The sequence below is a fragment of the Curcuma longa genome, chromosome 12 (genome assembly GCF_044706935.1).
Source record: "Curcuma longa cultivar G26 ecotype Majalengka, Jawa Barat chromosome 12, ITB_CL_G26_1.1, whole genome shotgun sequence".
In the NCBI taxonomy this organism is placed as follows: Eukaryota; Viridiplantae; Streptophyta; class Magnoliopsida; order Zingiberales; family Zingiberaceae; genus Curcuma; species Curcuma longa.
Window position 1 is genome coordinate 2425118 of NC_133872.1, and position 61974 is coordinate 2487091.

General features: G+C 36.7%; 7 protein-coding genes and 1 non-coding gene across 8 annotated transcripts; 4 read left to right on the forward strand and 4 right to left on the reverse strand.

The window, feature by feature from the left end:
• Positions 1-4531: 4531 nt before the first annotated feature.
• On the reverse strand, positions 4532-7664 carry LOC141843437 (ATPase GET3A-like). The gene is made up of 5 exons (XM_074731499.1): positions 7269-7664; positions 7021-7142; positions 6310-6460; positions 4718-4828; positions 4532-4621 (listed from the first exon to the last, which is right to left on the reverse strand). Exons 1-5 carry the CDS (start codon positions 7521-7523, stop codon positions 4532-4534), a joined length of 729 nt encoding a protein of 242 aa, XP_074587600.1. The 5' UTR covers positions 7524-7664.
• Positions 7665-21404: 13740 nt separating this feature from the next.
• Positions 21405-25020, forward strand: LOC141843285 (beta-glucosidase 31-like). Its single transcript, XM_074731347.1, has 13 exons — positions 21405-21657; positions 22472-22535; positions 22608-22666; positions 22745-22820; positions 22903-22974; positions 23047-23134; positions 23210-23477; positions 23565-23680; positions 23776-23996; positions 24104-24126; positions 24209-24323; positions 24411-24519; positions 24675-25020. Exons 1-13 carry the CDS (start codon positions 21505-21507, stop codon positions 24883-24885), a joined length of 1575 nt encoding a protein of 524 aa, XP_074587448.1. The 5' UTR covers positions 21405-21504; the 3' UTR covers positions 24886-25020.
• Positions 25021-29253: 4233 nt separating this feature from the next.
• On the forward strand, positions 29254-32772 carry LOC141843286 (beta-glucosidase 31-like). Its single transcript, XM_074731348.1, has 13 exons — positions 29254-29408; positions 30206-30269; positions 30342-30400; positions 30479-30554; positions 30637-30708; positions 30776-30863; positions 30937-31198; positions 31286-31401; positions 31496-31716; positions 31812-31834; positions 31916-32030; positions 32119-32227; positions 32383-32772. Exons 1-13 carry the CDS (start codon positions 29259-29261, stop codon positions 32591-32593), a joined length of 1566 nt encoding a protein of 521 aa, XP_074587449.1. The 5' UTR covers positions 29254-29258; the 3' UTR covers positions 32594-32772.
• Positions 32773-35994: 3222 nt separating this feature from the next.
• On the forward strand, positions 35995-38770 carry LOC141842770 (beta-glucosidase 32-like). The gene is made up of 13 exons (XM_074730785.1): positions 35995-36167; positions 36242-36305; positions 36379-36437; positions 36525-36600; positions 36683-36754; positions 36828-36915; positions 36991-37258; positions 37346-37461; positions 37562-37776; positions 37880-37902; positions 37993-38107; positions 38191-38299; positions 38402-38770. Exons 1-13 carry the CDS (start codon positions 36021-36023, stop codon positions 38604-38606), a joined length of 1557 nt encoding a protein of 518 aa, XP_074586886.1. The 5' UTR covers positions 35995-36020; the 3' UTR covers positions 38607-38770.
• Positions 38771-40016: 1246 nt separating this feature from the next.
• LOC141843094 (auxin-induced protein 22D-like) lies at positions 40017-40855 on the forward strand. The gene is made up of 4 exons (XM_074731124.1): positions 40017-40168; positions 40253-40482; positions 40578-40671; positions 40780-40855. Exons 1-4 carry the CDS (start codon positions 40017-40019, stop codon positions 40853-40855), a joined length of 552 nt encoding a protein of 183 aa, XP_074587225.1.
• Positions 40856-42710: 1855 nt separating this feature from the next.
• On the reverse strand, positions 42711-43378 carry LOC141843640 (heavy metal-associated isoprenylated plant protein 2-like). Its single transcript, XM_074731691.1, has 2 exons — positions 43261-43378; positions 42711-43172 (listed from the first exon to the last, which is right to left on the reverse strand). Exons 1-2 carry the CDS (start codon positions 43270-43272, stop codon positions 42828-42830), a joined length of 357 nt encoding a protein of 118 aa, XP_074587792.1. The 5' UTR covers positions 43273-43378; the 3' UTR covers positions 42711-42827.
• Positions 43379-48151: 4773 nt separating this feature from the next.
• Positions 48152-48616, reverse strand: LOC141842690 (heavy metal-associated isoprenylated plant protein 2-like). The gene is made up of 2 exons (XM_074730724.1): positions 48597-48616; positions 48152-48511 (listed from the first exon to the last, which is right to left on the reverse strand). The coding sequence occupies exons 1-2, from the start codon at positions 48606-48608 to the stop codon at positions 48152-48154; spliced, it is 372 nt and encodes a 123-aa protein (XP_074586825.1). The 5' UTR covers positions 48609-48616.
• A 9019-nt stretch (positions 48617-57635) lies between these two features.
• TRNAV-AAC (transfer RNA valine (anticodon AAC)) lies at positions 57636-57709 on the reverse strand. The gene has a single exon. It is a non-coding gene; the product is annotated as a tRNA-Val (tRNA).
• Positions 57710-61974: the final 4265 nt, after the last annotated feature.

Here is a 61974-nt window from a genome sequence, read left to right on the forward strand (position 1 = left end):
TGAAAGCTAGGCAATAAAAAGTATCGGTAGGTCAAAATTGATCAAATGTTGAGCAAAGAAAGTCCTGGTAGGTTGAGTTCAATTAAATATTAGGCAAGATAAGAATTCAATCTTAGGAAGGTGGAAACATGAGTATTAGTCGATTGATTGAGTGTATCAATCGACCGATGAACTCTAAACTCTAAAATTAAGGTTCAAGGTGTTTTTAAGGTTTGCTAAGTAATTTTTTTGCTACAGTAACTATGGTTGCTACAATGGCTAGGGTTTGCTGTAAACCCTAAGTCCGAAAGATAATGCTTGCTACAGTAATTAGGATTTTTATAATAATTTTAGGCTTTAATATAGTAATCAAGTTTAGGGTTTTCTCTACAGTACTTTTGTTACTGTAGCCAATCAATTAGTAACTTCCAATAATTGATTGGTGACACTATAGCAGCAAACATAATACTCTCGAATCGACTGACTAGTTCTACTAGAAATAATCAATCGATTGGTGTGACTTACTAATTGATTGGTCAAGTATAAAAGAGTCATTTTGTGAGTGTAAATGGTCAGATTTGATGGCAATCGATTGGTAATGATTATCAATTGATTGTCAGGCAAAAATCAACTCGAAAGTAATCCTAGAAAAGGGGGTTTCATAGAGATTTGAATGCACCTAATCTTGAGGAGTTAGAGGTAAAGTGTTACTGCATTTCCAACCGTCAAGAGGCTATCCAAAGCAACAAGCAAGCTTCCTAAGCAAAGATTTCATATGTAAAGTTTGTTTACTTTCATTTACTTTTGAATTTGTCTTTCTTATCGTGTTCTTGTAAAAACAAAGTTGTAAGAGGCTTTTCGCCTTCGGAAGGTATTCGAAAAGGAGAAGATTCTAGTGGAGGGAGATCGTTAGAAGTATGTCTTGAATTAGTCGCTTTAAGAGGCGGATATCAAGTAAATCTCGAAGTTATGCATGTGCCATCAAGTTTGAATCAAGGTTTCCTTTGCGCATTCAAACAACGAGCCCTCATTCAAGACGAGAATTGATCAGAGCTATGCACCCTCTCTTCTAGCTCACATGGGTCCTAACAATCCAGTGAACCGTGACACACTTGAACTTTCCATGCATCTTGTGTCAATTTCATGTTGGACTTCTGACCGCAAGTGTTTAATCAACCATGTTCCACTTGGACTTTTCCACTGTTAAATATTCGGTCAACCTTGACCTACTTGACTCTTCCTCAACCAACTAACATATTAATCGACTATCAAGTATCTGATAAACCTTGACCTATTTGATATCTCATTCGACCAATTAATATATTGATCAAATATCAAAATCTCAATTCAAATCAACTCAAGTTTGATTAACATTGATCAGGAGTCGATTTCACCAACAAATTCCAACCAAAAGCACTTAGATTCCAAATATTGCATGAGAAACAACTTAGGGGCTCTTTATATGCTAGATTATATTGAAGGACACAATTAGATTTTTGAATAGCGGTGAACATGATTAAATTTATTAATTTAGTGGGAAGAACTAAAATTAAAGTAAACTATTTTGGTTTAGACACTTCGAGCAAAAACTTTTTAATTTGATTTGAAACTAAATCAACATAAGTCTAGTTTTTCTCATTTTTGTTTCATCTATTTAAGAATGAGGTCGAATCATGTGATAGAAACTGATATCAAATATTTCAAATAATTTTGGGTTGTTAATTTGAAGTTGCTCTAATTTCTAGAATTAATATTAATTTTTTTTCAAACAATGTTAAAAATATATATCTCAAATATAGATGTTTTTTTATTTGAAAATACATTTGATTTTATAAAACACTTACCAGATATACAAGTAATTATATATTATTTTTATTTTTATCCATTTGATAGTAATTACTAATTAGAAGGTTTTATTTTTTTACTTGCGTGGACGGGTTTATATTTTTTTTCAAACAAATTTATTTAGGTTATTATCAAGAAAAAATTGATACAATTAACTGAATTTTATCGACAAAATGTCTCAAGATTTGATCTTCTCATAGTTGTTGAGCAATTTGAAATTTATATATGTGATATATGTTCTAACAAAGTATTTCAAAGATTGAAAGATCTTGGTAATCTTTTAAAAAAGTTAGTATGTCAAAGAAAAGTATAGTATACCTGTTAGTTTATAAGCTTTTAATATTGACATTAATTCAATCAGTTACAATTGCAACTACAGAGAGATTGTTTTCTACCATGAGAATTGTGAAAGTCAGGTTATGAAATCCAATGTGTGATGATTGGATGAATGATAGTCTTATTGTCTACGTAGAGAAAGATATATTTCTAATAATTGATAATAAAGTTATTGTATGGTTTTAAAATATAAAATTTTGAAAAAATAATTATAACGTAATTATTTTATTATACTTTATAATTATAATATTTTAAATATTTTTTACTTTATTAATTATATTATATTATTACTTATATTGAATCAAAATCCTAATTCCGCCCTTATCCCAAGAATATAATTTTCTTAATTTGAAACGAATTTGATAAATCTAAGTCCATTAGTGAATTTTGATCAAAACTCAGTAATGACAATTCGAACCTTAATTCCATAGCCTAAATAACATGTTGTGGTTTCTAAAATTTAAATGACTTAGAGTATTTTTGATTCTAATTATACTTAAAATTTTATAGCTATACGACTATTAATGAATTTTGGTTAAAACTATTAGACTCAAACTAGGACCAATGCACTCATAGGAGCCTCCTAAATCTTACCATGTTCTCAAACCTTAACTTCATAGTTTAGATAATTTACTATGACTTTTTAAAATTTAGACAGTTTTATGTAATTTTGGTACAAACTCACTGTCTAATTTAAACATATCATATTCACTCAATAACATCACCAATGTGACCATGATATTTTCTTCACTCAAATTGAACTCAAAATTTTAAATTCTCTATACACTCTTTTAAGTGACCTTAGACAAATCAAAATCAATCCAAATTAGGATCAATGCCTTCCTAAAAGCCTTCTAAGTCTCATCATACTCTTAAACTTTAATTTTACAACTTAGATAGCATGTTGTGAGTCGCATTTCGTCCCCTTTTTGTCGTCTTTTCTTTCAGTGTTTTTCCACTCTCTTTAACCCTAGGCTCCCCTCTCTTTCTTTCTGGCAATATAGCTAGGTCAGGCATTGCGTTAGATCAGCCAGGTGAGGTTGACGGAGGATTTTACCTGCCCGCCTATTTTGATCTTCGGATTGCTTTGCTTTCTCTTACCGTTGACCGGCTTGGCGGGCCCGACCAAAGGAGTCTAAATTACATATTTGTCCTTTGGGGACATACCATTGTAGACTATCCGCTGGCTAAGCAAATGCGGTGCCTTTGAATCCTTCATCCATTCATTAAAGCAAATATGCAAGAACGAAGAAGAAGTAGAAAGAGAACTCATGCTTGATAGAGAGGGGAATACCAGAGAAGAGAGGATAGACCCCCACGGCTAGAGGGAATACCAGAGAGGATAGACCCCCACGGAGCGGGAGAGGGAGAAGAGTTCTTCATAAGACTTCCTATTTACCTAACATATGGCTCAAGGTAGGACCTAACATACGGCTCAAGGTAGGAAGAAAAGTATGTTGTAATAGCTAGACAATGAATTCTCATCATCACATCCGTGTGCTAAAACTATAATTTGAGAGTGGAGCCCTAACTTTAAAATCGATCCCGTCAAATATTATTATTGTTGCACTGCCCTCTCTCTCCCGTCATATTAGATGTATTTCTAGTGTCTGAGGCTACGACTATCCTTTACCTTTATCTGTCTATCCTTCACCTTTATCTGTATAAGACGTCGCGCTACTCCTCCGGTCGATCCCTTTCTACTCCGTATATATTGGTATTGGTCGTCTCTCTCTCCCAAATAAATACAATGGAGGTATTGCGAGCCCTCATTACTTCGGCCCTCAGATAAACCACACAAGAGATCACCCTTGCAACAAGATGAAAGTGAAATAGTATGACCCTAGCCCAAATCATAATCATTTTTTTCTCACAATCTTGCAAAAATGGGATTCTACCCTGGCACACCAAATTATTCTCTTGATCCCTACTCCCTAGATAATTGATCATCTGCCTTCAATGTTGTGGTCCTTATTGAAATGCAATAGTTAAATCATTAGATCTGCACACATGGACACTGATTGTCATACCCCCAAATTCCAACAAAGTAGGCCAGATATTCTCCACTGATTTTGATGGTGATTGAGATTTCTAGCACTTGGTTGAAGAAAAAGCACAACAAGTGAGAAGCTGAATCCAATCCCACTAAATGTGGCATAGCTTGTCTAGTTCGATTATAACACCGTAAAGAGTATCATCATAAAGAGAAGATAATGAATCACACCTTATAAGTAAAAGGATCGTAAAGGGAAAAAAACAACCAAACCAGTTGTCCACATTGATTCTATTCAAATAACATTAAACCAATTCTTGCAGGTTTGTGTATAAAAATTATTATTATTAGCACCCCCAGGCCTACTAGTCTTAAGGATCAACCAATAGCAATATCTCTATGCTCATTGAGTTGAACATAACCCAGGAACCTGGATTGGATCATCACCAGATGCATTTTAAAGAATCCCTACTGTTATAAATTCCAAACTGGAAAAATAAAGGTCTAATGGCAACTAGCAAATTAATAAAATTTGAATACATCTCCCAAGGAATGTGATCTTACTGGATCTTTAAACTGCTTGTTTACATGCTCAATCACATCCTTCATACCCTCTAGCCGTCCTAGCATCACATCCTCATTGAACTCATCACCAAGACCAAAAAGACGAGTAGCCTGTCAATATTAATAAATTGTGAAGTGATGCATAATAAAACTTGAAGATGCAATGCATAGAAATACTAACAAAATAGGCCAAAAGAAAAGAGTGGTGGGAAAAAAGATTAAAAGCAAATATCTTAAAATGTCAACTATGCCAAATAACAACAATAAAATTGTACCTGAACTCTGTTAGTCTAGATTAGCATTGGATTTATATTTGCAGCATCATTTGAAGGTTTGCCTGCAATTGCAGTTTATTTATGGTAAAGTGCTACTTAGAGAAATTTTCCATTCACTTATTATGGATTTTTAATAAATGCAAGAGGCGTTTTGCATCTATATGATAGTCAGAAAATTTAAGAGCCAAGGAGACTGCTGTTACGCAAATATACTGCATTTCTCTGCCAGACATGACAGAATAGTGACACAAGAAGTCAGATACCTTTAAATTAAAAGATTTTTTGAAGGATTTGTCAGTCACAGTTTTCCAGCAAGGATACTTCTGTCAGATATTTAAGAACTCTGCTCTGGTCCGTCTGTAAAAGTAAAATAGTAGTTGAATAATATATGCCGAAGTACCCAATGATACTATTAGCAGCAAAAGGTGATAATCCTCACCCCGGGGGCCCCTCAGGACTACTCCATACGATCTGGAAAGGAGGTAAATCATCTGGAAGGGGAGGCTTCGCCCAGCACAGTAGCCCCTAATGGCCAACAGATAACAAATTCTAACATTGGCATAGGAGGGCTTCGCCAATGATACTATTAGCGAATCTACACCGAAGGCCTAATGGCCAACAACTAACAAATTCTAACATGGGCATAGGAGGGTTCTGCCCATAGTTAAGGTCAATTAGGTAGTCCTATTATTATCAATCCTGAGATTTCATTACATGACCATTGATGTTTCAAACACTAAAAGACCACTTGCTTCGTCAAAACCATGCTTGATGGTAGCATATATTTCATATAACACAGTGTTTCCATGAAAGCAACCTAATAGTCATGTTCTCATGTTTCTTGACTTTTCCCAAGTGCATACCTCCACATATCTGCTATAAATAATCCACTTGCTCACATCATCAGCCTTTAAAAGGCTAGCTTAATTTTATCTCTTTTCCAAATCTCATCATTAATAGTCTATCTCAATCTATTTTCCTGAGTCATAAATTATAAACCAAATAATGAATAGGGTTATAACAAAATATGGAAACAGCATCCTGCAGTGCCATATAAGAAACAGTACATGGGGGAAGAAGTAGCCACTTAATAACAATGCATACATTCAAAAGTAGGTTGAAAAAAATGCTATAATTACTGAAAGAATTCACAAGTACAGATGAGCAAATAACACAGAGCAAGATAGTCAAACAACACAACCAAACTAAAACTCACAAAACTAGAACATCATTGACTATAAATAAACAATGAGTCATTTACAATGTAAAGGACTATACTAACAACTCACATGAATTGCCTAAGGATCGTGAAAGTACCTGGGTCAACATACCGCCAAATCTATTTTTTAGAGACATAACTTTCTCAAGCCCCTTCTCTAAAGTCGATGGGAATTGCAACAGTCTTAAAGTATGACCAGTTGGAGCAGTATCAAACACTATAACTGAATAATCCATTGTCTGGACTAATCTGCAAATAAAAAGAAAGAAAGAAGATGTTCCTTAGCAGTTTGTCCCCTTAAGTTTTGGCTCATATACAGATATACTCGAACTGGCACATCATTCAAGATAATAAAAACTTCTTCAAAGATGATAAGCATCAGAATTCACACCATCTAGCAATCTTCCCCATGGAACACAAGCAATAAACATTATAATAACAAACCTCAAAGGTTTATATCATAAATGAATTGGCACATAAGTCAAACATATTAAACAAATTTAGAAATGATAACCTAATCATATGGACTTCCGTTACAAAATGCAATCTGCCCTTTTCATAAGTTATATGTATTCTTAACTGGGAGCATCACACCGGAATACTATAAACCTCCATGTTCGTAATGAGAGTAAAACCTTACTCAGAATTGGCAAAGCATTAAAGTAGGATCTAGCAATCCAAGCCAGTAAAGACTTCAGGTAAGCCATCAGATGAGCGAAAAAAGGTTGCAAATTGCACATGATTACACGGTTACAATTATACCTCATCAGAATCCAAAAGTAACAGATTTTGAACAAAGAGAAACTCACTTGAGCATTTCAGCGAAGCTCATGGCCTCGTCGACTCCAGGGATCGCATTCGTAAGCTCAGAAAGAAATCCATCCAAGCCCTCACCAGACAGCTCGTCTCCCTCCACCTTGGGATCCACTTCCTGCAGAAGATGAGGAGAACCAAAATCTATGAAGAAGGATCGGAAGGAGTAATCCTATACATCGATCGGATCAGCAATGGAAGGGGAAAAAAATCGTTAGAAGAGAGGGAAAGCTGGTAGTAGTACCATGGCGTAGAGGTTGGAGAAGCCGTTAACGAGGGTTGGGATCTTGGTGAAGCGCTGTTGGAAGGCGTCGCTTAGGTTATGGGCGGGGTCGGTGGAGATGACGAGGACGGACTGGCGAACCTGGGCGAGGAGGATGGAGATGATGGAGCTGCAGGTCGTCTTGCCGACGCCGCCCTTTCCACCGACGAACACCCACTTGAGCGACTCCTGCTCAAGGATGTTGCTCACAGACCCCTCGAGGACTCCCGCCGCCATGGCCAACGACGCCTCTTCCACTCCCCTCGCTCTCTCGCCCTCCCTAATTTTTCTCGTATCCAAGAAGATGACGAGTAACCGCAAGCGGCTGCCAAAGAATCGTCTCTTCTTTTATCTGGAGCTTCTTTTTTAATAGATACAAAGATTTCTCGGCAAGAAATGAATAGTAAGTTTGAAAGACTAACTTAGTCCAACTGTTCTGCTACTGGGAAAATTATGTTTTTTATATTCTTTAATGGTTTAACAAAGGAACTTTTGCACAAAGTATAATTCCAAGCAATTTAAAACAACAGATGAATAATTTTTCAATCCAAAGAAAAAAATTGACAACGAATTTTTTTTAAAAAATACAATTCAAGTAAGTCATATTATTGACTAAAGTTTTATTAAGAAATATATCTATCGTTGTTTAAATAAACTTATTAATTCAGTGTAACATATGTTGTAAATTAAGGTAGTTTAAAATTAATTGGCACCTCGTACCATCAAAACTAAGCATTTTCTTTGCTTGCTCAGATAAAACAGAGATGGTAAGGAGGTGCAACATGTGGTGGTCTGTAAATTCAAATCGCATAAATTTTATAAATCTAATAAAAATTAAATAATTAAAAATTTAAATAATCAACCAAATATGACACAATATAAAATTATTAAAATAATAATAAAAAATTTGATTGAAGAGTCATTGTCTTTGTCTTACAGCATCAATTGCTTAATTCCTGTGGAAGAAAAGGAAGCGGAAGCAAGAGGATGGTATTCTAAAGGAATTAAGATGACAGCGTCATAAAATCTTCATCAATGAGGAACGAAGGTAAGATATCAGTTAACCCTTAAACTCATAGGGACCAAACTTTATATATATAAATCTGATTCATTATCAGCCCATAAATAATAACAGATCGGGCTAATGGATTCTACATATTTAATCCACATTCAATAATTCAAAACCCAATAAACGTTAGTTATATCACTTAAATGAGTTCGATTCGTATCCGCATATATAAATTACAATTAAGCTCATCTTAAAAGATTAATGCTGGGTTGCAAGGGTGCAAACATAGTCCCACATCTAAAATACATAGAAAAGATCATGGGTTTAAAAGGATGAAAGATATCTCTATTGGTATGAGGCCTTTTGGGGAGAGCCCAAGAACAAAGTCATGAGGGCTTAGACCCAAAGTGAACAATATCATACTATTGTGGAGATATTTTGATTCCATCGGTTTTTACAATTGGTATCAGAGCGAGACCGCTCTTCACCGGACTAATCGTCGGAAGAGCCATGATCCAGATCTAACCATGTGGGTTGAACCTTAAAAACAAAGGAAGTGGTGCTCTCGTGTCTGAATCAAGAGAACTGGACACTAGGTGAGAACTTCTAGTAGATCGGGTGAACCGAGGGGCAAAAAGTTCTAGTTGCGGCTAGGTGGGAAGTCCTAAACTAACCACCGGAAGAGTCATGATCCAGATATAATCATGTGGGTTGAACCTTAAAAACAAAGGAAGTGGGTGCTCCCGCGTCTGAATCAAGAGGACTAAACACCAGGTGAGAAGTTCTAGTAGGTCGGGTGGACCGAGGGGCAAAAAGTTCTAGTTGTGGCTAGGTGGGAAGTCCTAGTAGGTCGGATGGACCGAGAGGCAAAAAGTCCTAGTTGCGGCTAGGTGGGAAGTCCTAGTAGGTCGGATGGACCAAGGGGCAAAAAGTCCTAGTTGCGGCTAGGTGAGAAGTCCTAGTAGGTCGGGTGGATCGAGGGGCAAAAAGTCCTGGTGGATGAGCCTCCGTTTGAAGGGGGCCTGTGGTCCTTTGTTTGAGGGGGAGATTGTTGAGTTGCAAGGATGCAAACATAGTCCCACATCTAAAACACATGGAAAAGATCATGGGTTTAAAAGGATGAAAGATATCTCCATTGGTATGAGGCCTGTTGGAAATATCTCCATTGGTTCTTACAATTAAATCCAACAATCTCCCACTTGAGCTACATGTGATGTATATATAATATACGACTATAATTTTATTTGATATCAAACTCTGTGGGTACAAAATACCTTTGCAAATAATCTGGTCTATTAACTTCATTGGTATAGGACTGAAGAGGTCATAACTACTATATATGCATCTAACAAGCTTAACAGTAATCACAATACCAATGACATATATCAAGATGTAAATATGTAGTATAAAAATTACATGAAATGTGATCAGTACATATAAATTTTCAATTGATTCTGAATGATCAAAAAAGATCTGATCATATTTGCATATACTTTATGTTAAACTATAACAGCAAATCATGATCCAAGTCTTATGATTCCTAAAGGAATCTGTATCATATTTACAAACATCAAATGTTAAACTGTAATAGTAAATCATGATACTTTATTTCAGAGTGTCAAACAAATATATAAATACTCATTAACATTTTAAACTTTAAGTACGTATAATAATCAAAATAAAATATTTATTTTTATTATCAAATATAGAGTAATAAAATATATATAAACTCTCACTAGATGAATTCTTTTTCATAAGAAGAACTCTCATATCCATAATATGCGCATGAAACACCTTAGGTACCAAACCCTTGGTGAGTGGATCTGCTAATATGAAATCTGTACTGATATGCTCTATCATCACCTGACAACTCTAAACTCTTTCTTTAACCGCTAGAAACTTGATGTCGATGTGCTTGGACTTCAACGAACTACGATTGTTCTTAACATAAAGTTCTGCGGCTTTATTATTACAGTTAATCTTCAATGGCCTGTCAATACCATTAATGATATGCAGCGCTGTGATGAAATTCCATAGTCAAATCCCATGATTGGATGCTTCATAGCATGCTATCAACTCTACCTTCATTATAGAAATGATTACTAGCGTCTGTTTGACGCTCTTCCAAGATATAGTCCCTTCAGCGAGCATGAAAATATAGCTGAAATGGGCCTCCTACTATCCAAACATTCAACAAAATCAGAGTCTGAATATCCAATCACCTCCAGTTGATCTGACCTCCGATACGTGAGCATATGTTTTTTAATTTTTTACAAATATCGCATTACACTCTTTATCATTTCTAGTGCGATGGTCTTGGGTTACTTACATATCTGGCTAAGATCCCCACTATGAATGATATATCTTGTCATGTACATACTTGTGCATACATAAGACTTCCCACACCTGACGCATAAAGGAATTGGTTCATCTCCTTTCTTTCAAGTTCAAGTTGTGAACACTACTACATGCTGAATCTGTCATCTCTAGACATTGGTGTGTCACCATTGCATAATTTTGTATGTCATACCTTATAAGCACCTTTTCAATATAATTTTTATGTGAAAGTCCAAGAATATCTCTTGAACGATCATGATATATCCGTATGCCTAATACAAATGATGCTTCACCAAAATCTTTCATTTCAAAATGACTAAATAGAAATGACTTGGTTTCATGTAGCAAACTTTTGTTATTACTCGCAAGCAATATGTCATCCATATACAGGACAAGTATAACAAATTTGCTCTCACTGAATTTGACATATATGCATTGATCAATAAAGTTTTTTTTATTCAAATGAGATAACCACTTGATCAAATTTTTGGTATCATTGACGAGATGTCTATTTTAAACCATAAATAGATTTTTTTTAATCTATATACTAGGTGTTTTGAATCTTCATACTCAAAGTTCTCCAATTGTACCATATATAGACTCCTCAATGTCTGCACTGAGAAATGCAATCTTTATGTCCATTTAATATAGCTCCAAGTCAAAATGAGCTACAATTGTCATGATTACCCTAAGAGAGTCTCTCGTCGACATAGATGAAAAAGTCTCCTTTTAATCAATATCTTCCTTCTGAGTGAATCCCTTGGCAATAATACGAGTTTTATACTTTTTGACATTGCCTCTTAAATCCCGCTTGATTTTAAATATCCATTTACAGCCAATGAACTTTGTACTTTCAAGCAATTTGACAAGTTCTCAAACATCATTATCTGTCATAAACTTCAACTCTTCTTGCATGACGCTAATCCACCTTTTGGGATTAGAGCATCGTTTGACTTCTTAAAAAAATATAAGATCACTTTCCAATCCAATGTCAAACTCGTGATCTTGGAGATAAATATAATCATGAGAAATCCTGGATCTCTGTTTCCTCGTAGATCGCCTTAAAGGCACTTGTTCTTGAGATAGTTGAGATATTTGCTCATCAATATGCAGTAATATCTCACTTTGAGTGGAGGGACCCTCTAACTGTATTAGAGATGTCATAGGAATATCTTGGTTCACTATTTCCTCTGGATATGCAATATTCATGATGTGTGGTATGATAATCATACCACTACTGATTGCACTAGTAGTGACCACAAGAGGATTGCTTACGTTTTCCTCAAAAATTATTTTCCTAACTTTATCTCTACCACTGTCCTCAATGAATTTAACGTTTTCATTTCAAAGAAGGATCTATTAGAGAAATCATAAAATTTATATCCTCTAGACTTTTTAGAATAACCCACAAAATTACAGCTCACAGTTCTTGAATCTTCCTTTCATTAAGCTTGTAAGGCAGAGCCTCAGTTGGGCAACCCCAAATATAGAAATGTCTAAGACTAGGCTTCCTACTTGATGTGAGGCAGAATAGTGATTATTCTGGAGGTGGAAAATTGGAGGAGAATTGGGGAGAAAACAAATTCGAGAAATTGAGAAAAATAAGTTGAAAGCCACAACAACGTCGCCTTTAGGATTTTTGCCAAAAAAAAAAATCTATTCAATCAATAAAACTAGCTATAAATGTCTAAACACACCTATAAATAGGACGTAACCCCAAACCCTAACTTGAATAAGTCAAATATATAAAAAAACCCTTAAAATAAAAAATTACTATAAATAATAAAAAAATAAGTTCAAAGTCATGGATGGAGCATTAAACAATGTCGGATGGGTCTGAAAGTGGGTCGATATGGATTTTACTTGATACCAAATAAAGGTCTCTAAAAAAGCTTTGATTAGCAACCGACTGTGTCTCGTTCTGATATCCAAATCAAAAGTTATGATCCATTGAAATTCGACTCCTCATGTGTCACCCCTACATCACTACCCGTCCACATCTCGAATGGGGTTTTAGTTACTACCTTACTTGATACTCTATTAAGTACGTAAACCACAGTCTTCACTATCTCACCCCCACAAAAATTCAGGTAAAGAAGTGAAAGTCATCATACTTTTACCATATCTTTTAGGGTATGACTGTGTCGCTCAACTACACCATTCCGACTGGGAGTACCAGGCATAATATACTGAGGCACAATCTTGCATTCAACAAGGTAATTCTCAAAAGTTCCTGGATATTATTCACCTGATCTATCAAATCGACCATAATATTCACCTCCATAATCGGATCGGACGATTTTAATTTTTTTACTTATTTGATTTTCAACTTCAGCTTTGAAAATTTTGAACATGTCTAAAGATTGCGACTTCTCATGAATAAGATATAGATAACCAAATCGAGAGTAATCGTCTATGAAGCTAATAAAATATATGTGTCCATTCTAAGATGCCTTAAGGAATGGTTCACAAATGTCTATATGTATTAGTTTTAAAGCATCACTACAACGACTTGCCCCCTTATTTCTTTTATTAGTTGTCTTTCCTTTAACACACTCAATACAGACATCAAAGTCTGACATGCCAAGATAATCGAGAATTCTATATAACATTAACCTTTCTAAGCGTTGTCTAGAAATATGTCTTAAACGCCTATGCCAGAACATGAATGAACTCTCATTAGTTAATTTGCATTTTATACCTATACTATGTATAATTACGTTGTCAACCATAGGAGTTATGGTATTTAATTTATAAAGGTTATCAACCGAGGAACCATTGCCAACCAACATTGAATTATTGAAAACACTAAAAATTTCATTTGCAAATGAACAAGAATAACTTGATTTGTCCAAACAAGAAATTAAAATTAAATTTAGTCGAAAAGACAACATAATAAATGTATTTTTTAAATTCAAAAAGATATTAGTTCCTAAATAAAATCTAAAAACATCAATCAACTCAATTTTAGCCTTTCTTTCATTTTTCGTATAGATATATCTTTCATCAGTAAACGGAAGACGGCTCCTAAGACAGCCTTACATAGTGACACTTATGTGAGTAGTAGTACCGGTATCTATCTACCAAGTGTTAGAGAGTATAATAGTCAAATTGACTTTTGAACTAACAAAGTTAAAAAGTTTATCTTTCTTTACACAGTTGGCATATTTGGGGCAGTCTTTCTTCATGACCTTTCTTCTTGCAGAAATAACAAGTGAATTCCTTATCTTGTTTCTTGTGCTCCTTATGGCCAAAACTTCTAAAATCTGCAGTTTGCTTTCCCTTTCCTTTGTTATTGATCCTTTTTCGTTTCTTGCTCGAACCTTGGGAACCAGAGGCTAAGTGAGCACTTTCAGGTGTCTGACGTCTCAGTCTCTCCTCTTCTTGCACACATTGAGCTATAAGCTCATTTAATGTCCACTTATCCTTTTGAGTATTATATGAAATATTAAAAATAATGAACTGTGCAGGCAGAGATATCAAAACAAAATGCATTAACAAAGACTCAGACATTTTGAGTTTGAGTGATTTTAAACTTGTGGCGATATTGGACATTTCCATAATGTACTCCCTGATATTTTCTTTACTGTTATACTGCATAGTTACCAACTTTGAAAGAAGTGTGGTAGTCTCAACATTTTTATTTGTAATAAAATGATCTACTAATTGGCTAAAGAAATTTTTAGCATCTTCTCCTTCAATAATAGAGTCTTTAATTAGTGTCGGTATGAAAAACTTCATGATACTTAGACATATGCGATTTGACCAATCTCACTTTTCAAATTTAGCCCTTTACTCTATGGTGCTAGCACTAGTCAGGAGTGCAGGGTGATGATATCTCAATGCATAATCTAAGTCCATGTAGCCCAAGACTACGATAATGTACTCTTTCTATTTAGCAAAACTAAAATCAATTAAAGTGGGGATGTTATTAAAACTAACAGTTACTGATTGCACTGAAATAATAAAAGATAGAAAATAATATTAGCTCATGATTTAATTAATGCCAAAAACATATATAAGTATAGATACTAAAATATGCAAAGGAAGCATATAAATGAGCTCTTTATGAGATACCAAGTATAATATTGTATTTTATTCTTTGGACTAAAATGTAATTTATTAGCAGTACTCTCTAATATAACTCAAATTTTAGTTGATCACATAATGAACCTTCCTTTGTGGCGACCCATTATACGCATAATTCTACACTTTATATGAGTTATATATTGATTCATAACTTACATCAACTTTAATTAGTCACGCAATATGTCTTCCTATGACCTGATATATTTTGTGCATGATCTGAACAAAATAAATTTGTTCTATAATTGTAAGCTATCTTGAACATATATTTAACATAAAAGTAAATTTTCTTTTGGTCAATTACTTTTAACATAGATATATATCTACCAACACATAATGTATTAAATAAATTTAATATGTCTTCCTTTGGATCAACACAATAATTCAATTTAGTAACACATATATAGATAGACCTAAGAAATTTTAATTGAACAAATAAGCACTTGATCAACCTTAATAGCTTAAAATATTAGACTTATCAATCGATTGATACCATATGAAAATAGATTGGTATCACTCAATCAATTGATCATCAATCAATTGATGATGAGTGACAATCGATTGGTGTCAACCAATCGATCTTACTAATAGATCACAAACTTTTATTTGTTCAACATCTAACTCATCAATCGATTGTTGATTTATGAGCATCAATTAGTAGTGACCAATCGATCACTTAAATTGATTTCTAGAAGTAATCAAATCATATAATCAATTTTATCATCAATTTAGGGATGTCAATCACTTGGTCACCCTGAAACAACGCTATCTATCACAAACTTACTAATAATGGTGGTGATCAATTTTCCATCTTGTCTTAGCTCAGCCAAAAGAAGAAAATTTTTTTTTTGAAAGATTCTCACGTCCCTTTTAAAAACGACAATTTTTTTTTGGCTTTTTTTTAATGTTCCTAAGTTCCTTTTAAAAAAATCTCATATTCCTTCAAAATTTTTTTGAAAGATTCCCACGTCCCTTTTAAAAACGACAATTTTTTTTTTGGCTTTTTTTTAATGTTCCTAAGTTCCTTTTAAAAAATTCTCATATTCCTTCCACATTATGAACTGTGGAACAAATTAAGCTTACGCCTAATTATTCAACCTGTTCACAATCAACTTGGAACGAGCAGGCCACCAATCGCATGGTAAGCACATGCCATGGAACCCAACAGCATCATTCAAACCATTCATCACCCTGCTTAGGTTTCAACCTGATGCGACATAAGAGTGGTTATATTTTGTAAACCATGAAATACGATGAAATAAAACCTAAGTTCTGATACCAATTGAAAGAAGTTATAAATCCAAAGCCGCATAAATACTATAAATCGAATAAGAACTTGGACAATTGAAAATACAAGAACAAAGATCTAGCTCCAATAAAACATGGCATAACAAAATAAAAATACTAAAAACAACGACAAGGAAACTGATTGGAGATTCATTATGCTTGTCTTGCAGCGTTAACTGCTCAATCCCAGTGAAGAAGATGAAGCGGAAGCAAGAGGATGGTCTTTCAAGAGAATTAGAGTGACGCCGTCGTAAAACATAGCATAACAAAATAAAAATACTGAAAACAACGACAAGGAAATTGATTGGAGAGTCATTGTGCTTGTCTTGTAGCGTTAACTGCTCAATCCCTTGAAAAAGATGAAGCGGAAACAAGAGGATAGTCTTTCAAGAGAATTAGAGTGACGACGCCGCAAAACATGACGTAACAAAATAAAAATACTGAAAACAACGACAAGAAAACTGATTGGAGAGTCATTGTGTTTGTCTTGCAACGTCAACTGCTCAATCAGAAGATGAAGCGAAAGCAAGAGGATGATATTTCAAGGGAATTAGAGTGACGACGCCGTAAAATCTTCGTCAATGGGAAACAAAGGCAAGATGTCAATTAACGTGTAAACTCTCAGGGATCAAACTCTATATATAGAAATCTGATTCGTTATCAATTCGTAGATAATAACGGATTGGATTAACAGATTTTACATATTTAATCTACATCTGATAATCCTGTTGGATTTTTCGTGCCGCAAAAACCACTTTTTGCGTGCGAAAACCACGAAGCCCCAAGCCACCGGATCCGTGCGAAAAATGAAAATATGCACATACAAGTTTTCTACTATAAGATCTACTCTAGATCTAAGAGTGTAAGATTTTTACCCTCGATGCGTGCCCTTCGCGTATCCCGCTCTTCGGAAATGATGCCAGATCTCGAGAGCGTCAAGTGCCGCTCCTCTACATGTATCCACTCGGACAAGAGGTGGAGAACCAAAACTCAAGGTGTGCTAGCACCTTAGGGAGTCTTGGCCAAAGCTAGAGAGGAGAGGAGAAGGAAAAAAAACTCAAGGAAGAAGAGAGGAAAGAGGAGTTCACGTTGAAAAACCAAAAACCCATTTTCATCCAACGTTGGAATCAAGAAAACTCCACTTTTCTCACCTTTTGTGGCCCCCACCATTAAGGCTCATCAAAACTAGGGATGGCAACGGGTTTGGGGGTTCGCAGGGAAGCCTTCTCCATCCCCGTCCCCGAAATCCAAACTCATATACCATCCCCGTCCCCATCCCCGTCGGGTATCATAATTTAAATACCATCCCCATCCCCGCCGGATTTCGGGTATCCAGCGGGTTTCGGGGATCCCCGCGGGTTTCGGGGTTGGTTTTCCCCGCGGATATTTTCATGGGTATCCCCATACCCATACCCATCCCCATCCCCGTCTTATTTTTTTTAAATATTAATTTATATATATATATATATATATATATATATAATCCTTACAAAATAACATTATAAAACCAAATATTAAACTCTAAAACAAAACATTATCTCTAAAACAACATCCAACTAATGCATAATCGATACAATAAGTTTGAAGTTCTTCCATTTTTTAATTTTTCAAAATTTTGACACCACTTATCCTACAAAAGAAAAAAATAAAAAGAGTTAACTATAAGATGGGTCGGGTTCGGGGATGGGGACGGGGAATATTTGGAATACCATCCCCGACCCATCCCCGTTTTCCGAGATTCGGGGATTCCCCATCCCCATCCCCACTTTCTTGGATTCGGGGATTCCCCGGTCAAAATGGGTTCGGGGAACGGATTCCCCATCGGGTCCGGATCTAATTGTCATCCCTAATCAAAACTCATTAAAGTCATTAAACCCCATGAGTTACAAACCCATTTGTAACCTCCCATGAGGTGGTATCTTGATGATGTGGAGGCTCACCATTGGCCATCACTTATGTCACCTCACCTCAAAGTCAAATGGTCAAGTCAAGCATTGACCATGAGGTGACATAAGTCAAGTCAACATAGTGGATGACATGGCAAAAAGTCAAGTCAACATTTATAATGACATGGCACAAAGTCAAGTCAAACTTGACCCCAAAGTCAAGTCAAACTTGACCATAAAGTCTTCCTTCTCAAGTCAAGTCAAACTTGACTTCTAATCTCCAAGGTTGATCAAATCAACTTCTCTAGTCTAATTTGGATTACACTTAACCCAATTTGATTCATCACATTAATCTAATCCGCTTGGTTCATCATATGAACCTAATCTCCACCCAATTGCCCTTTGAGTGTGACCCTATAGGTTCTTGTAACGTTGGCAATGCCCCTAAACCCATTTAAGGACATAAGCAATGAGAGGTATCTAGCAACACATCATTGCTACCCAAGTTACAAGAATGTTGAGATCCAACATCACCATTGTGACTACTAATTGTGACTCTTCACAATATGTGACAATGTTCTTCTATCCTTGATATCATGATTGATTAAACCGAGGCATAGACCGTGTCATCCTCTAATCAATCTACGTCTTGAACTCCAAGTAGACTCACTACAATCGAACGAGCTCAACATCACATGTTGACTCATTCGGGCATGGCCATGCACTTTAGTGGTCTCACTCTATCAAGAACTATGATATCACTCCCGTTATATGGGAGGGATAGATCCCATCTACATCACTCACATCCCTCCGCATAATTTGTTACATACCCAGTAATCGCCTTTATAGTCCACCTAGTTACGGGTGACGTTTGACGAAGCCAAAGTAAGTAACTCCTTATGTAGGGAACCATGGTGACTTCAGGTCCAAGGACAAATAGTCATACTAATAGCCACACGAGAAAGTATATGACACTCATATAACGATCCATGATACTTTCTCATGGCGGGTCATTCAGTATACATTCTCCAATACATACACATGTGTCAACTTGATATCTCATATCCATGACTTGTGAGATCAAGTCATCTTATTGACCTACATGAATGTTAATACTCGACTAGGAATCATTTAGAGTAGTGTTCTCTATATCATCTCACTATCGATTCAACCAATCGATTGATATAGATATGAACGATCTACTCAAGGACGCTATTATACTTAGTTATTTGACACTAATATAAGTAAGTATAATAACCACAAAATACCTTTATAAAATGTAGAAATATGATACATATGAGTCCATACAACAATCATCAATTAATGATTGGCTCTAGGGCTCCCACTAACAAATCCGAAATCTGATAAATCTTAATTAGATCACTTAAATGGATTGGATGAGTTTAATTCGTATCCGCATATATAAATTACAATTAAGTCTATCTCCATAGATTAAATCCAACATTTGTTACTTGTAAGAATTGATCTCAATACACTCTTCTTCACTTTGGCCTTCCCTGAGCTCTGAAAGATGAATATTCAGGAAGCTTAAACCCAATGATTGTGTAACTTTCAACAAACTTCCCTGTTTATGATGCAGACAGGACTTCATTGTTTATGCGATGTGTGCTTGAGAGAGTTTGGGGACGGTAAAATATTGGATCGCTATCAATGAGTCGAAATTGAACCCATCTTTTGCCATGACTTGGAAATATTTCCACCAAACCACTACTCCCCTCCTATGGTCTCAATTATTATAGCGAGGAAATTCAGCTGTTGAGCTGCATTTGGCTGCGGAGACGGGATCACTTATGGGTTGTCCTACCCAACCCCATTTTTTTTAATTATTTATATAAATTTTACTAAGTGTTAAATTTTTTTAATAAAATACATAAATAAATTGAATTATTGAACACGAACAATGTACTAAATTAAAATTGAATTACGATCGAATAAAATTTATCTATGAAGATAAAGAATATGTTAATCTAAATAAAGATTGATTTAGATAAAATAAATTAGAGAATTAAAAAACATATTTTCTTCTCTTTGTTTTTGTGAATTTTCAAAAAATATATTTTCACTTTTCTTTGTATATCTTCCTCTTCTCGAGAGTAACTAGCATCCCTTCTTCTTTCCTTTCTTTTGTTATTTTCTAACCGATCAATATATAGTAATCATAGTCCTTCTTCCTCTCTCATAAGAATATCTCTTGTTTAATTCTTTTTTATCATCGGAGATAGTCTAGACCGTCGAAAAATATGGTACATAAAAAAAATATCAGGTTTCAACATTAATTTCTTCTTTGAGTTGGGTGCTCTTAATATTATTCAGAGCCTTATCTGAACTAGAGTGGTGAACTGGTGCAAAAGCCAAAACAAGGCGGTTATATGGAATTACATTATTTGTTCTTCAGTAGGAGCCATTCACAACATTACTCGAGCTAGGATGCAGCCCGATGCAGCTCGATCAGAATCAGGTTATTCTGAGCACTTGGATTTGATCCATTACCACTTACCACGAGCCCCCCTTCCACAGTTGACTCTCCTCGCCCTCGGGGCCCTCTATTCTGCCATTTTTCTCTGTGAGGTGCGACCAAACAGAGACGTCGATGACAAGAGAAGAGAATTCCTCTCGTCACAAAATTATTGGGTCTCCATCTCCGTGCGTCGTGAATCTTAAGCGACTACTGGTGGTTTTGTGAAAATTACAGTTCAAACTGCATGCACCTAGAAATCTCTCGATCCATATAAGGCGTGTTAAAAACTGTTGGTTAAAGAAATTGTCATTTGGCAATAGTACAACGCCAACAGTCATCGTCAGCTGCGATCACAAGAAACTGATCGATCGACATCATAGCCGCCAGTTGCACCTGGAATATGAGTCGGCGGGCCTTAAGATTCTGACACAAAAATCTCTTCATGAATCTAGTAGGTGCCTACCGATCGAAGGCCTTTCTGGAAACATTTGTCTCTGCTTTCATGAGCTCCACTCAACTCCCGCGTCCGTTCCGTCTGATTTCAACCGACTAATTATAATATCCTGGAATTGTTGCCTTCCGATAGATTTTTTTTCTTATTCCGAATCTTTAATTTCGTCATTGCTTTCGCAGATATGTAAATAAATGGAGAGAAGACTGCTTGAACGTTTCCGTCATTGACATCACTGCCCGTGCCGAGACAAACAAAACGGTGCCAAAGTCTTCTACCCTTTCCTTTTTCTTTTTCAAAGAATAACAAAAGATGTCCTAGACAATCACGTCTGCGGAAAAATCTAGAAATGTACAAATTCCTTTTTTTTAAAAAATTAGGACGTTTAGCACGTCGCATCCTCTGATCGGTTAATTCCTTTTCAAATGTACAAATTTGCTTAAGCAAAGCTACTCAATCAAACATTAAATACGTATTTTTATTATTTTTTAAAGTTGGATGATAGGTGCCAAATTTTTCTCACTTTTGTTTTCAACGTACTTTCTTTGCTACAGTGATGCAATGACTTGGTGGCTTGTTGGTGGCATCAGTATAGCACGCCCAGAGTCATTCCGTGGTATGACGATTGTGTTTAAAGGTGGGGAGAGTTAAGCGTTGTCTTTCGTTGTTCAGAGAAAAGAGAGATGGAGAGGTCGAGGAGCATCATGTGGTGTCCTCCGGCGTTGCTTTGGGTGCTATTAATAGTTCTAGTAGCGGTAGCAGCTCCGGCGAGCGGCATCAGCAGAGACGACTTCCCCTCCGGCTTTGTTTTCGGCGCCGGCAGCTCCGCGTACCAGGTGACCATTTGCGATCTCTCTCCCTGTTTTGTTTTCCTCCTGCTCTCTTTGTTTTTATCTTTTTTACTTGAACTTTGGAGTGTTGAAGAACCAAACGGAATTAAGGGGCCTTCGTAGCTATGATTAATCGAATCAAATCCAGTGATTGTGAAGCGACCATCCCAGAAAAGTACTGAGAACTCCTTTACAAGGAGAAAAAGGACACAACCAGTTTCAGTACAAGGAAATTTTCACTCTACAATCTTTTCCCTTCTTGAAAAAACTAAATAAATAAAACTTAAAAAGAGAGATCTTCGTTCTAATTTTAAATTTTTTATTTTGAAGCATCATTCACGATTTCAACAAATCAACCAAAAACCAGCGACAATAGTTAAGCAAAGCCAAATAAATATTGACCATCAGAAAGCTTTAAATAGGACAAATCTAAAAGCATGAAAATATGTTTTCCTTGTTTAAAAAGAGGAGAAAATAAAAGAAATTAAACAGAAGTTTTTGGCTTGCTGATATTTTTACAAGTCAAATATCTTCAGATATTATCAATTTGTTTTCTAGAGTAAATCTTGCAAGAGAAGGAGTCGATACCTAAAAATTCATCTTTTGTTCTGAATACATGACACTAAGTTTACATATATTCTATTATTCTTTTGCATGCCTGTATTTCAGGCTTCCACAATATCAGTTTACCTCACAGACTAACAAAAGTAACAAGTTTACATGGTGCAGTTCATTACTTCTTAATTTGCCTCAAAGTTGAGAGTTCAACTAATTTCTTGAGTTTGCTTGGTGTAATCTTTTGGGTCTCAATCTCATGAAGGTGGAAGGGGCAGCTGCAGAGGGAGGAAGAACACCCTGCATCTGGGACACATTTGCACACGAAGGTTACTTTTCGTTTAACAAGAAAAAACACTAATTTAATAACAGCAAACTCTAAAATGTCTTCAGAATCTCAGGGAGAACTGAGGACAAAAGAACAGGAGACGTAGCAGCTGATCAGTATCACAAGTACAAGGTCGATCCTGAGTTTTGAGGAAATTATGCAGTCGTGTGAACTGTAGGCATATAAAATTTTGGTTTCTCTTGATGGCAGGAAGATGTGAAGTTGATGCATGACATGGGCCTGGATGCCTATAGATTCTCTATCTCCTGGAGCAGAATCATTCCTAGTTAGCATTCAACTTGCAATAATTTATTTTCCTGATCAAATAGTTTAAGCATTACGTGAATCTAATTGGTGCCATGTTGCAGATGGTAGAGGGTCAGTTAATCCAGAAGGGGTACAATACTATAATAACTTGATCGACGAGCTCAAGAAATATGGTACAATTAGATTATTGGTTGTGCCTTAACAATTTTCAATCGCAATTTTACCAAACTATGTTTGGCCCGCAGGAATTGAACCTCATGTCACTCTTCTTCACTTTGACCTTCCCCAAGCTTTGGAAGATGAATATTCAGGACTCTTGAGCCCAAAGATTGTGTAAAATTTCTACTACATCCCTTTCATTTGCATCTCCTGGAATAAGTGTCTAAGATAGCGTCCATTGTGATGCAGAGAGGACTTCACTGCTTATGCTGATGTGTGCTTTAGAGAGTTTGGGGATAGAGTAAAATACTGGATCACTGTCAATGAGCCCAACATCGAACCCATCCTTGGCCATGATCTGGGAATATTTCCACCAAATCATTGCTCTTCCTCCTTGGCCTCTGCCTATGGCCTCAATTGCAGCAAAGGGAATTCATCTGTTGAGCCGTATATAGCTGGTCATAACCTTTTGCTTTCCCATGCATCAGCAGTCTCCCTATACAGAAAGAAATATCAGGTTTCAGCATTAGTTTTGCTTTTAATTGAATGATCTAAATGTTATTCAGGGTGTTATCTAAAATAGAGTGTTGTTCTTGTGCAAAAGCCAAATCAAGGGGGCTATATTGGAATCACCTTACTAGGTATCTGGTATGAGCCAGCCACAAGATTACCAGATGATATAGCAGCAGCTAACAGAGCATTGGATTTCCTAGTAGGCTGGTGAGTAAAGTAAACACTACACTTGAATCTTTTTCTTTGTACTGAATGGTGACATCAAAAAATTGTGAGGCCTCGATTGTTTCTCTTGTGCTTAGGTTTGTCAATCCTATGATGTATGGAAGGTACCCTTCCGTGATGCAAAAGCTTGTAGGATCCCGTTTACCATCCTTCAAATCAGAAGAGTCAGCCATGCTGAGAGGATCTTTTGATTTCATTGGACTTAATCACTATTCACTGGCTTTTCTGCGAGCAGCAACTGATAACCCAGATGATGATTTCCGAGATTGGTACACCGACATGTCAGTCAGTTTCGCATGTAAGTTACTTTAACTGCTCTGATTGACTGTTATTTCACAAACTGGTTATGATATTAGGTACTGATTCTATCTTTTCTCCTTGTGTTTTTTTTCTATGTTCCTGAAGTTCCACAAACAAAAGTTACAAAGGTACCCAAAACTGCACTAATTCTCAAGTTATATATCCTCCTGGAAAACTACATAATCTAACAGGAAGTGGAACTTCCATCAGATTTTTGTTTCAGAAGATCCTCCTGTAATACCTTCCACACCGTGGGCTATGCAAAGACTGCTCGACTACATGAGAAACAAATATGGAAATCCACCAGTCTTTATACATGAAAATGGTAATTGTTCAATTCAGGAAGTTGACCACGAAATACAGTATCATTCTCTAGCAATGATTTTCATACATTTATCGTTTGTGATTTCAGGATATCCAGAGTACAACATAGATCCAGCAACATGTGGACACGAGTACTATGATGAGCTCAGAGCAAATTACATTAAAGATTACATAGAAAGCATGCTTCTACCAATAAGGTGCTTCCATTGTTTGTTATAAGGCCTTTAGTTCATGCACATGCAAAGTATAAAGGATTGACTATTAAATTTCTTGGCTGTTGAAAGACTAAACAACAAAGCACCACAAATAAGTTATGGTATCTGACTTCATATTCTCATCGATGATTCTGCAGGAATGGTTCCAATGTCAAGGGTTACTTTGTTTGGTCCTTCATGGATAGCTTTGAGGTTGTTACTGGCTACAGAAGTCGCTATGGTATCATTGGAGTTGACTATAGTGTAGAAAACAGAACAAGGTATCGTAGATATTCTGCAGATTGGTATTCCAAATTTCTCAAACCTAGTGGATTTACGATAAGATATGGAGATGTTAATGTTGAGTAGAAATGTTATACATTTAAACTTAAGGAGTTGAATGTAGAACGCCTAAAATTTCAGCCTTATGCTGATGGGACCGTTAGGCCTGCTTCTATATGATCCAAAACGCGAATAAAATTATATTCAATTTTTTCTCTGCTATCCTTCCATGATCTTCCAACGGAATAATGCTCTGTTATGTGGAAAAACTATTCAATCGTATCTATTTGAAAAATAATTTTCAAGTGTGTATATCAAATGCCTGCCATCATCCGAGGTAAACAAAGCACTGTTTTTGCATCTTAGTTGTGCTACAGCTATAGAATTTAAGCTTACCACTCAGTTGCACGGAGAAACAATGGAACATTCATTTTGACAAATGTTCCGGTATATATCCCTGATGACGTCAGCAGGAGCTCGAGTCTGATCCCGGCTTGGCCCGGATCCGCTCCGTAAGCCCAATCCACCCCTTCACTGTAGCTTCACCTGGGCCGGCAAAAGACTTCGCGTCTCCCTTTAGTCAAGTCATAGCCGATTGGTCGCCCGGCCGCCCCATTAGCTGAATAACCACTCGGCCATACCCTTCGGCCGAATAGTCATTCGGCCCCTCCCTCAGCCGAATGTCCATTCGGCCACTTCCTCAGTCAAGGGACCATCCAGCCTCCTCCTTCCGCCGAACAACCAGTCGGCCGCCACACTAGCCGAATAGTTATTCGGTCACCACAGTAGCCGCGTAGTCATTCGGCCACCACCTTCAGCCGAACCCTCATTCGGGCATAATCTTAGCTGACTACCTATTCGAGCATGACATTTCCCGCGCCATTCGGTGACACCTTGGCTCACCTTATCATGACTTCTGACAAGCCCACGCCCCCCCTCATTAATGTTATCTCTCTGATGCCTATGTGAGGAGGCTGACAGGATAATACTTTTACGGCGACGGGATAAAAAACTCGAGTGGCTCTGACATCTCATTAATCGTGATAAGACATTCTTTAATGGTGACGTGACGCACGCGCACGCTCACCTTCTCTTTAAAAGCCACTCCGGCGGACAGGTTTGCTCTCTCGAACCCTGAAAACCCCTACTCTTTATACACGCTCAAGTCCTCCTACTATTCATCTTCCTCCTCCTCTCTTTTACTGCTCCTGACTTGAGCGTCGGAGTGGTCGCGCCGGGGCAACCTCCGGCCGTCCTACTGACGTCTTCTGTGTTCGCAGGTCCAGAAGTTTCAGAGGCCTCTCGAAGCTCTTCTCCAGTCCTTCTTCTCCACCTGTTCAACTCCACGGCGAGCTAGGTCCGGTGACGTGTCCAGGAGCCATTCTCAACACAAACCTTTTTCAATTCCACCTATTGTCAGTACCAATGCGCCATCACGCAACTCTGCTGTATTTGTTCTTCTGAAACTAACCTCAAATCTCTTATTTATTAGCGTAGCTTCACTGATTCCCCAACGCGTTGAATCTCCAATTGAGCGCAGTCGCCGGAGAGTCGCCGCAGCAGACAAAATTCTAGGTATCGGCATTTTAGGAGTGAGGAAGCAAACACGCATGTCCTCATCAAAGAAACTCATCAAACTTCCCTTGGAAACTGCGTGACTAACGCTCAGTTTGCACACGGTGAGCAGACGGTCGATTTATATTTGCTTCGTTTGGGAGGGGAGAGTTATTCTGCTTCAGAAGAATACAAAGAAAATAAAAATTAAATATATAAAATTATAAAAATAAAAAATAGATAAAATTAAACAAGATTTTATATTTTAAATTAGATAATAATTTTATTTTTTATAATATTAATATTTGTTTTATGAATATAAATTAATTATTTTTTATAGAAAAATTTATTGTATTATTCATTATTTTTATTAGATAAATTAATAAATTATATTCATAAATTTAATTTATATATTTTAAATGAATTACAAATTCAGCATGTGTTTTGACACATCATTTTGAAAATATATTACTCTACTAATTTTTTTATTTTATAAATTTTTTATAAAATATTATAAATATTATATTATTATAGCATGTGATAATAATTTAAAGTGATAGAAACGTTCACAATTGAAGAATGATTAATTAACAATGAAAAAAAAATTTAATGAAAAAAAACGAAAAGATCATGTTTAATAAGAGAAATTTAAAAATTTTAAATTAAATAAATTATTTAAAAATTAATATTTAAAATAATAATAAAATATAAATAAATTTATCTTTTTCTATTTTTTTCTCACTAATTTTAAGTAAATTTTAAAGTACCTTTCCTTTTATTTATTTATTTTTCTCTTCATTTTCTCCTATACAAAGCGTAAGAAACAAGTCTCAATTATTATTATTATACTGCTGCGTGATCCCAGCAATCGCTATGCATAATACAATAAAATAAATTTAAAGTAAGCATCTGGAAGAGAGATAGAAAAATTAAACAAGTCTACACCTCACCGGCTCGAGGCATTCATATTTGATGCGGGGAGAAAGCAAGATGACGTGATTTTTTTTCAAGGCACCACCAAGTCAAAGTCTAGGCCACGGCGGTGAGCCTCCCCCTGGAAAGGGAGACTCCCGTCTCGACAAGCTCTCGCTCTCGGCAAGGGAGACTCCCGTCTTGGCAAGGTCTCCCTCTCGGCAAGGGAGACCTCCGTCTCAACATGCTCTCCCTCTCAGCAAGGGAGACTTCCGTCTCAGCAAGCTCTCCCTTTCGGCAAAAGAGACTCCCGTCTCGGCAAGCTTTCCCACTCGGCAAGGGAGACCCCGTCTCGGCAAGATCCCCCTCTCAGCAAGGGAGACTCCCATCTCGGCAAGCTCTCCCTCTCGGCAAGGGAGACTCCCGTCTCAGCTAACTTTCCCTCTCGGTGGGGGAGAGCACTCAACTTGTCTCTTGGCGCCAACATCGAGTGGCTCCCCCTGGAGAGCTTAGTCACGTTTCTTTCACCTCCACATATAAACCCTGCCACTCCACCTCTGTCAAGCTAGACTTTAGTCTTAACCATGACCTTCTGACACCGATTGCAAGCGTCGCCACTGTAAGAGGAAGGGGTCAGTCAGCGGCTCAGGCACAGTTGCCTCTGGCATTAGTCCTTGTTACTCCACTACATTAAAGGCGCATCCAGTCGTTATACATGGCTTCTTCCTTTAACCTAGCCTGCACGCATTACCATAAATAAAATATGGGATCAGGCTCGAGCTTCCCCTATGCACTTCCCCTATGCACGTAGCCCAAAATAGAGGGGACAGAAGAAAGGTTCTTTAGGTAATCATGTATGGGCCCGAGGTGTACAACAGCCAGTTCCACATACGGAACCCAGAGGTTGGTTATAAAAGGAGTAACTCATCACCATGTAAGAGGCCGGTCATCGAAAACCCTCTCACTACTTTTCCTATTCTCTCTTGCTTTCTTCTTCTTCATCGAAACCCTAACTTGAGTGTCGAAGTGGCTTACCGAGACTCCCTGGGCGTCATTCTAACCTCTTTTATGAGTACGTTTCAGGATTTCCTCGACGGTGATTTATTTGAGAGACTTCTCGCCTAACTCAAACATGGAATCGCTTGCATTAGACGGTTCGTTGACTGATGACTTGACCCCTCCGCGGCATTTAGCCGGAACAATACTCAAAGGCGCTTCAATCCCACTTCGATTCTTTGCCCGCCACCTGTTTGCCCAGTCACCTGAGAGAGAACAAACCTCGACTTTAGAGCATCCGCAACGCTCGTGGCGTTATAACGCCTTTAACAAAGATCGACTGGGTCCACTGCCACGTGATCGACCAGTGGTGGTCGACCAGTGGTTGACCACCATGTGGTGGTCGACTAATGGTCGACCACCACTCAACAATTTGGACCTTGGTGGTCGACCACCTGGTCGATCACCATATGGTGGTCGACCAGTGGTCGACCACCACTGCGTTAAAATTAAAAAAATTAAAAAAAATGCACGGGCCCATCGATTAACGCGTTCAGAACTCTGAACGCGTTAAATACCTCACTCCTCTTTAAAAAAAATCTAAAACCACTTTTCGCTCTTCCCTCACTCCTCCATGTCTTTCCCTCGCTCCTCCACGTCCGTGGTTAACGCGCGATTAACAGCGCGTTGCGGATGCTCTTATATATATAGTTAACCTTATCAGCTCAGTGGATCACCGACTTGAAACGGGGGACAAACCAAGAAATTAGAAGGACGTTCGAATCGACCCGTCACCAGTTAATTATTTTTAAAAATGGGCAAAATTTCGTTTCACTGTTTTTTTTCCAATGGATTTCTTACCTTCAGTGCTGGTGCAATGCCTTGGCTTGTTGTCCGTGACCAGAGGGTTCGTTTTTGGCATTCCGTGGTATGACGGTTGTGTTTAAAGCTAGGGAAGATTAAGCATTATTTTCTTTCATTGCTCAGAGAAAAGAGAGATGGAGAGGAGGTGCATCAGCCGGCGTTCTCCCGCGTTGCTTCGGGTGCTATTAATAATACTAGTAGCACTAGCAGCTCCGGCGAGCGGCATCAGCAGAGACGACTTCCCCTCCGGCTTTGTTTTCGGCGCCGGCAGCTCCTCGTACCAGGTGACCATTTGCGATCTCTCTTCCTGTTTTGTTTTACTCCTGCTCTCTTTGTTTCTATCTTTTTTACTTGCACTTTGGAGTGTTGAAGAACCAAACTGAAGGGGCCTTCGTGCCTACTAATAATCGAATCAAATCCAGTGATTGTGAAGCGACTTCCCAGTTCCCAGAAAGTACCTGAGGAACTCCTTGGAGAAAAAGGGCGCAACAAGTTTCAGTACAAGGAAATTTCTGTCTACAATATTTTTCCCCTTCTTGTAAAAAAAAAACAACTTAAAAAGAGAGATCTTCGTTCTAATTTTCGTTTTTATTTTGAAGCATCATTCACAATTTCAACAAATCAACCAAAAACCAGCGACAATAGTTGAGCAATGACAAATAATTATTGACCATCAAAAAGCTTTAAAATAAGACAAATTTAAAAGCATGAACATATGTTTTCCTTGTTTAAAAAGAGGAGAAAATAAAAGAAATTAAACAGAAATTTTTGGATTGCTGATATTTTTACAAGTCAAATATCTTCAGAAATATGTTTCCTAAAGTAAATCTTGCAAGAGAAGGCAGATAGGAGTCGATACCTAAAAATTGCATCTTTTGTTCTAAATTTTTACATTTATTCTAATATGCTTTTGCATACCTGCATTTCACGCTTCCACAATATCAGTTTACCTCACAGACTACCAAAAGTAACAAGTTTACATGGCGCAGTCTCATTAGTTATTAATTTGCCTCAAAGTTGTGAGTTCAACTAAGTTCTTGAATTTGCATGGTATAATCTTTTGGGTCTCGATCTCATGAAGGTTGAAGGGGCAGCTGCAGAGGGAGGAAGAACACCCTGCATCTGGGACACATTTGCACACGAAGGTTACTTTTCGTTTAACAAGAAAAAACACTAATTTAATAAATGCAAACTCTAAAATGTCTTCAGAATCTCAGGTAGAACTGAGGACAAAAGAACAGGAGACATAGCAGCTGATCAGTATCACAAGTACAAGGTCGATCCTGAGTTTTGAGGGAATTATGCAGTCTTGTGAACCGTAGGCATATAAAATTTTGGTTTCTCTTGATGGCAGGAAGATGTGAAGTTGATGCATGACATGGGTCTGGATGCCTACAGATTCTCTATCTCCTGGAGCAGAGTCGTTCCTAGTTAGCATTCAACTTGCAATAATTTATTTTCCTGATCAAATAGTTTGGGCATTACGTGAATCTAATTGGTGCCATGTTGCAGATGGTAGAGGGTCAGTTAATCCAGAAGGGGTACAGTACTATAATAACTTGATCGATGAACTAAAGAAATATGGTACAATTAGATTATTGGTCGTACCTTAACAATTTTCAATCATAAATTTTACCAAACTGACCCGCAGGAATTGAACCTCATGTCACTCTTCTTCACTTTGACCTCCCCCAATCTTTGGAAGATGAATATTCAGGACTTTTGAGCCCGATGATTGTGTAAACTTCTACTACATATCCTTCATTTGTATCTCCTGAAATAGTGCCTAAGATAGTGTCCATTCTGATGCAGAGAGGACTTCACTGCTTATGCTGATGTGTGCTTCAGAGAGTTTGGGGACAGGGTAAAATACTGGATCACTGTCAATGAGCCCAACGTCGATGCCATTCTTGGCCATGATTTTGGAATATTTCCACCAAATCACTGCTCTTCCTCCTCTTCCTATGGCCTCAATTGTAGCAAAGGGAATTCATCTGTTGAGCCATATGTTGCTGGTCATAACCTTTTGCTTTCCCATGCATCAGCAGTCTCCCTATACAGAAAGAAATATCAGGTTTCAGCATTAGTTTCACTTTTAATTGAATGATCTAATTGTTATTTAGGGTGTTATCTAAAATAGAGTGTTATTCATGTGCAAAAGCCAAATCAAGGGGGTTATATTGGAATTACCCTCCTATGTCTCTGGTGTGAGCCAGTCACAGCATTACCAGATGATATAGCAGCAGCTAACAGAGCATTGGATTTCCTAGTAGGCTGGTGAGTGAACAAACATTACACTGAAATCTTTTTCTTTGTACTGAATGGTAACGTAAAAAAATTATGAAGCCTACATGGTGTCTCTTGTTCTTAGGTTTGTCGATCCAATAATGTATGGAAGGTACCCTTCTGTGATGCAAAAGCTTGTTGGATCCCGCTTACCATCATTCAAATCAGAAGAGTCAGCCATGCTGAGAGGGTCTTTTGATTTCATTGGAATTAATCACTATGCAGTGGCTTTTCTGCAAGCAGCAACTGATAACCCAGATGACAATTTCCAAGATTGGTACACCGACATGTCAGTCAGTTTCGCATGTAAGTTACTTTCACTGCTATGATTGACTCTTATTTCACAAACTGGTCATAATATTGGGCTGTGATTCTATATTTTCTCCTTGTTTTCCCTGCAGTTCCACAAACAAAAGTCACAAAGGTGCCCAAACTGCACTAATTCTCAAGTGATATATCCTCCTGGGAAACTACATAATCTAACAGGAAGTGGAACTTCCATCAGGTTTTTGTTTCAGAAGATCCTCCTTCAGTGCCTTCCGCACCCTGGGCTATGCAAAGACTGCTTGACTACATCAGAGACAAGTATGGAAATCCACCAGTCTTTATCCATGAAAATGGTAATTGTTCAATTCAGGAAGCTGACCATGAAATACAGTAATCACTTTCTAGCATTGATTCTCATACATTTATCGGTTGTGATTTCAGGATATCTAGAGAACAACATAGATCCAGCAACTTGTGGACGTGAGTACCATGATGAGCAAAGAGCAAACTACATTAAAGATTACATAGAAAGCATGCTTCTACCAATAAGGTGCTTCCATTGTTTGTTACAAGGCCTTTAGTTCATGCACATACAAAACATAAAGGATTGACTATTAAATTTATTGGCTGTTGAAAGACTAACCAACAAAGCACCACAAATAAGTTATGGTATCTGACTTCATATTCTCATCGATGATTCTGCAGGAATGGTTCCAATGTCAAGGGTTACTTTGTTTGGTCCTTCGTGGATAGCTTTGAGCTTGTTGATGGCTACAGAAGTCGCTATGGTCTCATTGGAGTTGATTATAGTGTTGAAAACAGAACAAGGTATCGAAGATATTCTGCAGATTGGTATTCCAAATTTCTGAAACCTAATGGATATACGAGAAGATACGGAGATGTTAATGTCGAGTAGAAATGTTTTACATTTAAACTTAAAGAGTTGAATGTAGAATGCCTAAAACTTTCAGCCTCATACTGATGGGACCATTAGGCATGCTTCTATAAGATCCAAAACGCGAACAAAATTCTATTCAGGTTTTTTTCATCTCTGTAGAAAGCTTCCATCCTTCCATGGTTTTCCAATGAAATAATGTTCTGGTATGTGGCAAAATATTTCACTCTTATAATGTGTTTCCGTAGATGTATCTTCGTCGATCTACTGTATATATCAAATGGCTGCCATCATCCGAGGTAAACACAGACACTGCTTTTGCGTCTTAGTTATGCAACAGCTACAAGGGGGAAAAAATATTCAAGGAATGCAGACAAACATGGTTATACTTATTCAATAATCTACATTACAAACTTTATTTAATTTAATAAATTTACAATTGTCTTTTAAATTAATAAATCTACCAGACATATAGAACTTCCTGTCAGAAAATCAGGTTGGAAACATATAGGAAACATATAGAAACTTCCTGTTAGACAACTTTTTGCTGAAGCTTCACAGTAACACATTCACCAAAGTAAATCCGCCATTTTAAGCCTCACAGGCCGATCAGTTGGGTCTTTCTGAAATGTAACCATTCAACTGCTATCTTGGTATTAATTTTGCGAGCTACAGCGAGATATGCACAAGCCCCCCTATCGATGAGGAACTGGTTATCAAGGTGGCTTTCAAATCACAGTACCAAGTCAATCTATCCAATTCAGTTATGGGGTCAGTAGGATCTGGTCCAGAAGTCAAGATCCGATTCAAATAGATGACATGTCAGACAGAAAGTTGAGTTGGCCTCATGTCATGACTCAGCAGCCTCAACTCGACATCTAGAGTAGCTAGGTTGAGGTCCAGCACCCTACTCAGTTTCCGACTCAAGTCTGGACTCAACGTCCGACCTCTCGAGGAGCCTGACTCCTATTTGGCCTCCTACTCCAAGCTCCAACTCCAAACTATTCTTCCAAATCTACCCTGCCAAGTCTCTCCCCGGCCACATCCCTTCTTGGCCTTACTCGGCTTCGGCTCGTGCTCCTTTTGCCGACTCAACCACCCCAACTCAGTATTTCGCTCAACTCAGACGCACGGGCTCAACTTAGAGGGCAGCTCAAGTCGAGGTCAAACACTCGACTCAGTAAGTAGGATCAGCTCGGGGTCACACATCCGATCTCTCTCAAGGTTGGTTTCATATTCTATACCCGACTTCGACCTCTGATTCCAACCATACTCTACTCTCTCAGTGCCCTACTCAACGGTCAACCAACCCCCGCTCTAACCCTTTCCCCCAATCAGTTAGGCAGGTCGCCACCAGGACATAAGCAATCATGGGATAGAGTGGTTAACCTACTCCCCCATTAATATGGCATGATGGCGTAATATGATGTCGCATTAAGATGAATGACATGACTTTTCACTACTGCGGCGGTGATGAGATGTTCTCCTTACTTAGATGGGACATCTCCTCTGACAAGATTTTTATACTCAGGGATATTCTACTTAATTGAGATAAGATGAGTTTCTCTTAATTCTCCCACCGACCTCTATATATTTCCCTTCTATCTCGTGGGAACATGTACATATACGCGGGTCTCCTCACCGACTCACTTTCATTTCTTCTCCGGTGAGAAATCTGACTTGAACGTCGGAGTGATTGAGTCAGGGCATTCCTAATCTCCGTTCTCACACCCTTTTCTCGTGTTGTGCAGAATCTCAGCGGTGTCTTATGATCCTCCAACATCTTCCTTCTCTATTTGTAGGTGTCAGGTGCCACGTTGACCGTCAACTCCCCAGCCAAGTGGCCGACTGCTCGTCTAAAAGGCGATCTCAACAGGAACGGTGAAAAAAACTGAAAAGGTCATGTAGGTCCTTCAGTTGGTTGGGAGAATAGACCTAGTAATCAACACGTTCACTTAATTGGCAAAAGTCGCAAGATAACAAGAAATCAGGAGGACCGGAGATGAGAAATTTCCAAATCCGAAACACTGCTCTTTTAGGTACTTTATGCAGTGAAATAATAACCAACCAAGGCCCAAGACTCTAACTTCCAATCACACAATTATGAGTATGCGGTCAGGTGTAAAATATCATAATAACCAATCAACTTCTTATGTCCACCAAATTACGTGGATGAGTTGGCAGGAAAACGTTCCGGTGTGTGTATATATATATATCCCGTGCAAGTTGGGCAGGATGCTGTTTTTTTCATTAACTAATTAACAGTATTTTTGAGTCTTCAATGCCATAAATTTGCCTCTCCTCAGCTATAAATAGATGGGTCTTGCACGATTGTAATCAAGCAATCACACGTAGCTTAACCATGAATGCCCTTGAAAGCTTACTTCCTCTAAACATGGCATGCGAAGGCAACTCTAACACTTGGAGATCTAGCTTATATCTTCTCTTCTCTAGCACAAGATTCTCTCATGCTGAAATGGCATCGAATCATTGGATTTCATTTAAGGGGCACGTGTAAGGCTCCACAATCTAGAGGTGTTAATTAAAGGATTTTTTTTTCTTTTCTTCTCCCAAGTGTGAAGTGTCGAGCTTGGAGTCGATCTGCGGTGTTACAAGTTTATTCCTTAGAGAACATCACATGATTGCTTAGATTCAACGAAGATGGATTCATTGCAGCATATAGACATAACTTAAAGTTTCAATTGAAGTTGTCAGGTCATGATGAAGTATTGATTCATATAATAGAGGTAAAACTGCCTTTTTTCTGTTGTTCTTGAAAATGCTCCTCAAAATGCAACTTATACTTCTCCTGCAATTCAGAAAGAGATACTATGAAAGTAAAATTCAAAGCAACTGATAATATTTTTTTATTGAAGGTTAGTCATTGCTAACTAATATGCGCATAATTTTGTATCAGGTCTTATCGAAGATAGGAAAATCAAAAAGTTATTCTCTTCTTGACTCACTTATTTTGACTCTACCAGTTTCTACTGCAACATCAGAGTGTACATTTTCTGCAATGAAAATTGTGAAGAATAGGTTGCGGGAGTTCTTTGTTGTATATTGAGAAGGATATTGCTCGCAGTTTTGATGTCAATTTGTCGTCTTTTGCGTTGAATGTAACTTACTTAGTTAATTCCTGCACCTCCACACAAAGTGCACACCTCTTCTCGGTTTTGGAGATCTCTTTGTCATGCATGGTCTGTGGTGAACGTTTTTACTTGGAACATCCAGTATTAACAAATTGTTGCGATGAGACAATCAATATTGATAACCAAGATTTGTCAAAGCTTGTACTTTTTCCGTCCATGGAGTGTTGATTGGTCCATTCTGTCGTCTTTTGCTGCACCTTGCACCTCCACACAAAGTGCCATAAGAAAAACACATCCACAAACGTAGTGGTTGCCTATGAAGATTTCCGGGGTTGCTTTGATAAAATTAATCAGAGATGGAGAGGCAATGTAACCGGTGGTGGTCTCCGGTATTGCTTTGGGCACTACTAATAGTACTAGCAGCAGTAGCTCCGGTGAGCAGCATCAGCAGAGATGACTTTCCCACTGGCTTTGTTTTCGGCGCCGGTAGCTCTGCTTACCAGGTCACTTCTCTCTCTCTTAAATCTTTATCACCCCGTCGCTCTTATTTAAATCTTTATTTTAAGTTCTCATTCAGGTTGAAGGGGCAGCTGCAGAGGGAGGAAGAACACCCAGCATTTGGGACACATATGCACATGAAGGTTAACTTTTTCTTTACCAAGAAAAAAAAACAGATTTGTTATCTGCAACAACTAAATGTATTAAGAATCACAGGGAGAACTGCGGACAAGAGAACAGGAGACGTGGCTGCTGATCAGTATCACAAGTACAAGGTGAATACCTAGTTTTGCATACAAAACTATGCCCTCCCATGGTGATCTAATGACGGTGTATATAATTTTGGCTTCTTTTGGTGACAGGAAGATGTAAAGTTGATGCATGACATGGGCCTGGATGCCTATAGATTCTCCATTTCGTGGAGTAGACTCATTCCTAGTTAGTATTCAATTTGCCATAATTTCTTTTCCAGACAAAATAGTTGAAGCTTACATGAGTCAAGTGGGCGCCATGCATGCAGATGGTAGAGGGCCTGTTAATCCAGAGGGGGTGCAGTACTACAACAATTTGATCAATGAGCTCAAGAAATATGGTACAATTAGAATAACAAATCATACCTTAAGAATTCCACATTCACTATTTCCCCAAACTATACTTGCCTGCAGGAATTGAGCCTCATGTCACTCTTTTTCACTTTGACCTTCCCCAAGCTCTGGAAGATGAATATTCAGGAGTCTTGAGCCCAAATATTGTGTAAACTTTGAAAATTTTCCCCTTTCATTTGATTCTCTTGTAACAGTGTCTGAGATGGTGTCCATTCGAATGCAGAGAAGACTTCACTGCTTATGCCGATGTGTGCTTCAAAGAGTTTGGGGGCAGTGTAAAATACTGGGTCACTATCAATGAGCCAAACGTTTACTCTATCCAAGGCTACGATCTTGGGAACTTTCCACCAAATCATTGCTCTTCTTCCTTGGCCTCCTTCTATGGACTCAATTGCACCAAAGGGAATTCATCTGTTGAGCCATATGTGGCTGGTTATAACCTTTTGCTTTCTCATGCATCAGCAGCCTCCTTGTACAGAAAGAAATACCAGGTTTTAGTATTAGTTTCAATTTTGTTGAATGTTCTTAATATTATTCAGAATGTTATCTGAACGAGAGTGTTATTTCTTGTACAAAAGCCAAAACAAAAAGGTTATATCGGAATTACTTTATTTGCTCCCTGGGTTGAGCCATTCACAGCTCTACCAGAGGATATAGCAGCCGCTAACAGAGTTTTGGATTTCTTAATAGGATGGTGAGTAACCAAACAATATACTGAAGATTTTCTCTCTGTGCTCAATCTAGACATACAGAAGTTGTGTGATGTGTACTGAATTCTATGGGATTTCCGGCAGGTTTGTTGATCCTATAGTGTGTGGAAGGTTCCCTTTTGTGATGCGAAAGCTTGTTGGATCTCGCTTACCATCCTTCAAACCAGAAGAGTCGGCCATATTGAGAGGATCTTTTGATTTCATTGGATTTAATCACTATATGGAGTTTTCTGTGCAAGCGGCAACTAGTAATCCAGATGACAACTTGAGAGATTGGTACACTGACGTCAATTTCAAAAGTAAGTTAATTTCAAATTTCTGATTGACCATCTTATTTCACAAATTGATTTTAGTATTAGGCAGTGATTATACCTTAAGTATTTTTTTTCTATGTTCTTGCAGTTCCACAGACAAATGTTACAAAGGTGCACAAACTATAGTAAATGTCAAGTGATTTATCTTCCTGAAATTTCTTAGAAACTACTTAATCTAACAGGAAATGGAACTTCTATCAGGCATTGGTTTCAAAAGATCCTCCTACAATCCCTTTGGCGCCATGGGCTATGCAAAGGTTGCTTGACTATATTAGAGACAAGTATGGAAATCCACCTGTCTTTATCCATGAAAATGGTAATAGTTTGGTTCACAAAGACAGCCATAAAACACAGCATCACATTCTAGCATTGATTCTGATATATTTAGGGTTATTTCAGGATATCCAGAGTATAACATAGATCCTACAACTACTGAATATAACTATCATGATGAGCACAGAGCAACCTACATGAGAGATTACATAGAAAGCATGCTTCTTTCCATAAGGTACTTCCAATTTTTTTTCAGAATCCATTTAGTTCTTTCACTTTAGCAATACAAAGGATTGACGTTTAAAATTCTTAGTTGAAACTTTTGATGATACTGCAGGAATGGATCGAATGTCAGGGGTTATTTTGCTTGGTCCTTTGTGGATAGCTTTGAGCTTGTTGATGGCTATAGAAATCGCTATGGTCTCATTGGAGTCAATTTTAGTGTACAAAACAGAACAAGGTATCGTAGATATTCTGGTGACTGGTATTCCAAGTTTCTTAAACCAATGCATATAGGAGAAGATATAGAGATGTGGATGTAGAGTAGAAAGTATTTCCAAATGACTTTGTGGAAACACTTCCCATATGTCAGAATACTCAGAACAACTGTTTACTCTTATCATGTGATTCCTGAAATGTATCTTAGTGATTTATTTGAACAATAATTCTCAACTATATGTAGAATTTCCTATATGCGTATGCTAAGTGAAAGTTGTCAACAGAAATATTCACAATGTATATGCTGAACTAGTGTATATAGTCTGTTTTTTTTGTGATAAAAAGCAAAATATAGGCTATTTCATTCATATAAATAAGCTTGCTCTATGATATAACATACCAAATTCAGTTTTTTGCGTTTTAAGAAAGTTATTAAGGCAAAACAAGGAATTCAAAGAAAAACTATTTCAGAATCTAATATTACCAGTTAACACCTTCGTCTTCAATCCCAACTGCAGTGAAAAATTTTAATCACAGAAGTCTTTTCTGCCTTTGGAACTTCTGAAACTCACATACAGTGGAGAACCTTTAACTGAGTGATGAACAACACGGTCACAGAAACGTAGATGAAGAATATCTATCCAATAGAGATGGAGAACAAAACTCTGAGCCAGCGACGCGTTGGGGACTCGGTTGTTGAAATGCAATCAAAAGTTACATTAAAAATACATGGAAAAGATTTTGAAATTATAAGATGAAAAATATCTACGAGACCTTTTGGATAAAGTTCAAAAACAAAACCATAAAGGCGTGGACTTAAAATGGACAATATTATACCGGTGTAGACAATCCGCACCAACCGGGAACCGCATCTCAATTTGCAGTTGCCGCCGCGACAAAATTCGAAAGTCGGGTTTGGATCGACTGAACAGCTGGCAGACAGTTGGATCAGAAACGGTTAAACCATTTTGGTGCTGTGTGATCCCAGAACGACCCAGTATCTTTGTAAAATATATACCAAAATCAGCCATCGAATCCCCTCACATTTTTAATATGCATTCGACTGCAAATTAACGAGAAGTCTGTAGCTTATAATGTCCGTCATCATCCTGCCATCAAATTAACTTCCCAACCAAGCAATCACTCTGCCTGGTACAATAAAATAAATTTAAAGTAAGCATCTGGAAGATAGATGGAAATAATTAAACAACTTTTCATGTCATCCAACAAGGAGACAAGTCTGCACCCCTAGAGAAATTAACAACGCGTTCCGCTGGCTCGAGGCATGCATATTTAAAGGCGCTTCACGCGGCCCACCGCCGCCTTGCCGCCCACATGGCCGGCAACCCCCTCCCTCCGACACGCTGCCGGTCCCACTTCGATCCTTTGCCCGCTACCTCTTTGCCCACTTGCCTGAGAGAGATCAACAAACCTTGACTATATATATATATATATATATATATGTATATACAGTTAACCTGATCAGCTCAGTGGATCACCGGCTTGAAACGGAAATGGAGGTTGATCTTGACAACTTCAAGGCCACTGAGCTGACACTTAGTCTCCCCGGCTCCGATGTGCCGAGGAAGTCGGCACCGCTGACCGGCAAGCGATCTCATGAAGAGTGCTGCAGCAGTGAGCAGAGCAGTACCGTTCCTCCAGCTAAGTACGTGCAGTATATGCATGATCTGAGTGAGCAGGATGGTTATTTCTTGGATTCGGACGTAGATTAATTAGATTTTGTATGCAGGGCACAAGCAGTGGGGTGGCCGCCGGTGAGATCTTACAGGACAAACAGCTTCAGAGCGAGGAAGAACATGGAGATCGCAGCAGAGCAGGAGAAGAGTAGTAATGGTGGAATATACGTGAAGGTGAGCATGGATGGAGCTCCTTACTTGAGGAAATTGGATCTCAGGCTGTGTAAGGGTTACGAGGATCTCACCCACGCATTGAACAGCATGTTCGAATGTTTTTCCCCAGGTTAAAGATTCATATGATATCTACGGCTAATTAATTACATGAAGGGCTAAAAAAGGAAAAATACGTTGATTAAAATACGTAATTTGTATTTGCAGGTAGCTTGGAAGGGCACGGTGATGAGTGTGGATTCTCGATCACATATGAGGATAAAGATGGGGACTGGATGTTGGCTGGAGATGTGCCATGGGAGTAAGTATATATTTATATATACTTGTTAAGTTAATTTACGATCGAACATGCTTACGGGATAATTAATCATATATATACTAATCCCTTCCTCCGACTTTTGGCTCGTAGAATGTTCATCTCTTCATGCAAGAGGTTGAGGATAATGAAGGGATCTGACGCAAGAGGCTTGGCTTCGAGGCCATAAACATGAAGATTCAATTATATTCACAAACTGATTTAGAAGGCTTTGGTTCGTCAGCAACAGTTGTGATATTTTGGTTTATAGCTTTTTTTCCCCTTCAAAATCACAGCCGAATACAACATATATTATTCCATATACGATCCTCAAGGAGAGGAAATATATATAAATTTGCCAGTGTATTCATCCAGTTATTTGATCGATCTTAAGCTTTTTGCTTTTGGAAAAGAAAATTAGCACATGGGTGCACATGATAGCTCCTTCCACCATTTCTGTTAATTGGTCATGGTAAAGAAAGGCCACATGGTGGGTTAGTTAAAGAGAAATGATACTTACCATGAAATGGTAGCATGAATTGTAGCATGACACTCACAATTGTATGTAGTGGATCTCATTGCATGTCAGTGGGACCCACTGTCAATGTGAGTGTCATGTTACAATTTCATGCTATAATTTCATGTTGTGCTTGGCGAAACCCTCATTTGAGCTAACTGTCCGTCTAATCCGATCGAAAAATGGTCTGATCGCAGAAAAGCTTAATGGTTAGGCTTAGCGGAACCGATCTAGCTAGATATATAACCATGCACATTATTGACTGATCGAGCCAAAAGAGGTTTGGACTACGCTTATCTGTCCAAATCTTTGAATCTACTACATTAGTAGTAATAGATTCTCATCTTGATATGACATCATTATAGAGCCCTATGTTGTCAGGCAATACCAGAAGGGCTCCAGTCTGTTGTTGGGCCGAGGGCAAATTCCATAATTATATTGTCCATTATTGTATCCCTTTCTGATTCTCCCGACCCTTGCTCCAATAAAGCTCTGATCTCAGTACGGGTTAGAAGTTGATGGCTTATTAGTTGTTGGTGCGTATTGTGGTGGTCTCATCATAGTGTCTTCAAGTGGGTGATATGGGGAAATCATCGTGGAAGATGAAGCTAATACCGCAGTTGCATCACTCCTTCTAATGGGATATTCCATTTCTATATCTTCCTCCATGTCTAAATGCGCTAGCATTTTTTCATCATCTGAAAAATAGGAAGTAGTTGAAAAATAAGTTGTTGTATCTAATACATAAGGGTGAATGAACTGGCCAAGTGATTGGCAAATCATTCTTGACAAATTATACGAGTTACACAAGTAAAAAAATATATATTTTTTATATAATAATATTTATCATTGCAAATATACCTTATTTTCCTTTTTAAAATGTTTTATGATAAGAATAATTAGTGCATTTTTATGGTCTTCATTAATTGTAAGATTTTATTCAATCTGAACCACTTGACTATTTGAACCGATCCAACAAGTCAACTCTTCTGGCTTAACTATTAATTTGTTTTATTTTTGACTAGTCCAATTAATTTGTTAGACTTCTTGTTCCACTCACTCAACGACGACTATGGTTAATTATATCATTGTTCCATAAAAAACATTTTCCAAAAATCACACAAAATATTTCTTTTAGAAAAGATAATTATAAACCCTTAAGCACTAGCATTTGGACGAAGGCAAAGTTAAAACCTAAACTTTTATGTAGCTAAAATAGTTGGCACATGCGCGTATGATGCTCATTATTATTATTTTCTAACTATTGATCAAAATTACTTCAGCATTATTGTAACAGCTAGCTATGTCCAAAACTATTATAGCTACTATATATGATTGTAACAGTTGTATAAGAATATTAAAATAATTTTGATTAAATTTAAATAATTTTAATCAAATTAATAATGAATATTTTGATGTAACAGTTGTTTATGTATAATTTTTTTTTATTAATTTGAGTAATTTTGCTTTATATCGTATCAATTAAGATAGTAACTACTATAATAAGAGTATTTTATAGGCAAACATATAATAAGAGACTATTTTAATTTGTTTATTTTTAATAAAAAGGACCACTTAATTACTTTTGACGAAATAAGGGTTTTGCCCATACTAATTTTTGTCCATATTGATCATAAATTGATTATTAGGTAATGATGCAGAGATTTGGCTGGTAATCATCATACACCACGTAAGTGCAGGCCCTGCAGCAGGGCGGCAGATCTTTGCATGACTCAGGCTTCTTCTCGTCCTTCTTTTCTGGCTTCTTCTCGTCCTTCTTTTCTGGCTTCTCCAACGTGACGATCTCCGCTGGCTTCTTGGCCTTCCGGAGGGCCTTCACGATGAGCACAGCGTCAACGGTGCCGACGATCGTGACCGTGCTCTTCTCCACGTCCAACGCCACCGACGTGACGCCGTCGAACTTGGCGATGGTGCGCATCACGCACACCTTGCACTTGTCGCACATGATGATCACCTTCAGCACTATCTTCTGCAGAAATTATAAGCACTTACGTTAACTGCATGATTTTCAACTGGGAATATATATAATTCTACGTGGCCATTTAACCAACTCTTACCTTGGCAGACATACTCGAGAACCAATTTATATATATATAATCATATATCGAACAAACTAATTAATTTCTGCCTCCGATCCTAAATTAATCATCAATGGATCTGGTTGGTATATTTTTTGATCTCTCCTGGGAGTTGCTTAATTGTTCGTGGGGTATTTATAGTACCACTGATGATCCAGATAAGTGCGAAGAGGAAGTAGAGTGACGTATAACGCGCGGCTGTGGGACCGCGATCGAGCTGACGACAAATTTTCTTATGGAAAATGGTCGCAATTCAAACCAAGCAGTCAGAAAAAGGACGTATTGGTTTATGTCAGATGAGTTACGTTACGTTGCAATGACCCATTTGAGCTCAGTCTGGTCTAATGATTCAACAAAATGGTCTAATGGTAATATATTAGGCCTAGTGAAACCGATATAGATAGCCACATTGGTTTGGTTGATCAAGCCAAAAAATGTCGTTTGAACAAGGCCCATGAACTGGCAGTGAGTGGTAAATCATTCTTGATAAAGTATATATGAGTTAGACAAGTCAAATAAAATATTTTATATAATAATATTTATTATTGTAAAAATTTACCTTATGTGCTTTTATATTTTACGAAATGAAGATAAGAATAATTAGTGCATCTCTATCTTATTTGATAAATGTAATATATTATTCTTTTTCTTTCTTATGTATTTTATGTTTTGTAGAATACCTTCTTCAATTCATTCTTTACCCTTTTTGTTATTTAAACAAATTCAAGTTAATTATATGATAGTCAATTTGTCGCAGTTATCATAAGCACTACCACATAAAGTGTGTATCATAAATATTTTTCACAATGTTTTTTATTGTTTAATAAATGTGTATGTTGAATTAGTACTTTTAATTTTTCACATTTGGAGTACGATGATAATACATTAAGTATTGGTCTAATTTCAACTAGATTACATGCATGATTACTTGATTCTAAGGTGTTCATCATGTATTTTATCATGATAATACTATAAATTATCGATAAATCTATGAGAAATTTTGTTTGGTGGAAAACTTTTTTTTTATAATGTATGAACAAGATCATTCGATTAGTCATGTACAATGTTAGCCAGTCACCATCCTTAAATTGATGTAAACCAACCCTTCCCAACAACAGTTATGTATATCCACTATACAAATAGGTCTTTGCCAATATTTTTAAATAAGGCTTTTGTAAAGTAAATAAATTAGCTAATTATTGTTCCTTTACAATTTATTGAAAACACTAAAAAAAGGTACTTATTTGCTAAGCAACTTTAGTTTAGTTGACAATGACAAATTAACGGATAGAGTTACCTGTGACACAATTTAATTTGATGTACGTAATATGGATCATGTCAAATACGATCTAAATTGATAGGCTCCCGTGCATGATAGGCCCCCACCTTCTACGAATTTGGCTAGGTGGTTGGGACTGGATCAAAGACTTGTGCTCGGCATGACCTAGAGATTTGGACCATGCAAGGCAATGCATGAGCCTTATGTATGATGTATCTAGCATGACTCATGTTTCTAGCACAACTCACGTGCCAGCCACAACCCATGTATCAGGCACGACCCATAATAACTTGGGCCAAACATTGATCACCCCTACGCAAAGTCCAATACTAAAAATACACAAGCTCAATGAGTTCATATCATACCCTGTGTAAGCATTTCAGCTTCTTAGAAAAGCATTGGTGCACATGTAAATGAAATGAACCCGAATCCGATCCTTGGGGTTTAGGATTTATGGTCTACCACATCATCGATTTGAGTATGGACCCGAACCCGATCAACCCAATCGGTCTACCAATCCTTGGGATTAGTAGCTTGCGTTCGGTTCAAGCTGAGTCAAGATCTGGTTCACCCCGGACTTGAGTCCAACTGCATCATGTTGTCTTCGTTTGCTTTCCATCTTACTTCTAGCTCTAGGTTCCTATAAGACAAGCATGCAAACATGAAACTAGTCTAATCATGTAAGGCTACTTGACATACTAGGCTTACCTAAGCCTTATCATGTAGGTTTTACCTACTAAACTTACCTCTTGCTTGAAATTCTCTTCTCCAAAACTTTCACCACTTAAGGTTCACTCTCTTGGGATCAAGCCGCACTCCTGTAAGTCTACCTAACCTACTAGGCTTCATACTTGGAGTTTCTCCAAGACTTCTCACTAGTTAAAGTTCACTCCCCTAGGATTTTCCTTTTTCAAACATCTGGTCACCTTTGACCTGTTTGAAATTGCCAATCACTCAGTAAACTTTTCACCCTTGTCAGACATTTGATCGCTTTGACATGCCTAGACTTTTCTTTGCTAAACATCCGGTCACTTGAATCTACTTGGATTTGCTAGTCACTCGGTAGACTACTCATCCTTACTAGATATCTAGTCACCCTTGACCTACTTTGACTTTTCCTTGCTAGTCATCCGATCAACCTTTGACTTTGTTAGACTTTACCTTTGCTAGTCATCCGGTCAATCTTGACCTGACTAAACTTAGCTCACTCCAAACATCAAGTTTTGTTTGGAGGTCCTTTGTCAAATCTGATCAGACATAAGTTTATTGTCATCAAAACTCTATATGTTGATTGCACCAACATGAAGAAATATAAGGAATGTCCTCCTTGAAACTAGAGTCTATGTCTTAGAAACTCGAATTAATCTGTTGGAGGCTAAACTCGCAAACTTCAAGAAAAACATTGCACCGCTACCTAACAACAAGGGCAAGGAACTCCTTATACAGGATCCTATCTCTAATACGGACATGGTCTTTATCAAAACTCCAATTATCTGTAATACTAGATGAACCGTTGATATACGAGTCCGGCATCTTGTCAATATACATGGGTATGAATTTACTCTTCATGCATTCCTTGATAGTGGAGCGACTAACTCAACCATAAATAAAGCAACTATGCTTTTTATTCTCCCTCCTGACCTTATCAAAATTGTCATTCAACCTCTGATTAGTATGTAATTTGACAGACAAAAACTTTTTTATCATAAGTTTGTCAATAATATCCACTTACGATTTTATATCAATTGTGATACTTTCAGCTATCCTCTTTCAATCCCTAAACTATGGATAAAACCCTTACTCCATCCCAATATCCACTTCATTTTGAGACTTAATTTTCTTGTCGCTTCTGATCTGGTGCTCTTACTCACCAAAGACTATGCCCTGTTTCTATCAACTCCTATTGTCTCCTCTATTGTGTCTGAGCATGGTGATACCCCTACTTTAGCCAATTATACAACCCCTTCTCCTTCTACTACATCTCAGTCAAAACCAGAAGATTAGTGCTAGTGCACTAGCAAGGGTTCTTGTCAAGGCCAAAGCTCTTGCTTACCATATACCCCAGGATAAGTAGGAAAACTAGATATACTTGGCTGTATTAGCCCAACGATAGACAACCCCTTAGATTGATATTTCCCACACCTTTACGAACTAGATCCGAATAAATTTTTGGGATTTTTATTTTTGGTTGGGTTTTGGGATTTATTTTTTTGTATATCTAGGTCAAGTGAGAAAGGATGCCCTTCTTTTTCGTTAGTCACTTGTCTGCCAGTGAGCTTCATCTTAAGGACCAAAAGTTTGTTTATCTCGTAGACTTAGCCTTGACTCCTTTTAGGTCTTACTGAGGCCTCTGGCCTTGATGTTTTACTAGCTTATAAGTCTTTAAGGGCAACTATCTCTTCTACAGTTATCTTTCTAATGTAGTGCAGACTTGGAAAAGGATTGAGGAATCAATAAGGTAAAGAACGAGAAGAAAGCAGAGCCTTCTTTGATCTAAAAATATTCTTAAGCTACCATAAGGAAAATTCACCCTTTATTGATAAACTAGGAAATTACAACATGGTTCATACCCATGTATATTGACAAGATATTATTTTTTTCCGTCACTTTGAAAGAATTTTTTCCGTCTCTAAAATAACAATTGAATTTTTTTTTCTTATCCTGCCACTTCTGCAAAAAGGTGGAATCTACTTTTTTGTTGACGTCCATAGTTTTATTAATTAACTGTCATCTAAAATAACAATCAAAAGGTGGAATCCACAAAGTCGGCCCCACAACCATGAGGAGGTAAATCGAGAAACTTTTTGTTGACGTCTACAACTCTGCTGCGTCGTAACTTCAGCTATGCATTATCCTGCCACTGCTTCTACCTTTTTGTTGATGTCCATAGTTTTATTAATTAATGTCATTTTAATTAAGCCAAGCTCTTCCTTTATGGATTTGGAGTACGACAGCCATATGATTGTACATAATTGTGACAACGTTTTCCATCCCTGCTGAATCAGGACAAATTTATTAGTCTAACCCAACAAATTTTCTTCAACTCTCAATGCGACTTTGGATAGCAAAGTGGAAAGCTCAACAACTTGATTCAATTAATTACTTGTATCACACGCTCAATTTTTTAAATAATAATAATAATAATAATACAAATTTATTAGTCTAACCCAACAAATTTTCTTCAAGTCTCAATGCGACTTTGGATAGCAAAGTGGTAGCTCAACAACTTGTTTCAATTAATTACTTGTATCACACGCTCAATTTTTTTAATAATAATAATAATAAAAGATTCAAAGTGCACATCTAATTTAATATTTACTAAAAAAAGTAGATATTTATTCGCTTTTCTGTAAAGGTGGAATCCGCCACCTTAGCAGTCCCACACGGTCGGCCCCACGACCATCTATGAAGAGGTAAATCGAGAAATTACAGTTCGTCACGACGCAAGAGGATATTGCCTGACTTCGTCAGGATTTGAATCCTTATCCTATTCTGCAAGTCTGCTGCGTCGTAACCAACAAGTAGATATTTATTCGCGCTAATACATGCACATGCATGCATGTACCTCGATCGATTGATTTCAGTAATCAATTAGATAATGATGCATTGATTTGGCTGGTAATCGTCATACACCACGTAAGTGCATGCCTTGCATTGCTGCGGCAGATCTTTGCATGGCTCCGGCTTCATCACGGCGTCCGGCTTCTTCCCGGCGTCCGGCTTCTTGTCATCCGCCGGCTTGTCTGGCTGCCCCACCGTGACGATCTCGGCTGGCTTCTTGGCTTTCCGGAGGGCCTTCACGATGAGCACGGCGTCGACGGTGCCGACGATGGTGACAGTGCTCTTCTCGGCGTCCAACGCCATCGACGTGATGCCGTCGAACTTGGCGATGGTGCTCATCACGCACACTGCGCACTTGTTGCACATGATGCACACCTTCAACACGATCTTCTGCAGAAACTAACGCATTAATTTATATATATAATTTATATATATATATATGGTTTTATATATATTCATACACACGAACCCTTACCTTGGCAGACATAATTTCTGGAAAAGTATGAATTGCTGCCTCCTAATCTATTCCTCGATGGATTATATTGGATGATATTTATAATGTGATGAGGTCTTCATAATGATAACGCCGACACTGTGGGAAGAGGGAGCAGAATGCTTGCGTGATTGAGGGGCGAACACTGAATTAGTGTACGATGGCGAACATATGGACACTATTCATTTGTGTTCATTTGATAGTTGTAGCTAATCAATGGCAATATTCTAGAAGTCAACCTTGGTTCTCCAAAGTTAATTTCAGTGGTTTCAGCAAAAGCGGCGCCCTTTGCAAAGTCAACGTGTTGAATCCTTAAATATCCTTTTTGTTAAATCCGCTGATTGTGTTGGTTGCTGTCGTCGACTCACTTTGTTGAGCATGGTCTTCATTTGACTGCTGCTGCCGCCTTGTGTTATTAATTATCTCTGAATTTCTGATGATTTATTTAACTTTTAAGACTTTAAAGCTTGTTTCTTCGAAGGTACAAGGCTTAGGAGATGCATCATGCGAAGAGAGTTTGCTATAGATTGTATTAGGGCGCATTTGGTTTGCTGAAGAAAAAATATAGTTATTTTTAGAGAATAAACAAATCGATAAGTAATTACATTTTCATGGATAAAAATTGTATATACTCTGTACGTATGAATAATTTAAGGCCACGATTTAATTCAATCTAAAACGAATCTAAACCACTTGACTATTTCCACCGTCCCAATAAGTCAACTCTTCTGGCTTGCTGGATTAGTTTGTTTAATTTAAGCAAATTTTATCAAAAAGCCAATTTTAGTTCGACTAGTCCAATTACCTGATCACATGTTAGAATTGTTCCACTCACTCAACGGTTGGTGGGTAGGACGGGCTGGTCTACCAACCTGATGGGCTAACAATCCAATTCAATTTATGTTGAATTATGAGTTAGGCGGGGAATATATATATATTAAAAATTTTAATATAAACTAGTCTACTAGCCCATTGACCACTTATTCCGATCTGAATATCTGAATACGAGGGTGGGTTAAATTCTTAACAAAGCATGGAAGATTGACTTGGATGATAAATCAACAACAGCTCTATGATAGGAAGTAGACTAAAGGAGTTAGTTGAAGGACAACCAGCCACAGAGTAGTCGGCTACAGTTGAGAAGACTTAGCAAAAGATTCAAAGGGGGCCAAGACACGCACTAGCGTTACTCCTCCGACGCTTAAGTTAGAGTAAAAAAGTGAACAGAGAGTGTGAAAAAATATTATTGTGATCTAAAGGATTGTGTACCTTCGGATGAAGAGGTAAAATAACTTTTATAGAGAAGAAAGAATCTATCTCTTCATTAATGGAAGCCTCTTTTTAATGAATGTGTCCTTTCATTCCACTCTAACAATTGAAGTCTTTTAAGATGAACTGATGATTATTACATCCATTTCTTCTTCAGTAAAGATAGAATCTGTCACCTCAGCGACCTCATACGGTCGGCCCCACGACCATCTATGAGAAGGTAAATCGAGAAGTTGCAGTTGATCACAATCATTATTACATCCAAAGATAAGGAACAGTTGCGTCCCATGGTATTTAAATAAGTAATCAATAATTAAATTTTTTGTATTTAAATACGTAATTAGTAACTACAATTTTTTGTATAATTTTTTTATAATTGATGCAACCTTTCATCTGAGCTTTTGTAATCGACGTGATAACTTACATTTGACGATATAACTACTTTAACTGACATACTATTAAATACTCAATTTTAAGTTTGAAGTCTTTTCTCATACTGAATATTTGTACTGGAGACAATATGATTTCTTTTTGTGATGAATCTGAATTAGGGAGAGATGATCCAACTTTTTTTGTGATGGATCTGAGTTAGAGAGATACAATCCGACTTCTTTCTGTGACAAATCTAAGTTAAAATGAAAAGGATCTGACTTCTTTCTATGATGAATCTAAGTTAAAGAGAGACGATCCAACTTCTTTTTGTGACGGATCTGAATTAGGGAGAGATGATCCGACTTCTTTCCATGACGGATCTGAATTGTTAGAAGATGATCTGACTTCTTTTTATATTGGATCTAAATTATTGGAAGATGATCTGACTTCTTTTTATAACGAATTTGAATTGTTGGAAGATTATCCAACTTCTTTTTATAACGGATTTGAATTGCTAGAAAATGATCCGACCTGTTTTCTATTATAATAGAAAAATACCACGTATAATATTCTTTGACCAAGTCAAGGTTTTTTTGGGTAAAAATATTGATATAGTCAATATTTCTAACTCCCGGATCACAAGACCTCTCTTTAAGTTTAGTCGAAGGAGGTATAGACTGATTAATTGAACTTTTAAGGTCAACGAAGAAATACCCATAGATAAATGAATTCATCACAATATCATCATTAAGTTATCTTAGACTAACTTAATGACCAAAAATAATTACTGATCATAAAAAGACAAAAGTAAGACGGTTATAACCTAAGTTAATCGGCTTCTTCTTTGACAGAGGTTTAATATCAAAGAGCATCTTAATGCCTTATTGCAATATCTTTACAGAAGTAATATCATACTGTGGCTCAGATACGGTGCAAGTGGGTGATAGCTCAGGTTGCAAATTACTAATCTTGAAAATACATATATTCATTTATCTAATCATACTTTTTATATGTGTGCGTGACAACTTTCACGCCCCATCTATTACTAAAAATTTGCTCTCCGTACGTCAATTTTATCTTGATAATGATGTCATTTTTGAATTTCATCGTAATCATTATTTTATAAAGGATATAGGAACAAACACTATCTTATTTTATAGGGAAATCAAACATGACCTCTATTCTCTTCAAAATTCTTCAATCAAAACTTTCATTGGTGAATATACAAATAAACTAGCTCGGCATGCTCGACTTGATCATCCTTCTCTTTGTATTGTTCAGTCGATCATCGATAGGTATCATTTACCTACTTCTTTTAAGTGACATCTATGCACGTTGTCCATCAATGACAATCCAATATCCCTTTCCGCAAGCTTTAGTGGTCTCTTCAAAATCTATTGAACCAACTTGTTTTTCACAAGCGAATAAGGATCTAAATTGGCATAGTGCAATGACTACATAATTTAATGCACTTATTCGCAATGGAACATAGACCTAGTTCCACACACTCTCTTCATGAATATTGTGGGCTCTAAATGAGTATTCCACCTCAAGCATCGAGCTGATGGTTCTCTTGAACAGTACAAAGTTCAACTTGTAACCAAAGGATTTAGTCGAACAACCAGGTTTTGACTTTCATGACACCTTTAGCCTCATCATCAAAATTACATATGACAGATTGTTATTATCGATAGTTATTGGTTTTAATTGATTTGTACGATAATTGGACATTTCTAATGCTTTTCTTCATTTTCATCTTGAGTAAACTATATTTATGGAGCAACCACCTTAGTTTATCCATCTACAATTTTTATCTCATATTTGTCAGCTCAAGAAATCCATATATGGTCTTCGACAAGCTCCTCGTGCATGATTTCATCAATTCTAGAATGATGGATCTATGATATTTTTCTTATTTATGTGGATGACATTTTAATAACTGACAATAATCAAAAGAGCATTACAACTCTATTAAGTATTCTCAATCAAGAATTTTTTATTCAATATTTGGGTAATACTTATTTTTTTTCTTGGTATTAAACTTATCCCGCATGATGAAAGTTATCTCTTCTCTTAGAGCAAATACATTACTGAACTTCTCCAAAGAGCTAAAATGAATGAAGCACGTCTGGTCCACACACCAATTGCTATAAATAACTTCTCTGCAACTCCATCCTCTCATGCTATGTCTGATCCTCAAATTTATCGAAGTATTGTTGGAGTCTTACAATATGTCACTATCACACGATTTGATATTATCTTTGCAGTAAATCGTGCTTGTCAATTTATGCATGCTCCGATTGAACAAAATTGAGATAATGTGAAAAGAATACTTCATTATCTCAAAATTACTATTCTACATGATCTTCTTATATATCATCAATTTTCTAGAGACTTACATGTCTATAGCAATGCGGATTGGGCAAACTCTCTTGAAGATAGATGCTCTACTAGTGGATATGTAATATTTTTTGGACGAAATCTTATCTCATGAAATTTGAAAAAGCAACATACAATATCTCATTCAAACACTGAAGCTAAATATAAAAACCATAGTAATACAACGTCTGAAATTATTTGATTTTAATTGCTTCTTTCAAAACTTTATCTTGCATCAAATGTTGCAACAAAAATTTAGTGTGATAATATTGGAGTGACACATCTTACAACATATCCAGTCTTTCATGTTCATACAAAATATATGAAAATTTATTTTCATTTTATTCGAGAATATGTGACAACTCAATAATTATTTGTCTCTTATATTTTTGTATTAGATCAATTTCTGATATTTTTACTAAGCCATTATCCAAACAACGATTCACTAGACTAACAAGCAAACTCAACGTCAAAGATCTTCTGTTGAGTTTGTCAAAGGGTAAAAAGAGAACTATTCAATAAAATTTAATTATTAGACGATTAGAATTTTTTTATAATATATCAATTGATAGTTTTTTTATTAATTTATCAATTAACTAAACTTAATTTATCAATTAACTAAACCCTAATACCTCTATAAATTATATTTTTCATGAATAAATCATTAATAAAAATTTTTTATTGTTTTATATCTTTTCTATTCTCTAATTCGATTATCCTTCTCTAACAAACTGCATGATTTTCAACTAGGAATATATATAATTCTACGTGGCCATTTAAACAACTCTTACGTACCTTCACACACACACACCTATATATATATATATATACACAAACCCGACTCGTCAGAGGTGGCCACTAAGGCCGTACTATATATCCGCCTACCCTATTCTCAGGCCCCCCAAGAGATAGGTCGACCAGTCCCGTCTCGATCAGCTCATCTCTCAGTTCCGTCTCGGCCAGTCGTCTCCTCTCGGCTAAGCATCTCATATCAGCTAGTCCGTCTCGACCAGTCGTCTCATCTCGATTAGACGTCTCATCTCGGCCGGTCCCATCTCGGTCAGTCGTCTTGTCTAGGCTAGGTGTCTTGTCTCAGACTTATCCAATCTTGGCCAGTCGTCTCGTTTCAAACTTATCCAATCTCGGTCAGTCGTCTCTTCTCGGACCTATCTAGTCTCGGCCAGTCATCCCGTCTCGGATATGCCCATCTCAGCTGTCTCAGGCGCCTCTTCTAAGCCACTCCACCCAGTACCGCCTCATCCAGGGTTTCCGTCTTAGGCCTTCAGTGTGCCAACACATCACATGGCCACCCAGAGGAGAACGTTCTTATGGATCGGCATCCGTGTGAGAACATACCAACATGAGAATGTACCCATGACAGTTGCAGATTCGGTCTCCTCCGATACCCTTTCTTCTGTGCATAAGGACAAAGGACATACCAATTACTGTCAGACGCGGTCTCCTCCGATATCCCCCTCTTCTGCGCATAAACCAAGAGGAGTGCAAAAGTTGTCAGACCTGCTTCCCCTAGTGCACCTTTTTCCTGCGTATAAGGCCAAAAAGGATTGATGGTTGGAGGGAATTTCCTTTCTCCGCAGGCGGCTACAAGCAGCTAGGAAGACGTCATCTTACTCGACGTAGAGGTAAAGAAGGATTATCTCATACGACCAAGTCATAAAAGCGAATAATTCCTTTTGTGACTTGGTCGTATATAATCCTTCTTTAAGAGGAACCCAATGCGGATTATAAAAGGACTCGCTCATCACTATGTTTGAGGTTCGATCCGAGAAACTCTGCTAATACTACTTCCTCTCTCATTTTACACTATTCTCACCAGAACCCTAACTTGAGTGTCGGAGTTGCTTGCCGAGACTCTCCGACACCATGGTTTAACCTCTTCTTCGAAGTGTACTTCATGTTCGAATTGAAATTCAGCCCTTCACTCAACCCAAAGATATCCTACGCTGAACGGTTCGTTGACTGATGATTTGACCATCTACAATATTTAACCAGAACATATATATATATATATATATATATATAGGACAAACTAATTAATTTCTGCCTCCGACCCTAACTTAATCGTTGATGGATCTGATGATCCAGATAAGTGCGAGGAGGAGATAGAATGACGTAGCGCGGCTGTGGGACCACGTGCTGACGACGAGTTAAGTGATATACAAATTAGTGTTCCTACGCGGGACGACCGCGACCCATCGCAGACTTTAATATAAAACTTTACTATAAAACCATGTTCTGTGGATTAAAGACATGCACTTTAATGATTTGATCGTTAGTTATTAAAATATAGTAATATCAGGGTTTTGCTGGGATTAAAGACATGCACTTTAATGATTTGATCGTTAGTTATTAAAATATAGTAATATCAGGGTTTTGCTGGGGGACGAAGCTTACTGGGGCAGATCTAGCTGCGACACTCACACCCCGACTGCAGATTGCAGAGAGCATTATAGTTTTGCATGCAGAAAAGTAGAGCTTGATCACCAGCAAATCGGAAAGCCGATTAATCTTGGTCGTTCAATTGCGTGAGGGCTGGATCATAGCTAGTCAATGAATACATTGTCAAAGTCAATGTCTACTGTTTACAATATTCACTTATTAGATTGTTTGATTGCTGTTATTGTGGGGACCGGCTCGCAATAGAGAATTGACTCATTAATTGAAAATTACAACCATTCACAGTTGAAATTTTTTAAGTTTAAATTGATAGTAACTCCCTTATGTGAGCTAATAAAACTTTGTCATTTTAAGTCTTATTGTCTTCGTCAAGAATCTAAGCCATTTTTTATCTATAATTATCTATAATTGTCATCATATGAGAATCAATTTTAGTTATACTCTGACACAAGCAATCCTGAAGTGCATTTAATCATGTATTAGATTAAATATATCAATTAGCAAAACCCATTTAGATATAGAATTGGTTTATTAATTTGTCAGAGTCAACTATTGATCTAAATATGTCAATCTCTTTCTTTTCCACCATTGCAGTTAATTCCTAAGAAATAGATCGACCCTGTAGACTGCTTCGCGTGCCTGGCTAGTGTGGAAATTAAAATCAAAGGTTCCAGAAGAGGCCCAAATGCAAACACGGTCACCTTGAGAAGGAAACAGCTGATCATCAGAAGTTAACGTAACTTGTGTTTCTTGCTTTGTTAAGTGTGTCGATCGAAGCTCTCAGATATTTGTTTTTCACATTGCAATTTTGCAAAACAAGGGATAGTTGCAACTTTCACCTGCTTCCCAACACAAGTAACTAGCCTGATTCAATCAGTGAGACTGATCTTGAATTTTGCAACTTGAGTGTGCAACACTAGTCGTGCAGAAGCTCAATGAGTTCATATCTTACCCAGTGTAAGCATTTTAGCTTCTAGAAAAGCATTATATTGGTGCACATGTAAATGAAGTGAACATACAGATAATTAAGATAGATATATATATTTCAATTTCTTATCAAGATAGATATTTGTAATCTCACATATATAATAGCTGTTTAATTTATTTATTTTATTTAAGTTTAATATAAAAAAATTAATATTGTTTGGAAATCTTACTCTATCTATAATTTCTGAAGTGATGGATGACCTAATTAACTTGAGTGTTATATTATTGCTTTCATAATCATTGGTTCAAATCCAACAACAAACGATATAGCAATCTAACCATGGAAATTTAGTGGACCTCAAGGTTGTCTATAGATGTCTTAATTGCACTTAATATTGACATGAGCAAGTGGATTTCCAGACAATCTCTGTTATCCCTCCACCGTTTCTACCTTTAATTTTATTGCCGTCCATAATTTTATTAATTAATGTCATTTAATTAAGTCAAGCTGTTCCTTTTATCGTATATGTCGTTGCCTATTGGATCCTTTAGTGATTAATATAATTAAATTATGACTGAGGAATTTCTAATGGACCTTCATTTAGGACAGCAACTATTACCCTCGAATGTATGGGTTTACAAGGTTTGAGACTTATGACTCCCAAGGAGGTGGATTGGAAATACAAGTTGGAAATGGCCATTAGGGCTGAGTATTCGACTAAGATAGAATTGAATTAATCAAAATCAAATTGAACTGAATTTTTTCGAGCTAACCGAACTGATCAAATTTTTAATTAAAAATCAAATAAATCGAACGGATAAAATATCGATTAATTCGATCAAAAAATAAATTAACCAAAATAATTAAATTTTTTTAAATATTATGGAAGATCTACCAATTAAATAAAGATTTATAAATTCACTTACTTAGAACTTATCAATTATTTTTTTTATTTTAATTAATTTTATTTATTTGATTTAATCTAATAAAAAATTTTAAAATCAAAACCAAACCAAATTAATTGATTTTTTAAAAGAATATTAAAATTTTGAAATAACCCAACTGAATTTTTAAATTCGATTAGTTGGTTGGTTTGCTCGATTTAATCAAACTTTTGTTCACTTCTAATTACGTGAATGCGAAAGTATCTCACTGTTATATCGTAACTAATTTGGGAGCCAAAATTACTTTATTTTTTGTATATTAGGTATCCAACTTACACTGATTACTCTAAAAAGTGATATGACTTTTGATGCGGTGTCTTAGCATCACTAATTGTGCAAACGCGCTATATGCATACATTTTAAATCCTAATTACTTAGGAAAAGTATCATACAAAAAAAAATCACACTTTACTTTGTTCTTTAACTTACTTGTTTTTGTCCTAAATTAATTCTGAAAAAAACAACTTAAGTGGCGTCGCCCGGACTCAAACCGGACAACTCCAAAAAAAAATAACTTACACCAATTAATCCAAAAAGTAAGATGACTTTTTAACATGACGTCTTAACATCACTAATTATTAAAACGTGTTACATGCATGCATTTAAACTCTAATTACTTAGGAAAAGTATCATAAAAAAACTCAAATTTTATTTAATTCTTTAACTTATTTGTTTTTGTCATAAATTAACTTTGAAAAAAATAATTTAAAATGGCGTCGCCCGGACTCGAACCGGAGACCTTCAGTGTGTTAGACTGACGTGATAACCAACTACACCACGACACCATGATACTTTTAAGCAAAATTTTTCTTCCTATTAAGAAATACAATTTCTATGATATTTTCTAAAGATCTAATTACATCGTACCTTGAGAGCCAAATTTTATTTTATTTTTTTTAAATTAGGTATTCAACTTACACCGATTAATTTAAGAACTAAGGTGACTTTTGACATGACATCTCAACATCACTAATTATTTAAATCCGCTACATGCATGCGTCATATCTTTTACTATTATACTGTGCTTCAAGAGTCATAGTTTACTTTATTTTGTTTCTTGTCTTGCTTGTTTTTGTTTGCTTAGGATATAAATTAAACAAAAACTCAAACTTTACTTTGTTCCTTAACTTACTTGTTTTTGTCTTCTTAAGATGTAAATTAACTTTGAAAAAAAAATAACATCAGTGATGTCGCCTAAACTTGAATCAAAGACCTTGAGTGTGTTAGACTAACATGATAACCAACTACACCAAACACTAAGATTAGTATTTGAACAATATTTTTCATCCTATTGAGAAATACAGTTTCATGATATTTTTCTGAGGATGTAATTACATGTAGGGCTCAGTATTTGATTAAAACCAAATCAAACTGGACCGAATTAATCGAAATCAAACCAAACTAATTAAATTTTTTCGAACTAACCGAACTGATCAAATTTTGAAATAAAAATTAAACAAATCGAACCGATAAAATATCGATTAATTTGATCAAAAATCAAATTAATTGAAATAACTAATTTTTTAAGTATTATGGAAGATTTACCAATTAAATAAGAATTTATAAGTTTACTTATTTAGGAATTTATCGATTATTTTTTTATTTTGATTAATTTAGTTTATTCAATTTAATCAAATAAAAATTTTAAGATCGAAACCAAACCAAATTAATCAATTTTTTTAGAAAAAATAAAAATTTTGAAATAACCTAACTAAAATTTTAAATTCAATCGCTTTAGTCGGTTTATGTTTAATCGAACTTTTGCTCACTCCTAGTGGCCATGGAGCCCCAAGGTGCATAATATATGATAGATTTTTTTTTTGAAGTGGAGTTTTTTTTTGCATGTTTTCACTATCCTTACCTTATGCATATTTAAATTTATAAAAGTAGGTGTTATGAAAAATAGAGTTAATTTTGAATCTTATCTCTACTCTATTGGTTGATTATTTCTTATCAGGTTGCTTGCTCTTTTATTCTTTGTTGATTCCTATCTTGTTTATTTTTTATTTGAGATCTATAATAAATTAGATTATCTAATTATATAATTTAATAAAGTGAGAAACTAATTACATCAATAGTTTAGCTCCACACTTTAGAAGTTACTCTAACATTGTTATTAATTAACAAAATAAGAGATGCAATAATTATATTTAGAAGTTTTGGACTCTACGCATTGAAAGAGGTGCATTATCATTGACATTAAATTGTCAAGATAATAAATGTAACACTTACATTATAGAGCTTCGGCTCGCCTTCTAACAGTTCGTTTGGGAGGAGGTGAGGGAAAGGGAGAGAAGGGTAAGGAAGGGGAAAGAGAATCTTGACCCTTGTTTGGGATGGAGTGAGTTAAGGAGAGGAAGGGAAGAGAAAGGTAAACTTTCCCCTTCCATGCCCATGAATCAACATAATTCCTTACACCCCGATTTAGGGTGTAAGAAAGAGGAAGGAAAAATTAAAAAATATTTATTTTAATTTTATCTTTATGTTAAAATATTAATTATTAAAATAACTCATCTATTAGGTTTTGCATCATCACTCCTCATCGCATAACACAGCCATTACAGGATCTCATCGCTCGCACTCCTCGACGTCGACCTTCGTCGTAAATTTCTCTGAAGATAAAACTCAAGAGAATAGATATAGGGAAGCATGTCTATATATTCATAATTATTAATAATTTAAACATGACATATCAGGATTGTGTTGGAGCAATAGATGGAACACATATTTGTGTTAAAGTTTCTCCCTTTGATGCCCTAAAATTTCATGGTAGGAAGGATTTTCCAACATAAAATATTTTAGCAGCATGCACATTTGATCTGAAATTCACTTATATTTTAGCCGAGTGGGAAGGGACAGCATCCAACTCAAGAATAATAAAAAATGCATTAACCAGACAAGAGTTCTTAAAATCCCAGAAGGTAAATCAAATGACATATAGTGTGATTAGGCTTTCCTTGCTTTTACAATATTTTGATAACATTTTTTTTAGGAAAATACTATCTTGTTGATGCTGGATTCATGTTAAAAAGTGGTCTTATTACACCATATCGAGGAGAACGTTATCATTTGAAAGAATATAGTCGCAATCCACCATGAAATGCTCGGGAGTTATTTAATCTTTGACATTCTTCCTTGCGCAATGCAATTGAAAGAGCTTTTGGAGTTCTTAAGAAGAGATTTGCTATTATAGGAACGGAGCCAAATTATGGAGTTGAAACTCAAACAGAAAATTCTCTGTTGTTATATTTGTTAGTAGTAGCCCTAGAACCAATTATGTGATGATTGACTAGAGACCTTTTGTATCATATTCTATTATTAATAAAGACATAGATTTTAGTTATTATACTTACTTTGTATTTGTGTCAAATAACTAAGTATAATAATGTCCTTGGATAGCTAGTTTTAATCTACATCATATCGATTGTTTGAATCAATAGTGAGATGATATAGCGAACGCTACTCTTAATCATTCCTAGTTAAGCATTAATATTCAGGGACGATGTTAATGCATTGAGACTAGCATGTAGATCAGTTGAATGACTTAATCTCACAAGTCATGGATATGGAATATTGAGCTGACACATGGGCATACATTAGAGAATGTATATTAAATTGACCTACCATGAGAAAGTTTCATGGATTGTTATATGAGTGTCATAAACTTTCTCATGTGCTATTGGTATGAATAGTCCTTAGACTTGAAGTCACTACGGTTCCCTACGTAAGGAGTTATGTACTTTGGTATCATTAAACATCACCCGTAACAAGGTAGATTATAAGGCGATCACTAGCTATGTAACAAATTATGCGGAGGGATGTGAGTGATGTAGATAGGATCTATCCCTCCCATATAACGGGAATGATATATCTTACGACCTCTTGATAGAGTAAGACCATGAAATGCATGGTCATGCTCAAATGAGTCAATATGAGACGTTTGAGTGAGTCTACTTAGGGATCAAGAAACATAAAGATTAATAAGAGGATGACACGGTCTATACTTCATTGATCAATCTAGATAGCGAGGATAGAAGGACATGGTCATACATTGTCGTAGTCACGGAGGTTATGTCCGATCTCGATATTACTTGGGTAGCAATGATGCATTGTTAGATATCGCTTATTACTTATGCTTCTAAAATGAGTTTTAGAGATATTGCCAACATTATAAGAACCTATTGGGTCACACACAAATAACACTCTATTTGAAAATGAGTTCATTTTAGTTTGACTAAATGAACAATTAAGCTCATTGAATGGTTTAGACTTGAGTTAGACTCAAGTTGGTTGAATTTAAGTTAGACTCAAATTAAACCAAGATGGATTTTTATTCATCATGTATGATTAATATTGTTGATTAATCATCCAACGAAGAGGAAGAGGTTACATGCATATGAGTTATTATGCTTGATTAATATGATTAATCATGCATTGATGAGGAATACTAAAAACCTAAAAATCTTTCGTATTCATGGCATGAATATAAAAGAGTTTTCTCTTACAAAACTCTTGGTTGGTTCATTCATCAGAAGTTAACGTAACTTTGTGTTTCTTGCTTTAATTGGTTGAGTGTGTAGAATCTCTCGTATATTTGTTTTTTACATTGCAATTTTCCAAAACAAGGGATGGTTGCAACTTTCGCCTGCTTTCCAACACAATTAGTGCTAGCTAGCTAGCCTGATTCAATCAGTGAGACTGATCTTGAATTTTGCAACTTGAGTGTGCAACACTCGTGCACAAGCTCAATGAGTTCATATCTTAACCTGTGTCAGGATTCGAATTCTTGTCCTCTTTTACAATTCTGCTGCGTTGTAACCAACTCAGCTATGCCTCGGAGGCACATGGGCAATATCCATTGATACTCATTTGATAGTTGTAGCTAATCAATGGTAATATTCATTTGTACTTGTCTGTTGCTGTCGTATCGACTCACTTTGTAGAACTGGTCCTCGGTGGTGGTGGTGGGGGTGGTGGTGGCGGCGGCGGCGGAGCCAGAACTTACTCAGCCCTCGAACTGATGATGAAAATCGAGGTCGATGGAAAAAAA

Excerpts from the sequence above, each read along its gene's own strand:
- LOC141843285 (XM_074731347.1), top strand. The coding sequence starts at position 21,505 with ATGGAGAGGTCGAGGAGCATCATGTGGTGTCCTCCGGCGTTGCTTTGG. Across the intron at positions 23,681-23,775 it reads TTGGATTTCCTAGTAGGCTG|GTTTGTCAATCCTATGATGT; the intron begins GTGAGTAAAGTA and ends TCTTGTGCTTAG. Across the intron at positions 23,997-24,103 it reads CATGTCAGTCAGTTTCGCAT|TTCCACAAACAAAAGTTACA; the intron begins GTAAGTTACTTT and ends ATGTTCCTGAAG.
- LOC141843094 (XM_074731124.1), top strand. The coding sequence starts at position 40,017 with ATGGAGGTTGATCTTGACAACTTCAAGGCCACTGAGCTGACACTTAGT. Across the intron at positions 40,169-40,252 it reads AGTACCGTTCCTCCAGCTAA|GGCACAAGCAGTGGGGTGGC; the intron begins GTACGTGCAGTA and ends TTTTGTATGCAG. Across the intron at positions 40,483-40,577 it reads GTTCGAATGTTTTTCCCCAG|GTAGCTTGGAAGGGCACGGT; the intron begins GTTAAAGATTCA and ends TTGTATTTGCAG.
- LOC141843437 (XM_074731499.1), bottom strand. The coding sequence starts at position 7,523 with ATGGCGGCGGGAGTCCTCGAGGGGTCTGTGAGCAACATCCTTGAGCAG. Across the intron at positions 7,143-7,268 it reads TCTCCAACCTCTACGCCATG|GAAGTGGATCCCAAGGTGGA; the intron begins GTACTACTACCA and ends CATCTTCTGCAG. Across the intron at positions 6,461-7,020 it reads AGCTTCGCTGAAATGCTCAA|ATTAGTCCAGACAATGGATT; the intron begins GTGAGTTTCTCT and ends TTTTATTTGCAG.
- LOC141842770 (XM_074730785.1), top strand. The coding sequence starts at position 36,021 with ATGGAGAGGCAATGTAACCGGTGGTGGTCTCCGGTATTGCTTTGGGCA. Across the intron at positions 36,168-36,241 it reads CCGGTAGCTCTGCTTACCAG|GTTGAAGGGGCAGCTGCAGA; the intron begins GTCACTTCTCTC and ends GTTCTCATTCAG. Across the intron at positions 37,903-37,992 it reads CACAGACAAATGTTACAAAG|GCATTGGTTTCAAAAGATCC; the intron begins GTGCACAAACTA and ends AACTTCTATCAG.
- LOC141843286 (XM_074731348.1), top strand. The coding sequence starts at position 29,259 with ATGGAGAGGAGGTGCATCAGCCGGCGTTCTCCCGCGTTGCTTCGGGTG. Across the intron at positions 31,199-31,285 it reads TATACAGAAAGAAATATCAG|CCAAATCAAGGGGGTTATAT; the intron begins GTTTCAGCATTA and ends CATGTGCAAAAG. Across the intron at positions 31,717-31,811 it reads CATGTCAGTCAGTTTCGCAT|TTCCACAAACAAAAGTCACA; the intron begins GTAAGTTACTTT and ends TTTTCCCTGCAG.